We start from the raw sequence: 72,089 nt of genomic DNA on the forward strand, positions 1-72,089 counted from the left end.
TCATGTTCACGGGTGTAAGGAGAATGTCTCGGGAAAGTTTTGAAAATTTCAAATGAGGTTTGGGTCGTGTTTGGATTTCGATTCCAGCATCTCAAAGCGATTTCACCGCGTCGCGTCGGGTGTAGTGGTGAGCATGTCATGGCATCAGGACAAGCCCCCAAACAACATTCTAGTTGCGACTTTAATATCCAGAGGGGCAATTAAGTTATTTACCATCACCCCAAGTCATAAAAACATAAGATTGAACGTCGGTTTAAGCATTATACACCCATTCTCTATCAATTTTCTTTTCAAGAAACCCTAACCTAATTCCAAGAACTTCAAAAATCCTTCACATACTCTTTAATATAATCATGAATTTAAGGATCTTAATCCATGAACTTCAAGAAAGAGCCTTCAAGAACATCTCAAAGAGTTCAAAGTCAAGCTTCTACATCAAATTAAGCCTAATAAGGTATATGGGGTTTTCAACAAGGGTATTCTTTCACCCCTGTGCCCAAATTGCATGATTTTAAAATTTTATTTAATTGTCTTGAAGTAGGGTTTATACCCAAGTTTATATATTCTTGAAGTATGTGATTATTATGAGATTTAAAGCTTTAAGTATATCAAAAAGTGCTTATGTTTATGTTTTTAACTTACATGATTTATACTATGAATGAGATTGCACTATCTTGACTTGATATTATTGATATATTTCAAGATTGTTACTTAGAATGAAGTTTTATTATGAATTGACATGAATTTAAAGCATGGGTTTTAATCCCTAAGTTTTAATATTGAGATTTCAAGAAGATTATGCTTTTAAGTATTCTTTGATAAGCCTATTTCAGGATTTAAAGCAAGAATTGATCTTTTGATCCTCAACTAAGAGATGCAATCCACATTTATTCACTTTGATTATAGTTTAAAGCAAAGAGAAGTGTAACTGGTTTTCATATAAATCCTTATGCTATTTTAAGGTGGATTTTCTAAAGAGCGAGTATATTAGTAATATGAGAGTAGTATTTAGCACTGAATTGGGTATGAGGCCAAGGTCACATGCCCCAAAACTAAATGCCACCGTAGGTTTAAGTCCCAGTATGGGTTAAGTATAGTAATCCCTAGTTAGGTTCTATTCCGATGGCAAGGGTAGAACAACTCTACCAACATAGGGGTGAGACGTTGGACTCCATGAAAGCTCACATAGTTTATGTCGGTTAGTAGAACCTCCCAAATGAAAGAGTAAAGTAAATCTTTCGGAAACTAAGTGTATGGCTCACAAACTTTATTTAATATGATTTATTATTCATGTTTTTATGATTTTTCTGCTTTCAGTTTTACAAGCTCAAGGTGAGTCACTTACACTTAGCATGCATTATTTGAAAGTCTATAAATATATTAAGTTATTGTTTTACTTATGCATTCACCACCACATTCTTAGTATATTCTAGAAGTAATGATCCACACATATGTCTATATGCTACATTTTCTCATTATGCAGGTGCAAGTTGTAGCGCACACATCATAATCAGACAAGTTGTAGCTTCCAATCAACAGGTGATGAGTCCTTTTGATTTGAGGGCTTGAGTCAATCATAGTTCAAGTAGCATCTTATTTTCTTTATTCGAGCATCTTATTTTCTTTGTTCGATCGTACTGATTTGGGATAGCTGGGCGTCATGTCCCGGCTATTTTTAGTCAATACTAGTAGAGGCTCTATAGACAGTTAGTAGAGTTGATGTATTTGATTTCAGTTTTATTTTGCATAGCCAGAGTTGTAATTATTTTAATTGTTTTGTTTTGAAGATGTTCAGCCAAAGACTTTTCTTCTGCTTATTTCTTTAAGATTTATATATCTTATTCAGTTGTTCATGGTTATGCCAGTACAAGCGTTAGCTTGGGATCACTTGTGGTCCTAAGCACCGTGTGATATCCAAGGGGTAATCTCTGGGAGTTACAAAATTGGTATCAGAGTATAAGGTTCAAGTGTCCTAGGGTTTCTATGAAGCCGTGTCTAGTAGAGTCTTGCAGAATGGTACGGAGACGTCTGTACTTTTTTTGAGAGGCTACAGGGCATTTAAGAATAAATTCCTTTATTTCATCCTCTAGGTTGTGCTGTAAAGTTGTTCTCTTAGAAACTTCTATCGATTTGTGTGTTACTCCATAATCCTTCATCTATGACTTATTCTTAGAGAACATGATTAAAAAATTCCAATTCCTCCCAAGATGATGCTCTCATATTTACTATCAGTAACTTCAGAAGTCCAACACGAGTCTTGAGAGGAGATCACTAGTGTGTTATAAGTTCTCAAGTTAAAAGTTATTTCCTCATCCTTATGAATTATTCAGTTAAGACAGATTTAGATATGTATTCAGCTTTCTTGTTAACCCTTTAATACAGATAGTACTCATGAAAGGAGATAGTATAAACCTAAATTATTAAATAGAGTTGTATTCGAGGGATATTACAACCTAGAGTGTTATGATTAATAAGTAGTAGAACCTTCTTATAGTTGGAAGTGTGGGTTTAGAAGTGTATTGATGAGAAAGGTGGGAATGGTGGTTGATCGAAAGTATATAGATGAATTTATGCAAGTTATCAATTTTATGTTAAGGTAATATATCCTTGTGTGTCAGCTTAGAGGTAATGAATGTAGTACTGTTTTCCAAGTGAAAGGTATAGAAAGAGTTATTAGTCAAGGTAATATGGAAATTGAATTATTTCTAAGATTATTAAGTGTCACATGTGCTTAGATAATGCCTGTGAGTTTCTAAATGTGAATAAGGCTAGTCATATAGTATATAGTATTCTTGATGGCTATGATAAAGAGCTAGGGATAGAGTATACTGAGCCTTTTAGTGTGATTTGAGTTAGTGAGACATATTATGTGTTTAGTGAGGCAGGTATGTTTGTCAATTTAATAGTGTGTAAGTCTACGATGATGACTATTGAAGCTAAAGGAAGTTAAGGGTGGTATGTACTAAGAAAGTAACCAAGAATAAAGTTAGTATTGTTTAGATATAGTTTATTCAGGTGAGTGAACATTCATGTGTAGACCATTAGAGCAAAGAAATTATGGTTCACTCTCGAAGATATGGAGTAGACCCATAAGCTTAGAATGTCAGCTTTGATCTAAGAGAGAGATGGTAGAGTGAAGAACCAAATCAAGTTTTGAGAATTAGATTATGATACATGTCAATAAGAGTTGTGATGAGATAGTGATCCCTTCTTACTCTAGAGTGTTTCTTGGATTTTAGTCATTATCATACAAAATTCATGTCTTGCATGACAGATCCATGCAAAAGGCCAATCATTATACACTTCATGCATATTCAAGTCCATTCTCAGCTTCTAGTAAGCAAGTAACAGCTTCACTCTGTGATTCGAGTCATTCCTCATAAATATATAAAACTCCAGTCTTATGTTGAATAGCTTATGATAAGTATGAACTAATTTTTTAGAGCATGATTAGTTCTCAGAACTTATGATACTAGTGAAATTTACATTATATCATGTACGTTCTCAGTTTAGATCTCTGTAATAAATCCATGCCTTTGACATTCTATTCCTCAGGCCTCAATTAAATGTCAAAGTTATGTATAGCATTCTTTCGTGCTTCAGGTACTTAGGCGTTATCCCTTTGGTGACCTCTCCTATGTTAATATAGTAGTAATGATAATGGATAAGCAATGGTTTAGATGAGAGGGATTTGATGACCTTCAATAATAAAGATTATTTCTGCATTTTTTTAATCTAAAGCTGAAGGATGAATGTAATACCCCGTACTTCTACCATCTTAAATCCATCCTAAGAATGTCAAAGACTTGTTTCAAAGATGAATCCACTTTTATACATATGGTATTTTCAAGATTTTCACTTTTAGTTATGTGGAAAATTCAATAAGCTTTTCATTGATACCAAATTCGTCCAAATCCTACACCCGGGGCGAAGAGCTAGAACCTTTTTAGTGAGACAGTGTATCACCTGATCCATCAGTGCATCGCTGAGCTAGCATAAATGGAAATTATCAATTTCCAGTGACTTGGTGCAATAGTGGCGCGTCGCGCCAGGGATGGAAATCGGGAAATTTTTACAAGATTTAAAATACGTGTCCTAGGGTTAAAAGGGTCAATTTCCCTACCCTATATAAGATCAAAAACACGGATTTGAGCCTTCATTACACCAAAATATACTCTATTCTCTTAAAATCCTCTCAAGAACACATTAGGTTTTTTCATAGAAGATTCAAGTTCAAGAATTTCCTCTGTCAATCTTCGTGTATTTACAAACCAAGGTATGCATAGTGTTCATTCATGGACTCTTTTTGTCCATGAAGCCCAAGAATCTCTTTTTTGAGTTCAAGTTTATGGATTTCTTTATGAATCTCATGTTGTGTTTGTTTTGTTTATGCTGAGAATGATCAATTCAATTCAATTCCATGTTAGGTGATCAATGTTATATGAAATTGATTTGTATAGATGTATATTCATGTGAACCTATGATTAAACCCTAGGATGATGAAATTAGATATTAAATCATGATGTTTAATTGTTGTATAATGTTGTCTACATATATTATGCCTACCATGTGTTTGATTAAGTGCCTATATGAAGGAAAAGTACCCAACTAGCATGATATTATGAAATTCCCATTTATGTACAAGTTTATGCATATCACATGTTTGATGAAGTGCTTTAATATATGAATTATGAATTGTGTTATTGGTAATGTGTTCAAGTAAGCCATGCTATGTCAGTTTCTTTCCACCGAGTGCTGGGAGTACTTGTACCCGACAGTTTAGCTGTGTGCCTAGAGCCATGTCAGGTTTTCACGATAATCTCAGTCAAGCCATGATCAGTAGAATTTAGCCAGTCTCATGACTCAGGAAATCTTAGTAAATTCTATATCCATCAGATCAGTCCTACTCATTAATCTCAGTAACTTCAGTACTCTTAGTCAGTCCTCAGAACTCAGTATATTCTGTAAGTCAACAGAACTCAGTAAACTCAGTTTATCTCCGTCAAACAATACCATTAGTATCAGCTTAGTTCAGATAATCACTTCAGTTTAGTTAATCAGTTCAGTATCTTTCAGATGGGCGTAGAATTCAGCACCGAGCAAGCCTAGGAATGGGGACTCACCCGCTAGATAGGACTGAGATCCCTAGAAGAAATCCCTAAGTTCTAAAACTATGTAGCCAGCGTAGGTATGAGATGTCACCGGTTAGATAGGATTGATATACTCAGGGATCACCTGTTAGCACATTTAAATATATATTGGCCTGATCCCAGGGGTCACCTGCTAGATTAGGACTGACTCCATAATAGTTGTCTTTATCAGTGGCGTGGTACTGACACCCTTCCAACTAGGGTTATAGGTTAGACCCCAGTTAGCTTAGTATAGGGCATGTTGGTTAGATGATTACTTCCCATAGTCTCTATTTTTAGTCTCAGTCTCAGTCTCAGTAATAGAACTCAGATAGTTCTACAGATTTCAGGACTGTCAAATATAGTCACTCAGATATAGTACGGAATTTAGCTAGTTCCATCAGATTTAGGACTGTCTGATACAGTTACTCATGTTATCGGTTATATAAGTTATCAGAACTCCTGTTATCAGTATTCAGCTTTAGGAATGTCAGATATAGTCATCCAAACCAGTTCTTCATAATTAGAACTATCAGACATAGTTATTCATGTATCTGTAACATAGTATCAGTCGCTTAATTATTTAGTATCTCAGTATTTGTCAACTCAGATGTTAGTAAATCCATGTTATTAATAAACTCAGTAGTTAGAACTCAATATTCAGTCCTATCACAATGTCAGATATAGTTATGTATGGATGCATGTATTCTGACGTTCATGTTAGTTAGTCAGTTAGTATTGTTCATGCATATGAAAATCCTTGAATTCAGCCTACCTCACTTGCATAACAGTGTATTCAAAGTACTGACACATTTGCGCTATGGTGTCTTATACCATAAGTTTAGAAGCATGAGCGCCAAAGTATCAATAGCATCCCGATTCAGCAGTCAGAGTTAACTGTGAGTCCTCAACCTTCGAGGACATGATGATTACATAATTATTTCTATTTTTAGTTTAGTTTAATTATTCAGAGTTATTTGGGGACATGTCCCATCAACTCCACAGTTTTCAGACAGTTTAGAGGCTTTCAGACTACAGCATATTTCAGACAGTTTATCTCAGTTTTGGGTATTTTCTTACCCTATTACAGACATTGTATTATAGTCAGTATTAGTTCAGTTTTGAATCTTATGGCCTTACAGCTTATATTCCACATATTTATAATGTATTATTTAGTGCTCAGTTATAGATATCAGTCATGGGTTAGCTTATGGTCCTTTGGGGTCATGATCACCGTGTAGTGTTTAGAGTACCAAATTCGGGGTGATACAAAATTGGTATCAGAGCCTAAGAATCAACAGTGTCCTAGGAAGTCTCAAATCCACATCTAGTAGAGTCTTGTACATGGGTGTGTTGTGCACCACACTTATGTGCAGGAGGCTATGAGATGTTTTACGAACAGTTTCCCTTCTTTTAGTATTTATGTTGTGCCAGTAAGAATAGGCTCAATGTTAAACTCTCAGTCTATTCTATTTTTCCCTTTCTTGTATAGAACATTCCTCCTAAAAGAAGAAACAGGAATCAGTCGACCCCTCAGCCCGAAGAACCTTTGGGTGAACATGTTTCTCATACAGAATTTAGGGCTGTATTCACTACTCTTGCTTAGTCAATTGCTACTCAGAATAAATGACCAACTATTGTTCCGTCCACCTCAGTGGCAATTTAGCTGCAGCCAGGATTCGGGACTTCATCCGAATAAACCCATCATCTTTTCTAAGGTCTAAGTCAGATGAGGACCCTCAAGAATTCCTAGATCAGGTTCAAAAGGTGACTGATATCATGGGGGTGACTACTATTGAGAGTACTGAGCTAGCTGTATATCAGTTGCAGTATGTGGTTCATACTTGGTTCAAGCAGTGAAAGTTAGAAAGGGGAATGATGCAGGGCCTATACAAGGGGATGAATTTGTCACTGCATTATTAGAAAGGGTTCTTTCCCCTAGAGCTTAGCGAATCTAAAGTGTTAGAATTCATCAACCCCAGGCAGGGAAACATGACGGTGAAGGACCATTCTTTTAAGTTTACTCAATTAGCCAGATATGGCCCTCATGTGGTTGCAGACAGTAGGGCCAAGATGAGTAAGTTTGTGTCAGTGGTGAATGATAGCATGGTAAATGAGTATAGATTTGCCATGTTGAATAGTGACATAACTTTGGTCAGACATATGACCCATGCTCAGCAGATAGAAGAGCAGAAAATTAAGGTGAAGGAAAAACATAATAAGAGGGAAAGGACAGGTAGTTTTAGCTTTATTCAGCTTAAGTCAGAGGGTGGTAGCGTTTCTCAGAATAGTAATATATTTTCTGTCCCATCCCCATCTTTAGCTAGTGCACCAGTACCCAAGTTCAGGAATGACAGTCATAATGGGTCGCCAAGCTCTGAGGCCTAGGGTAGTGAGAATAGGAGTTTTACCTATCCATTTTACGAAGAGTGTGGTAAGAATCACCTAGGTGTATGTGGAGCAGGTAGTGAGTTTTTTTATGGATATGGTAAGCTAAGACACAGGCCACGAGAATATAAAGTAAGGGATCAGAAGGTAAAAAATTTGCACTAGCAGCGCGTCACTTCTAGTACCACTAGTGATCAGCATCAGAATAAGTTTTATGCTCTTCAGACTCGCCATGATCAAAGAAATTCCCCCAGCATAGATTCGGTTACGTTATAGGTCCTTCATAATCATGATATGCATTGTTAGACCTCTTGCTCTCATTTTGGCTTATTCAGTAAAACAACCAATTTTGTTTAGCAGTCAGACAGTCAAATTCCTATGATTTGTTTTCCAACTTTTCATTTAGCCATACTATCTTAAGTTTCATAAATAAGATCGGTTCAAGGTAATACATCCTGGTGATTGTGAATTTAGCTCAATTATGGTGTTATGTCTCAGTTTTGAACTCAAGGTATTCAGTCATAAATTAGTCGGTTGATGACCTATGCATCACCCCAGTATCTCAGTAAGATGAGCGTTCTTAGAGGGACGTAGTGTCTTAATGGAGAGATACCCCATTATTCCTCAACTATCTCATGTATTAAATTTAGTTTCTCTTTACGTAATGAATCTAGTTTGAAGTATTGGGTACCTATAGGTTGACCCCAAGACTCTGATCTCAGCAGTAAGCCACGTATTTAAGGTATTCAGTTCAAATCACGATATTCAGCTCATGTATCACATTCTAGACCCAGTTATGCTTTTATGTTTCCGCTCATGCATATTTATTAATTAAGCCCAGTATTAGCCCAAGGTAGTAGCTGTTCTTAAGCTTATCCAGTTCTATGTCTAGATTTCAGTTACAAATGTGGTATTCAGTTCCATGCTCAGTTTTCATTTCAAACTTGGTATCTTTACCCTTACATGTTCAGTTGCATGTTCATGAGTCAGTTCAGTCATGTATTTATGCATCAGATATGCGTGATCAACTTATTAGTACTCTCAGTCATGTAGTCATACGTCAGCTCAGTCATAAAATCATGCATCAGATATGCATACTTAGTATGAATCTCAGTAATATCAGTTAGGTAGTCATGTTTTAGTTGTTCATGTTTAGTATGTACTCTAGCTTATCATTTCTCCTATCTCAATCAGTCTCATTGGAGGATGAATGTTCCCAAGGGGGAGATATTATAATACCCCATTCTTCTTCCAGCTTAAATCCATCCTAAGAATGTTAAAGACTTGTTTTAAAGATGAATACACTTTTATATATGTGGTATTTTCAAGATTTTTAGTTTTTTTCATGTGGGAAATTGATTACGTTTTCCATCGATACCAAATTTGCCCAAATCTGACACCCGAGCGAAGAGTTAGAGCCTTTTCAGTGAGACAGTGTATTACCTAAGCCATCAACGCATCGCGGAGCCAACTTAAATGGCAATTGTCAATTTCTAGTGTTGCTCCAAGATAGTGGCGCGTCGCTCCAAACTTCCAAGTCTCAAATAAGGTGGCAACATGATAGCTTCGCGTCGCGCCACCATACAGATTCCCAATTGTCCAGTTCCAGTGACTTGGTAAGATAGTGGCGCATTGCACCAGGGATGGAAATCGGGAAATTTTCATAAGAATTAAAATACATGTCCTAGGGTTAAAAGGGTCAATTTTCCTAACGTATATAAGCTCAAAAACACAGATTTAAGCCTCCATTACTCCAAAATATCCTCTATTCTCTGAAAATCCTCTCAAGAACACATTAAATTTTTTCATAGATGATTCAAGTTCAAGAATTTCCTCCGTCAATCTTCATGTATTTATGAACTAAGGTGTGCATAGTGTTCATTAATGGAGTCTTTTCGTCCATGAAGCCCAAGAATCTCTTTTCTGAGTTCAAGTTTATGTTTTTCGTTATGAATTTCATGTTGGGTTTGTTTTGTTTATGCTGAGAATGATCAATTGAATTCAATTCCATGTTGGGTGATCAATGTTATGTGGAATTTATTTGTATAGATGTATATTCATATGAACCTATGATTAAATCCTAGGATGATGAAATTATATATTGAATCATGATGTTTAATTTCATATAATGTTGTCAACATATATTATGCCTACCATATGTTTGATTAAGTGCCTATATGAAGGAAAAGTGCCCAACTAGCATGATATTATGAAATTCCCATTTATGTACAAGTTTATGCATATCACATGTTTGATGAAGTGCTTTAATATATGAATTATGAATTATGTTGTTGGTCATGTGTTCAAGTAAGCCATGCTATGTCAGTTTCTTTCATTCGAGTCCTGGGGGTACTTGTACCTAATAATTTAGCAGTATACCTACAGCCATGTCAGGTTTTCACGATAATATCAGTCAATCTATTATCAGTAGAATTTAGTCAGTCTCATGACTTAGGAAATCTCAGTAAATTTAGTATCCATCAGATCAGTCCTACTCAGTAATCTCAGTAACTTCAGTACTCTAAGTCAGTCCTCAGAACTCAGTATATTTCGTAAGTCAACGAAACTCAGTAAACTTAGTTTAGCTCCGTCAAACAATACCATTATTATTAGCTTAGTTCAGATAATCACTTCAGTTTAGTTAATCAATTCAGTGTCTTTCAGATGGGAGTAGGATTTAGCACAGAGAGAGCCTAGGGATGGGGACTCACCCGCTAGATAGGACTGAGATCCCTAGAAGAAATCCCTAAGTTCCAGAACTACGTAGCCAGCATAGGTATGAGATGTCACCCATTAGATAGGACTGACATACTCAAGGATCACCCGTTAGCACACTTAAATGTAAAGGACTGTTCCAAGGGTCACCCACTAGATTAGGACTGACTCCACAGCAGTTGTCTTTATCAGTGGTGCGGTACTGACTCCATTCTAACTAGGGTTAGAGGTTGGACCCCAGTTAGCTTAGTATGGGGCATGATGGTTAGATGATTACTTCCCACAGTCTCAGTTTTCAGTCTCAGTCTCAGTCTCAGTAATAGAACTCAGATAGTTCTATAGATTTTAAGACTGTCAGATAAAGTTACTCAGATACAGTATGAAACTCCTCTAGTTCCATCAGATTTAGGATTGTCAGATATAGTCACTCATGTTATCGGTTATTTAAGTTATCAGAACTCATGTTATCAGTATTCAGCTTCAGGTCTATCAAATACAGTCAATCAGACTAGTTCTTCATAATCAGAACTGTCAGACACAATTATTCATGTATCAGTAACATAGTATTAGTCCCTTAATTATTAAGTATCTCAGTATTCATCAACTCAGATATCAGTAAATCTATATTATTAGTAAACTCAGTAGTCAGAACTCAATATTTAGTCCTATCATGATATCAGATTCCATTACGTATGCATGCATGTATTCTCACGTTTATGTTAGTCAGTCAGTTAGTATTGTTCATGCATATGAAACCCCTTGTATTCAGCCTACCTCACTTGTATACTAATACATTCAAAGTACTGACGCTTTTGCGCTATGGTGTCTTATACCATAGGTTTAGAAACACAAGTGCCAGAGCATCAGTAGCATCCCAGTTCAGCGGTCAGAGTCAACTGTGAGTCCTCATCCTTCGAGGACATGATGATTATATTATTATTTTAGTTTTTGGTTTATTGCAATAGTTCAGAGTTAGTTGGGGACATGTTCCATTAACTCCACAGTTTTCAGACAGTTTAGAGGCTTTCAGACTATAACATATTTTAGACCGTTTATCTCAGTTTTGGGTATTGTCATACACCAATACAGATATTGTATTATAGTCAGTATTAGTTTAGTTTTGAACCTTATGGCCTTATAGCTTATATTTTGCATATTTATAATGTATTATTTAGTTCTCAGTTACAAATATCAGTCATGGGTTAGCTTGTGGTCCTTCGGGGTCATGAGGACCATGTAGAATTTTGGGTACAATATTTGGGGCATTACAAACTTTGTATCAGAGTCTAAGGTTCAACAATATCCTAGGAAGTCTGAAAGCCGCATCTAGTAGAGTCTTGTACATAGGTGTGTTTTGCACCACACTTATGTGTAGGAGGCTATGAGATATTTTAGAAATAGTTTTCCTTTTTTTAATATTCATGTTGTGCCAGTGAGTATAGGCTTAAATGTAAACTCTCAGTCTAATCTATTTCTCCCTTTCTTCTATAGAACATATCTCCTAAAAGAAGAAATGGGAATCAATCAGCCCCTCAGCTCGAAGAACCTTTGGGTGAACATATTTCTCATGTAGAGTTTAGGGCTACATTTACTACTCTTGCTCAGTCAGTTACTACTCAGAATGAACGACCAGCTGTCGTTCCGACCAACCTATAGGCTAATTCAGCTATAGCCAGTATTCGAGACTTAACCCGAATGAACCCTCTATCCTTTCTTGGGTCTAAGTAAGATGAGGACCCTCAAGAATTCCTATATCAAGCTTAGAAGGTGACTAATATCATGGGGGTAACTATTGTTGAGAATTCTAAGCTAGTTGTATATCAGTTGTAGGATGTGGGTCATACTTGGTTAAGTCTATGGAAGTCAGAAAGAAGAGATGATATAGGGCCTACAGAGTGAGATAAATTAGTCACTAAATTATTATAGAGGTTCTTTCCCCTAGAGCTTAGAGAAGCTAAAGTGTTAGAATTTATCAACCTCAGGTAGGACAACATGATGGTGAAAGAGTATTCTCTTAAGTTTACTCAATTAGCCAGATATGCCCCTCATGTGGTTGTAGACAGTAGGGCCAAGATGACTAAGTTTATGTTAGGGGTAAATGATAGCATGGTAAATAAGTACAGATCTGTCATGCTGAATAGTGACATAACTTTAGCTAGACTTATGACCCATGCTCAACAGATAGAAGCCCAAAATATTAAGTTGAAGAAAAAGCAGAATAAGAGGGCAAGGACAGGTAGTATCAGCTTTGCTTAGCTTAAGTCAGCTGGTGGTAGCCGTTCTCAATATAGTCATAAGTTTTTAGCCCCAGCCCCATCTTCAGCTAGTGCACCAATACCCAAGTTCAGGAATGACAGTCATGATGGGTGGCCAGGCTTTGAGGCCCAGGGTAGTGAGAACAGGAGTCTTACCGATTTGCTTTGCAAAAAGTATGGTAAGAATCACCTAGGTGTATGAAGAGTAGGTAGTGAGGTCTGTTATAGATGTGATAAGCCAAGCCACAGTCTGTGGGAATATAGAGTAAGGGCTCAGAAGGGAAAAAATTTGCGCCAGCAGGGCGTCACTTCCAGTACCACTAGTGATCAGCGTCAGAATAGGTTTTATGCTCTTCAGACTCGCCATGATCATGGAAATTCCCCCAGCATAGATTTGGGTACATTATAGGTCCTTCATACTCATGATATGCATTGTTAGAACTCTTGCTCTCATTTTGGCTTAGTTAGTAAAACTAGTAATTTCGTTTAGCAGTCAGACAGTCAAATTCCTATAGTTTGTTTTCCAACTTTCCATTTAGTCATACTATCCTATGTTTCATGAATAAGACTGGTTCAAGGTAATACATCCTGGTGATTGGGAATTTAGCTCAATTTTGGTGTCATGTCTTAGTTTTGAATCCCAGGTATTCAGTCATGAATCAGTCGGTTGATGCCCTGTGCATCGCCCCAGTTTCTCAGTAAGGTGAGCGTTCTTAGAGGGACATAGTGTCCTAAGGGGGAGATACCCCATTATTCCTCAATATTCTCATGTCTTAAATTCAGTTTCTCTTTGCATAACGAGTTTAGTTTGGAGTAGTGGGTACCGATAGGTTGACCCCCAGACTTCGATCTCAGCAGTAAGACACATATTTGAGGTATTTAGTTCAGATCATGATATTCAGCTCATGTATCACGTTCCAAACCCATTTATGCTCTTATATTTCCGCTCATTCATATTTAGTAATTAAGCTCAGACTTAGCCCAAGGTAGTATCTGTTCTTAAGCTTATCCAGTTTCATGTTCAGATTTCAGTTACAAATGTGTATTCAGTTCCATGCTTAATTTTCATTTCAAACTTGGTATCTTTACCCTTACATGTTCAGTCACATGTTCATGAGTCGGTTTATTTATGTATTCACGCATCAGATATGCGTGATCAGCTTATCAGTACTCTCAGTCATGCAGTCATACGTCAGCTCAGTCATAAAATCATGCATCAGATATACATGCTCAGTATGAATCTCAGTAATATCAGTCAGGTAGTCATGTTTTAGTTGTTCATGTTCAGTATGTACTCCATCTTATCATTTCTCCCATCCCAATCAATCTCATTCGAGGATGAATGTTCCCAAGGGGAATATATTATAATACCCATACTTCTACTAGCTTAAATCCATCCCAAGAATGTCAAAGAGTTGTTTTAAAGATGAATCCACTTTTATACATATGGTACTATCAATATTTTCATTTTTTTAAGTGGGAAATTCAATAAGCTTTCTATCGATACCAAATTCACCCAAATCTGACACCCGAATGAAGAGTTAGAGCTTTTTTAGTGAGATAGTGTATCACCTAAGCCATCAGCGCATCACGAAGGAAACTTAAATGGTAATTGTCAATTTTTAGTGTTGCTTCGTGATAGTGGTGCATCGCGCCAAACTTCTAGGTCTCAAACAAGGAGGCAACGCGATAGCTTTGCGTCGTGCCACCATGCAAATTCCCAATTGTCCAGTTCCAGTGACTTGGCACGATAGTGGCACGTCACTCCAGGGATGGAAATTGGGAAATTTTCACAAGAATTAAAATACGTGTCCTAGAGTTAAAATGGTCAATTTCCTTTCCCTTTATAAGCTCAAAAACATGGATTTGAGCCTCCATTACACCAAAATATACTCTATTCTCTCAAAATCCTCTCAAGAACACATTAGGGTTTTTCATAGAAGATTCAAGTTCAAGAATTTCCTCCATCAATCTTCATGTATTTATGAACCAAGATATGGATAGTGTTAATTCATGGACTTCTTTCATCCATGAAGCCCAAGAATCTCTTTTCTGAGTTCAAATTTCTGGATTTCTTTATGAATTTCATGTTGGATTGATTTTGTTTATGATGAGAATGATCAATTGAATTCAATTCCATGTTGGGTGATCAATGTTATGTGAAATTTATTTGTATAGATGTATATTCATGTGAACCTATGATTAAACCCTAGGATGATGAAATTAGATGTTGAATCATGATGTTTAATTGTTGTATAATGTTTTCTACATATATTATTCCTACCATGTGTTTGATTAAGTCCCTATATGAAGGAAAAGTTCCCAACTAGCATGATATTATGAAATCCCCATTTATGTACAAGTTTATGCATATCACATGTTTGATGAAGTGCTTCAATATACAATTATGAATTGTATTGTTGGTCATCTGTTAAAGTAAGCCATGCCATGTCAGTTTCTTTCCACCGAGTCTTGAGGGTACTTATACCCGACAATTCAGCTGTGTGCCTAGAGCCATGCTAGGTTTTCACGATAATCTCAGTCAAGCCATGATCTGTAGAATTTATCCTGTCTCTTGACTCAGGAAATCTTAGTAAATTCAGTATCCATCAGATCAGTCCTACTTAGTAATCTCAGTAACTTCAGTACTCTCAGTCAGTCCTCAGAACTCAGTACTTTCCATCTCTCAACGGAACTCAGTAAACTTAGTTTAGCTCTACTAAATAATACCATTAGTATTAGCTCGGTTCAGATAATCACTTCAGTTTAGTTAATCAGTTTAATGTATTTCAGATTGGAGTACGATTCAACACCGTTCGAGCCTAGGGATGGGGACTCACCCTCTAGATAGGATTGAGATGCCTAGAAAAAATCCCTAAGTTCTAAAACTACGTAGCCAACGTAGGTATAAGATGCCACCCGTTAGATAAGACTGACATACTCAGGGATCACCCTTTAGAACATTTAAATGTATAGGACTGATCCTAGGGATCACTCACTGGATTAGGACTGAGTCCACAGTAGTTGTCTTTATCAATGGTGTGGTACTGACACCCTTCCAACTAGGGTTATAGGTTGGACCCCAGTTAGCTTAGTATAGGGAATTTCGGTTAGATTATTACTTCCCATAGTATTAGTTTTTAGTCTCAGTCTTGGTCTTAGTAAAAGAACTCAGATAGTTCTATAGATTTCAGGACTGTCAAATATAGTCACTCAGATATAGTATGGAACTCAGCTAGTTCCATCAGATTTAGGACTTTTAGATACAGTCACTCATGTTGTCGGTTATATAAGTTATCAGAACTTATCTTATTAGTATTCAACTTCAGGACTGTCAGATACATTCAACCAGACCAGTTCTTCATAATCAAAACTGTCAGACACAGTTATTCATGTATCAGTAACATAGTATCAATCCCTCAATTATTTAGTATCTCATTATTCGTCAACTAAGATATCAGTAAATCCATGTTATTAGTAAAATCAGTAGTCAGAACTCAATATTTAGTCATATCATGATGTCAGATACAATTACGTATGCATGCATGTATTCTCACGCTCATGTTAGTCAGTCAGTTAGTATTTTTCATGCATATGAAACCCCTTGCATTCAACCTATCTCACTTTTATAACAATACATTCAAAGTACTGATGCATTTGTGCTATGGTGTCTAATACCATAGGTTTAGAAGCATGAGCGCCAAAGCATCAGTAGTATCCCTATTCAGCGGTCAGAGTCAACTGTGATTCCTCATCCTTTGAGGACATGATGATTATATTATTATTTCAATTTTTAATTTATTTCAATAGTTCAGAGTTAGTTGGGGACATATCCCATCAACTTCACAGTTTTCAGACAGTTTAGATGCTTTCAGACTACAGCATATTTCTGACAATTTATCTAATTTTTGGGTATTGTCATACTCCATTACAGACATTATATTATGGTCAGTATTAGTTCAGGTTTGAACCTTATGGCCTTACAACTTATATTCCGCATATTTACAAAGTATTATTTAATGCTTAGTTACAGATATCAGTCATGGGTTAGCTTGTGTTCCTTAGGGGTCATGAGCACCGTGTAGAATTCTGGGTACCAAATTTGGGGCATTACAATAAAGGAATATTGAGGTAAATCTTTGGTATATGTCATAGTTAATTTAGAATTTTGGGTATGTCATCTTAAGCATAGTGCAAGAAAGTTGTTGTTGATAGAGGTTTAGAGAATATGAGAAGTATGAATTTATGAGTGTTTGCCTTGAAGTTTATATGTGGTTATAATGATAGGCTTGAATGTTATGTTAGGATGTAAGTGGAGGAATGCAATATGTGCTAGTGGATCTATAGTAAGAGTTTAGAGTTTTGTCATTGAAGTGGTAAGGCATGTTATGCTTAGGGTGTGACTTTGAAAGAGACATAGAAGATTAAATCATGTAGTTTAGACTAGTATTATGGTGTAGCTTGTTGTATCTTGTGATTTCAAGTTAGTCTTGATCATGGTGGGAGAATTTAGTTCAGTTTAGACTTTAGTAGATGGATTTATCAATGCCCATGCAAAAATTTTAAGTTGAATCAAATAAGATGGTATTTAAGGGAAATAATATAATTGAAGAACTATTTGAGAAGTATTGGTAAGCTTGAAAGTAATAAGTTGCATTGCCTAAGGCCTATTAATTCTATCCTAGATTATGATTTATATGTCTATGTTCCATGCTATAGAGTTGTATCAATATTGTAATTTTCTTAGTCAGATTTCTTGTTTAGATCATGCCCAAAATTTTTTGCTCCATAATATTATTAGAATTTCTTAGAAGAGTATTGGAGAAATACTCTATTTGAGTATGGGCAATCTGTATGGTCTAGTTCATAGAGCTCGGGATCCAGTTTAGCAATCAAGCAGATAGCTCCATAGATTTCTAACTTTCTATTTAGTCTTACTACACAAAGTTTCATGAATAAGGCAATTCCCTGAGGTAAAATGTTCACATTCATGCAAATTAAGAATTCAGCTCAGTTCATGCATCATGTATCAGTTTCAGATTTAGATATTAAGTCATGATTCAGCTCATGAGTGCCCCATGCATTATCTCAGTCTTTCCTTTGTATTTAGCCAAGTCAGTATCATTCCGGGGATGAGCTATCCCAAGGGGCAGATATTGTGATACCTCAAGTTTTTATGTCCTGAACCTCTAAACTTTTCTTTATGAAACCAGATCCAGCATGAGGTAAGGGATACTCATAAGATGACTCTCTCGTTTCTATCTCAGCCTTATAACCATTCTTATGTAATTGCATGTATTCAAGAAATCAGTTTAGTCATGATATTCAATTCATGTATCATGTTTGAGACTTAGTTAGGCAATAATGTTCCAAGTCATGTATATTCATTATATGATCTTAGTTACCTCAGTATAGTACTCTCAGTCCAACTAGTCTCATTCGAGGAAGAATGTTCCCAAGAGGGATATTGTAATACCCCTACGTTCTTGGTTCAGTTCAGCTCATAATGCTTGCATAAGAGACTTAGAACCTAAAAATTTAGCTAAGTGCTGAAAACATAGCCTTATTTTGACTTCTTAACTTTGATGATTTTTAATTTGACCTTTCGGGCTCCGAGATGATGGTTTTTGAGCTGATTCATGTCCAAGGGTATAAGAAGCACATCTCAGGGAAGTTTTGGAATTTTTTGTTGTGGTTTGGGTTGTGTTTGGATTTTGATTCCAGCAGTTCAATGAGATTCAATCGTGTCGCATTGGGTATAGTGATAAGTATGTCATCACGTCATGCCAAGATCCCAAATGATATTCCAGTTGCGACTATAATCTCCCAAGAGGCAATTAGGTTATTTACCATCACCCCAAGTCGTAAAAAAATAAGAGTGAACGCCGGTTTACGCATTATACTCCTATTCATTAATTTTCTTTCCAAGAAGCATAATTAGAATAACTCCAAAACTCCTTCACATCCTTTATAAGATAATTAAGAATTTAAGGCTCTTAATCAAAGAACTTCAAGAAAGAGCCTTCAAGAACATCTCAAAGAGTTCAAAGTCAACCTTCTACATCAAATTAAGCCTAATAAGGTATGTGGGGTTATGAACAAGGGTATCCTTTCACCCTTGTGCCCAAATTGCATGATTTTAAAATTTTATTTAATTGTTTTGAAGTAGGGTTTATACCCAAGTTTATATATTTTTAAAGTAAGTGATTATTATGAGATTTAAAGCTTTAAGTAGATCAAGAAGTGCTTATGTTTATGTTTTTAACTTACATGATTTATACTATGAATGAGATTGCACTATCTCGACTTGATATTATTGAAGTACTTAAAGATTATTATTGAGCATGAGTTTTATTATGAATTGACATGAGTTTAAAGGATGGGTTTTAATCCCTAAGTTTGAGTATTGAGATTTCAAGAAGATTATGCTTTTAAGAATTCTTTGATAAGCCTATTTCAAGATTTAAACCAAGAACTGATATTTTGATCCTTAGCTAAGAGATGTAATCCACATTCATTCACTTTGATTATAGTTTAAAGCAAAGAGAAGCGTAACTGGTTTTAATTATAAACCCTTATGCTATTTGAAGGTGGATTTCCTATAGACTGAGCATATAAGTAACATGGGACTATTATTTTACACCGAGTTGGGTATGAGGCCAAGGTCACATGCCCCATAACTACATGCCACCATATGTTTAAGTCCCAATATGGGTTAAGTATAGTGATCACTCTAGTTTGGTTCTATTTCGATGGCAAAGGTTGAAAAACTCTACCAACATAGGTATGAGACATTGGACTCCACGATAGATCATATGGTTTATGTTGGTTATAAGAACCTCAACCTCCCAAAAGAAAGAGTAAAGTAAATCTTTTATAAACTAAGTGCGTGACTCACAGAGTTTATTCAGTATGCTTTATTATTTATGTTTTTATGATTTTTCGGCTTTCAGTTTTATTCAAGCTCAAGGTGAGTAACTTGCACTTAACATGCATTATTCGACAGTCTATGAATATATTAAGTTATTTTTTTACTTATGAATTCACCCTCACATACTCAGTACATTCCAAAAGTACTAATCCACATATATACCAATGTGCAACATTGTCTTATAATGTAGGTGCAAGTTGTTGCGCGCACATCATAATCAAACAGTTTGCATCTTCCAGTCAGCAGGTGATGAGCCCTTTTAATTTGAGGGGTTGAGTCAATCATATTTTGAGTAGCATATTATTTTCTTTATTCAGTCGTATTGATTCAGGATATCTGGGGGTCATGTCCCGGCTACCTAAAGTCAATACTAGAAGAGGCATCATAGACAGCAGAGTTGATGTATTTGATTTCAGTTTTGTTTTGTATAACCAGAGTTTTAATCATTTTAATAGTTTTATTTTGAAGTTGTTCAGCCAAAGACTTTTCTTCCTCTTGTTTCTTCAAGATTAATGTATCTTATTCAGTTGGTCTCGAGTTATGCCAGTACAAGGGTTAGCTTTGGATCACTTATGGTCTTAAGTATCATGTGACGTCCATGGGGTGGTCTCGAGGTGTTACAATGTGGTGTTGATATAAATCATATAAAGACATGGCGTGAAAAAAGATGTGCCATAGCGATGGTTAGGGGTGGTCCGACTGGTGGTTATAGACAGATGTCTAGATAAATTTATATGTTGAACAATGTGTATCCTAATTCACATATTGCAATGCATAAGTCGTGGGATAATCGGTTCATGTATCTTTTTATAGTGTTGCATTAAATAATAAAGGGCTTTGAGTTTTGCAGACCCGTTGTAGTTGTTGATGGTGCGCATTTAATTGGACCATATCAAGGGACTTTCCTCTCAGAAAGTACAGTGGATGGTGCAGGTTTGTGGATTTCTTTTTTTTTTTTTTTAATTTTTCAGACTTTGTATTTCATGTAAAAAAACATGTTCGTGTATAACAAAATAGTTTTGACCAAATTATCATTATTTAAAAAATGTTTTTGTTTACTTTTATTAATATAATTTATATGTTTTGCTTGCCTACGAGGTTATGGATACGGAGAATAACAACTCATGTTCATGTATTTTCAACCAGTTCAAAGCTACTTTTGGAGAACATGACAACATGTGTGTTGTCTCTAATAGAAATGAAAGTATTATCAAAGCAGTTAGTGTTGTATATCCAACTATCCCATACCTTGCATGCATTTGGCATCTCTGAAAAAATATTTGTGGTTACTTTCGTAAGAGAAAAGAAAGTATTAGCAATTTGTATTATTTAATGGCTAAGACTTATAGAATAAATGATTTTGGCTACTTTGACAAAAATTGAAAAATCTAATCCGAGAGTGAAAAAATATCTACAAGACGTTGGATATGAAAAGTGCAGTAGGTGTTATTCACCGTTAAACAGAGGTCGGATGATGACTTCAAATATTGCTGAGTGTATTAATGGGTGTATGGTGGAGGCCCGGGAATTGCCAATTTATGAATTCTTAGAAGAGATGCGAATGTTATTTGGATCTTGGAATTATAAACATAGTGAGATAGCTTCTTATACAAGTACAACTTTGGATCGTAGATTTGATGAAATTTTAACTCTCTATGGTGTGAAAGCTTTGAAGATGATGGTATGCATCAATTTTGTAAATTTTTTAATATACATTTTTATGTATTATTTTATTGACTGTAAAACATTATTTTTTTAAAAAATTTTCAGAGAAAGTTGTATGTTTAAATTTTTTTTATCTGTTCAGGTGAAGGTGTCCTCACCTTATATATACTCAGTTTATGAATCTGGAAGAAGATGTAATGTCTACCTTGAAAGTGGCTCATACAACTGTGGGAGGTTTCAAATAGATCAAATACCTTGTCCTCACGCTATTGCCATCTTGAAGTCTAAACATGTAAAAAATTTTGGTCCATACTATTCTGAATACTACAAGCCAACCACTTTGGTGAAGACTTATGAAGTTTCAATCATTCCAATACCAGATAAGAAAGAATGAAGTGTTCCTAATAGTGTAGATGAGGAAGAAGTGCTACCCCTGATATATAAAAAAACTTCCAGAAAGACCGAAGAAAGGGAGGAAGAAAAAATCTAGCGAAACACTTTCATCAAGCACAAATCATTACGGACGATGCAGACATGAAGGGCACAATAGGCGTTCCTACAATTTTTTCTCAAAGGAGATCTAAGTTTTAGTTTCCATAAAATCTTTAATATTAATCACTCGATTACTGTTATCATATTTTTAGTAATGACTTCGTTGAACTGTTTTAATTTGCTATTTTAACATTGAATTAAATAAAAGTTTTCTTTAGTTTACTATTTATGTTTAATGTATTTTTTTTATCATTTGTGTTGTATATGTGTTTGCTGGGATAATTAGTTATTTTTTTTATGCTTGTACATTCATTATTTATGCATTAATGAATGTAATTATTTTTTGATAAATATAACTTATCAACGACAAACAAATTACTTGTGAACAAAGCTTATAAGACTATATATTTGTAAAAAGTTAATCAAATGTACACGTAAATGTTTACATATATACTAAATATATTTGTAGTTATTAGAGATAATAAAAAATTCTATGTATATGAATACAAATACACGGATACAAAATTTAAGAATTTAATATGAATTACAAAACTGTATGAAAAAAAAGAAATTACACAAAAACTTCTTTGTCAACTTGTTATGTATGACAGAATCAAGTTATGTCATAATAATAAATGTGTTTTGTGAATACAAATACTATGTATATGAAGACATATACACGCATTAAAAAGTATATGCAGTTTAGATGTTTTTCTATATTGTTGAAAACTATTCATTTGCTTATGTATGTAAAGTTGTAATCCTATGTATATGTAGACCTATACATGCATAGTAATAAACCTATAAAAGATATAAGAGATATAGTAATACTATGTATATGTTGACATATACATGCATTAATAAATAAATAAATAAATCATATACATAAATGCTATGTATATTACACATATAATAATGAATGTTCTTTGAATAAAGAAATACTATGTATATGATGACATATACACATATTCAAAAAATTTGCAGTGTTGAAATTTTTCTATACTGTTGAAAACTATTCATCTGGTTATCATTATCAACGTGAAAAATTATGCATATGTAGACCTATACACGCAAACAAAAAAATGATAATGTATTTTTGGGAGACAGTAATACCATGTATATGTAAACTAGTTAACACATACATGAAAATCGATAAATCATGTACAAAACACAATAATGATGCAGGAATATCTTTACCAATAATTCATAAACATAGGTTAAGTAGTGTTATAACAAATTTGTAAAAATAAAACATCTAAATTAGTTTAAAATGCAATATTCCTAACAAATTCATATAAGTAAAATCTGTAAACAATAATCATCTTTCAACCTACTCAATACTAACTATTGCCCTTTCATCAAGAAGTGGGTGAGTTTTTGGCCTTGGTCTTAGAGGGTCTTCATTGTCATTAATATAACCTCTCTTTGCTTCTCGAATATCGTAATTATAAAGAAGTGACACATATCGCATACGATAGTATCCGCTTCAAAACTAACTGAAGGGACGACCATTCCATCACTCAGGTATTCTGCATACCCAACAACAAACACTCGACAGACCCTGCCACGCATAAAAATAGACACGTTATTTTATATAGTACATCATAAATAATAGTTCATAAAAACATATATAAAGATTACTTACAAGGTTTCACATTCTTGTTGCAAAATATTTTGCACATACTCAACCTCAAATGGGTGTTGATTCACTACTGTGTCCTTTGACTCATTTTATCCCTATATGCATCAAGATTTGACCAATCTATACTTGATGTTTCTTCAAAAAATTCACTGTCGGACAAGTAAGTTGGAAGTATCACCGCCAATTTGTGAATCTTAGGCGATGACTTCATATTTCTTAGATTGGACAATGAGTCATAGAACATATGCATCAATCCTTTAGAGCAATAAAACTAATACCCAGTGAAACTTTTGATTGTAGATAACAGGAACATACACCTCATAAACTAGGTGCCATGGTAACCCAACTGGAATGCAAAATCCCTAGATTATGTTTGTTATTGCCTCTTCATTATGGATGTCCATAGATAGTATGTCTCATTAAATTTTTTATATGAAAATCTGTGAAGGAAGATTAATGAAGAAAAGAGAGTATACACATCTTGTAATACACCTTTAGTATTGCCTCATCAAAATCCTTTCTACAAAAATCTATTTGGGAAAAAATTCTTATTATGAAGAAAAACTGTAGTATTCTCAAGATCGTGAGTAAGAAAAACTTTAGTAAATATATTTTGTTCTATCTCCTTTACCCAAGCTATATATGCATCATTATTTTCGTACATTGTATTTGAAATATCTCTTTCAAATAAAAATCATACATTTTCTAAATGAGTTAAGTCATTTATCTCAATCAAATATACCCCTGATTTGCTTCATGGATGAGTATCATTTCTGTATGATTTGAAAAAGTGACAAAATTGTTGGCTTTATTGAATGTCAAGATATAATTGTGTCTCCATATGTAAATAACTAGCCCCTATGATATCAAACTTTATGCGATCGGATAAATATCCTATATATGCATAATTAATCACTTCTGACTTAGATTTATTAGAAAAAAATAATACAATTTCAAGATTTCTTGAAGTTATATGATTAATATTATTTCAATATTTTCTCCCTATGGAGGAGCTGAATCTAGCCGATAAACTTATTGCAAAATAAATATCTGATTGGGTATTACAAACAAAGTACTTCATTGCACAAATTGCAATGAGATATGAAGTTTCATCACCAAGCAAGTCTTCACTCTTTTTATAAGGCTAGAATGAATCTGTATATGTCAAGCAATCTCACATTCATTGAGATACTAAATGAATGTGATTTATCTGTGTATAATTGATGCCAAATCTTCTCAATATATGTTGATTGATGGACCAATATTTTATTTTGATAAATACTTTGAGTACATATCCAAGATACACATCGCTAGCTACCTCAATTAAAAATTTTTCTTGAACATTTATGTCATGACTCGAGTCTACATCTTGGACACGACAAGGCATTTGAAATAACTAATAGCCCCAAGCGGATTCTTGAAATAACATATATATGCATAATATGAAAAAGAAGAAGCGAAAGATGTAAACTAAAAATTCATAACTCTATCATGAATCTAATGAAATAAGTTCATCACAAATGAACATCAATATCTGAAAGCCTTTAAAGCTGAGTAAAATAATATGTTAGGACAAGGCCCCCAGCTTCCCATAAAATAAGTCTAAATTGATAAACAAAAATAAACATTAAGTCCCCACATGAGGAGGGCTCACCAACTGTTGAAAGATGAATTACTACTATCTATCCACGAGCCTGAAAATGACTGTCGTATCTATATCAATAAAAAGATAGCATAGAAGAATATTTGGTCAGTACAGGAATGATACTGAGTAAGTAAGGTAAAAACTAAATAATTAAAATCAGATCAGTATCATGATTTGAGAAAAAGACTAAAATGAAACTTTCATATATGTAGGTATCTGACTAAGAATAAAGCAATTAAAGTTTATAAACAAAGATTTGTTAACACTGCATATTTGAAATTACATTATCTAAATCATATAGTGACGTATTAAGCTAATTATCAAAATAAAGTTAAGGCTTTAGGTAAGAGTTTCTTAGAACCAGAAAACATCACCTGATGTAGTGATGCCAGTGTTATACACCCACACTGAAAAAGGTTATTCTAATCGACCGAGGTGTAGAACTATTACATAAGGATTCTTAAATATGTGCCTCAACGGGGATAATACCCATGTTGACAGCGTAACTATGAAACTTTAATTTTTAGAATCCTTGTTCTCTCGGTGCTAAATATTCCTCCAAGACAGTTCATATAATAATATTTTCATATCGTATTTAAATTATATCCATAAATCTTGAATCTTTACTATACTCATATTTTAGAACTGTCATAAATTTTACCCTTTTATGGGTTTATTTTGTTTTCTTGAACAACCATAATAAAATAATGCTTCAAAAATTATGCTTTGAAGTATATACTTCAAGCACAGTGTAAAATTATGTCAAAAATAAAAAAAGATAAAAAGAAAACCTTGCTAAGCATAAAAGTAAGAGAATTATGCAAAAAAAAACTCATAAATACAGATAAATACTTCAAGAAATCATGTTATTTATTAAGTAAAAAGGTGAATTTGAAAGTGAGTTTATAAAACCATAATTATGAAATTTAATTCATGAAATTGATAGAGATTTAGATATGGTGATGGAAGAAAATGCTCATTAACGTCCTAGTACCTGAAAATAAAAGAATCTTAGAGAAAAGCCTTGAACTTGGTAACCTTAGAGCTTAAAATTAGGAAAACCCCTTTTATATATTTCTTGAGTTTTAGGGAAATGACAAATTTGAGAGTTACTCTAAGTGTTTAGGACAATTTTGGGAATATAAAATGGGTTTGGAAAAGTTAAATAAAGAATGGAATGGCAAGATTGCAACTAATTTAAAAAGAGGAGCAAAAGTTTTTTCATGACCCAATTTACAAGTCATAATGACACCTACTCTATCCTGCCAGTAGATACGTCGAACCATAGCCCGGAGCTAGATGCCATGGGCTAACTTGGTGGGAAAATTATCTAAAATCTTAAAATTTATAATTAAAGATATAAACAGAGATAATATAGTTGTAAAGGTGTAACAGATAGATAGAAAGTCAACAACTATTCCAAGACTCAGTAATGCTGGTACAAGAGCTACTACAAATGAACTATGAGTACTAAATAATCAAATACAATCCGTCTTAAAGATGAAAGACTAGACATAGGTAAATGAAAGTGAAAAGAGTAACTCCGACTCCGTGAGCTCACCTAACCTCTAAAATTAGCCTGCATGAACAACGAATCAGCGACATCAACTAGAACTCGAATCTGCACCAAAATAGTGCGAAAGTGTAGTATGAGTTCTAAAATTACAGGTACTTCGCAGGCATCATTGACGGACCGAGATAAATCAAGATATAAATATGATAAGATACAAGTAAAATAACAAAGTAGAGTAAAAGGGGAAAACTTAAAAATAAGCTCTAATAACGTTGTACATAAATATTTAAATACGTACGAAGTGGTAACATAAAGATCACACTACTACAGTTATAAGATTGGCCTCCATAAGCTAATAAGTGCAAAAAAATAAATAACCCAACCCAGGACCCCTTAAGCCTGGAGGATATAACCAAAGAAATTGAGTGACCAAATAATCATAGGTTACATACTATCATTCCATATCCAAGAATCCTCCCAAACCATATTATCTCATACATAATTTTCAATGCCGGACTTGAGACAAAACTCAATAGTATCATCATGATTATTTCATTATCGGACTTGAACCGGAACTCATATTACCAAGATCATTATCAACTGATGGACTCAAACCAGAACTCATATTTATAAACCATATCGCCAAACCATATTTACAAACTATACCGATAAACTAACCCAATAAACAATACCCATACCACATCTATTAAGTCATGACATTAATCATGCCTATAATCCACGTCAATAATCATAATCATAAGTCATTTAAATCATCACATCCATAAACTACAAATCATATCTATAAGCCCTTAACCATTTCCACAAGCCAAATCATACCTATGAGCCATATAATATCTATAAGCCATATCATATCTAGAGCTATATTAAATCCACGAACCACATCATATTTGTGAGCCAGTAACCATTAATAACGTCTATATCTAATTGTTAAGAATGTCGATAGGCCATATTATAATTCATATACGGAAGACATACCAATAATGTAACACCCCAAAAATAGGTTCCGAGATGTCACATGGTGCTCAAGACTATGAATAGCCTTAAGCTAACCCTATAAGCCTTCTACTAAATCTGAATCTCATAATAAGGAAGTAGAGATATATAATCAACGCTAAAATACAAAAATTTGTCTAAGCAAAGGTAAATTAACTGAATATAATATCAGAAATAATAGACTCAAGAGTCTAAATGATCAACACTAAAAATTTGAATCATAACTAGCAGTCTGACAAGTCTCTACTACTAATGCTAGAGAGTCACTAGGAAAACCCCCCAGCTGACTTGAACTGTCTGAAAATATAGAATTATCTATACTAATAAGGTGAAAATCTGAATAATTGGGTCCCAAAACTAAGAGGATTCACCAACTATTGGGATTTAGATGGAGATGCTCAAAATCACTCACGCTGCCAAACTGAGCAAATGAACCTACATTATAAGACAAACGTAGCACATAGACGTATATGTGGATCAGTTCTTCTGGATTATACTAAGTATATGGGGGTGAATGCATAAGTAAAACAATGTCTCAACATTATCATAATTTGTAAAATAATGCATGCTAATGTAGATGACTCACATAAGCTTGATTAACTTAAAAACTAAGAATCATGATCATGAGTAGCAAAATGTATTGTATAAATCTATTGAGTCCTAACATTTTGTCCTAAAGGCTGTGCTAGTATTCTGCTTGTAAATTATACTGTCAAAGTGTAGAAAGGACTCACTTCTATATCTGTAAAACTAAAATCTGAAATCTCATAACTAATGTCTTTCTATAAAGGAACATCTAAATAAAAATGTAGGCCTTCACACTTAGTTTATAAAAGCTGCTTTGTTATCCTTTTCTGTAGTCTTTTCTACTAGGAAATTCTTTTAAAAACTATTCTGTAAGGGGGGTTCTTCTAACTGACATACACTATGTAAGCTATCATAGTGTCCAATTTCTAGTTCCCTAATGGGAAAACCTCACATTGGGAAGAGATGTCATACTCTTGCTAAGGAGTATAACCTAATCTAAGTGATCACATCTATATCTGTCATCCATATAGCAATGGGAATAATATGATAATTTTAACCTATGCTGGCTCGTAGTTCTAGGTCATGTGAACATACCCAACTCAGTGCTAAATACTACTCCCTTTAATCTGTATGCTTATTCTATTGGAAATCCACTTTTAAAACTATTATAAATGGTTTACAATGAAAACCTCTTGTAAATCTATTTACTATAAACTATAGCTAAATCTGTAAAGTGGATTCCATATCTAAGCTGAGATCAAAAGATCAAATATTTTCCCAAAATCTAAATATAACAAGTCATGGGATGCTTAAAAGCATAATCTTCTTGAAATAACAATATTCAAATTAGGGCTAATAACCCATGCATCTATTTCATATCAAATCAATATAAATTTCATGCTAAATAATGAAAATATTGATAATTCAATTCTAAATCTTGAAATTACTGCAATATGCATGAAAATACGAAAGTAGTCATACAATTCAACATCTAAATCGCTTAAAACCTCATAATCTTGCAAATAACAATATTGGGTATGAACCCTAATTTCAAACTCATGTAAATTCATGTGAAATTAACTTCAAAAACTAATTTTGGACATAAGGATGAAAGGATTATCCTTGTTGAAAAACTCCACATACCTTAATTGATGATTAGATGAAGAAACTTAAACTTTGAGTTCCTATTTGTGCTCTTGAAGATAGATTCTTGAAGTTCTTGAATTGGAAATCTTTAATTTTGAGCTATCTTGGAAAAAGAATGGTGGAATTAGGATTTCTTTGGGATGAAGGTTTGATGTTCTAGGATTTTTTTGAGAGAAAGTTGATGAAAAGTGAGAATAATAGGCTTAGAAGAGGTTTAATCCTCTGTTATTCATAATTTGGGGTTTGGGAAAAGACTAAATTACCTTTTTAAAAATTTACACGGAACTGGAAAAATTCTAATTTTTCCACTCAGTGGACGCACCGCTATCGTGGTGACTTACTGAAAAAGGGACAATTGCCATTTTAGCCTCTGGCACGATGCGGTGAAATCGCAATACATTTTTGGAAAAAGAATGAGTGCCATTTTGCACTCTACCATGATGCGGTGTCTGTCCAATTGAGAATTTTGGAGCGTCACAGGATAATCACGGTGAGCTATTAAAATAGGAAGAATGAGAATTGGAGATTCACCGTGATGTGGGCTAATCACGGTGCTCCACTAGAAATTGCGCAATTGTGAATTTGTCCTTCACCATGATGCGGTGCTTATCGCGATGCCCTACTATTTTCACTAAAATCACCATAGCTTCTCAACCGAGTATCGAATCAAGACAAAATTGGTATCGTTGGAAAGCTAATTCAATTATCTACACATTTATAGGTCTAGAGCTTGAAAATTTATAGTTATCAAGAGTTATTTATTTTTGAAGTTGACCCTTCATATTCTAGTAGTTAAACTGGGTTAGGAAAAAGTATGGGGTATTACAATATTGCCCCTTTGGGAACATTCGTCCTTGAATGAGACTAGTTAAACTGAAGATACTGAGGAACTGAGGCTATATATTGGCATGCACATTTGAAAAAACTGCATGACTGAATCTAAAGCATACTGAGCAACTAAACAAATCTGTGAGTGCATCAATTTACACGAAGATAACTATATAGATGAATCTGAGACTGGAAAAGAACTGAATTAAGAAAAATTGTTACCTTCAGTTAAATCTAAGTTCGTGGAGAAAAGGTGAGGATACTTGGTAAGCATGTCTGCTTCTACTTCCCAAGTAGCACCCTCAATGGATTGATTTTGCCACAGAACTTTGACCAAGGGAACTTCTTTGTTCCTTAGTCTACGGATCTAATTATCAAGAATCTCTACTGGAAGTTGTTTATAAGAAAGGCTATTCTGAATATATATGCTTTCTAGAGGGACTACAACAGCTGAATCATTCATGCACTTCTTCAATAAGGATACATGGAACACTGGTTGAACTAATGACAAGTCTGCAGGTAGCTCAAGCTCATACGCTACCTTCCCAACACGAATCAAAATACTATAGGGGCCTACATATCGGGGACTATGATTCCCCTTTTGGCCAAATCTCTTCACCCCCTTCAGGGGTGAAACCTTCAAATACAAAAGATCATAATCTCTTATTCTTATGTCTGCATAAGAGTTTTGACGACTCTGAGCTGCTTTCAATCTCTCTCGAATCAACTAAACTTTCTCCATGGCCTCAAACACCATATCCAGTCCAATCAAAGTGGCTTCACCCATTTGGAACCAATCGACTGGTGATATACATCTTCAATCATATAGAGCCTCAAATGGGGCCATCTAAATACTAGAATGGTAATTGTTATTATAGGAAAACTCAATCAATAGCAAGTGGTAATCCCAACTACCTTTGAAGTCAAAAACACATGCCCTTAACATATCCTCTAAGGTCTGAATAGTTCTCTTCTCCTGAACATGTGTATGTAGATGAAAAGCTGAACTGAGATGAACTTGGATACCAAGACCCTTCTGAAAAGCTTTCCAAAATTGAGAGGTAAATTGAGTACCCCTATATGAGATGATGGAAAAAGAAACTCCATGAAATCTAATCAATTCTATGATATATAGCTTAGTATAATCTTCAGCTGTGTAAGAGGTATGAACTCGAAAGAAATGGGATGATTTGGTCAATCTATCTACAATAACCTAAATCAAATCATGCTGACGACGTGAATGGGGCAATCCAGTTACAAAATCCATGTTCACCTCTTCCCACTTCCAAGTGGGAATACTAAAATCCTGTAGCATACCACCAGGTCTCTGGTGCTCCACCTTAACCTGTTGGCAAGTTTTGGCTACAAATTCTGTGCACTTCATACCACTCCACCAATAGATTTCCCGTAAGTCGCAGTACATCTTGGTGGCTCCTGGATGAATAGAATAATGCTCACCAAATACTTCTGCCATAATCCATTGCCTCAAATAATCAACACTTGGCGCACATAATCTACTTTGGTATCTCAACACACTATCTTCCCCTGAGGAGAAAACTTCAACCTTTTGGTCTTTAACTGTACCCTTCAGTTTGACAAAACTAGAATCCTTGTCCTGCTTCTCTTTTACTTCAGAAAATAGAGAAGATTCTGAACTACTCTGAACCCAAACATTTTCTTCAGCTGAGTCAACCAACCTCACACACAATCTAGCTAACCGGTGAACTTACCGAACTAACTTTCTCTTACCATTCTCCACATGAGCAACACTGGCCATAGAAAATTTACTAAGGGCGTCTGCCACTACATTGGTCTTTCTTGGATGATACAACACACTCATATCATAATCCTTCAACAATTCTAACCACCCCCTCTGATAGAGATTTAAATCTTTCTAAGTAAACACATATTGCAAGATTTTGTGATCCAAAAACACATCAACATATACCCCATAAAGATAGTGCCTCCAGATTTTCAATGCAAAAACAACCAAGGCTAACTCAAGATCATGGGTAGAGTAGTTAATTTGGTGAGGCTTAAGCTTTCTAGAGGCATAGGATATAACCTTACCTCTTTGCATCAAAACATAATCCAAGCCAATTCTAGGAGCATCACAATAGATAACGAACCCATCTGTACCATCAGGTAGTGCTAAAACTGGGGCTGAAGTGAGTCAAGTTTTCAACTCTTAAAAACTCTTCTCAAAGAAATCTGACCACTTAAAATTAACTTTCCTTTGAGTCAATCTATACATAGGGGGTGAAATAGACGAAAAACCCTTAACAAAGCATCTGTAATAGCCAGCTAGACCCAAGAAACTTTTAATGTCTGATGGAGAGATAGTTTTAGGCCAGGTTTTTACTGCTTCTATGTTTTGGGGATCAACTCTAATGCCATCACTGGAAACAATATGACCAAGGAAAGCTACTAACCTTAGCCAAAATTCACATTTGCTGAATTTGGTGAACAACTTGTGATCTCTAAGAGTTTGTAACACAATTTTAAGATGGTCTACATGATCATAAATATCATCTATAAAGAATATGAAAAATATATCCAAATACTGTTTGAATACTCAGTTCATAAAGTCCATGAAGGATGCTAGGGCATTTGTTAGTCTGAAGGACATGACTAGAAACTTAAAATAACTATAACGGGTTCTGAAAGCTGTCTTTGGAATATCACATTCCCTTACTCTAAGCTGATTATAGTCGGATCTAAGGTCTATTTTTGAGAAGTAACTTGCATCTTGTAGTTGGTCGAATAAATCAGCAATCTTAGGAAAAGGATATTTGTTTTTGACTGTGACTTTATTGACCTGACGATAGTCAATGCACATTTGCAAAGAACCATCTTTCTTTTGAACGAATAGGACGGGAGAGCCCCATGGAGAGACACTAGGCCTTATGAAACCTTTATCTAAGAGGTCTTTAAGCTACTATTTTGACTCTTTAAGATTGACTAGAGCCATAGGATATGGAGCAATAGAGATAGGATGAGTATCTGGAAAAAGGTTAATACCAAATTCTATTTTCCTGTCGGGGGTACCCCTAGAAAATCTTTGAGAAAAATATAAGGAAACTCATTAACTACACGGACTCCTTGAACCGTTGGAGTCTCAGACTTAGTGTCTTTGACTCAAAATAATTGATAGTTACACCCTTTTAAGATCAACTTTTTGGATTTAATATAGGATATGAAATGACTCTTGGGAGACCCTGAATTACCTTCCCACTCAAGGACTGGCTCATTTGGAAACTGAAACTTCACCACTCGGGTACGGCAATCTATGGATGCATAACAAAAATGGAGCTAATCTATACCAAGAATAAGGTCAAAGTCAACAATATCTAACTCTATTAAGTCTACTAACATGATCTTATGAAGAACGGTGATAGGACACTTTCTATAGATCTTTTTGGCAACAAATGACTCGCTCACTGAGGTAGAAACCAAGAAGGTCTCAGAAAGCTTTTCAGGACCTACTTTAAAATCTACCGCTACTAATGGGGTCACATAAGAAACACTCGATCCGGGTTCTAACAACATATAAGAATTAAATTGAAAGACATGAAGCATATCAGTAATAAAATCTGGTGAATTTTTCTGCTCCTAATGAGATAGTAAAGCATAAAACCAATTTTGGGGCTGACCGCCACCGGTGCTGGATGATGTGCCCTGAGGAGGGACTAGGCAACCTAGAGAAATTGGCACGTTAGTAGCCTGAGTCTGGGGATAAGCATCTATGTTTCCATGCTTAGTATGCGAATACTCTTAGATTCCATGTCTCAACTTACCACAACCATAACAACCTTTCTATCCCAGCAAACACTCATCCAGATGATTCTGACCATACTTACTATATGGAGCATAATTAGGCTTTCCACTCATACTATTCTGAGATCTGGACATAGAAGTCTTACCCCACTGCTCTTGTCTAGCTCTAGGAGCGGAAGCGCTAGCTGAAGATGGCACTGTCATAGATGAACAATTATAAAACTGTGAATGATTTCCCCTTTCATACTTTGTCTAGCCATACTTAAACTGCCTGGTTTTAGCTTTTTTATTTCCGCTCTCTCTTCTCTTCAACTTTTCTGCCTCAATCTATTGGGCATGAATCATCAACCTAGCAAGATCCATGTCCCTAATAGTCATGGCAGTCCTACACTTCTTTACTACCAAACTAGATACTCTAGTAATAAACTTACTCATGCTCGCCCTACAGGCCAGCCATCGTATTAGGGGCATACTTAGACAACTAGTTTAACTCAAGGAAGTACTGTTTAGCTATCATCAAGCCCTACGTTAGGTTCATAAACTCCTCTACCTTAGCTTCACTCATTTGATGCAGAAAGAACCTATCTAGAAATGCATCTTGAAACACTTACCAACTCATAGGAGCTGCATACTCACCTCTACCATCCTTCCATATAACCACCCAATCATATGCTATATCCTTCAATCTATAGAATGCCAAATATATACTCCTCTTTAGAAATATGCATAATCTAGGTGATCTTTCTTATCTCATCTAAGTAAAATTGTGTGTCCTTACCCGCTTTTGACCCAAAGAACTTAGGCAAATTCATTCTCATGAAGTCTTGGATTTTGGCGACTGCTAAATCCCTATTCTGCTAAAGTGGGACTACTGCCATTCTTAGGCCAACGCCTGAAAGGCAGCCTAAAATTCAGTATTGGATCATTCTCATTTAGAGGGTCAACAGGCTTGGGTGGCTGGTTATTATTTTTGTGAGTGTTAGCTCGATGAGGAGACATATTCAACTGTTACGTAAGAGCACGAGTTAAAAGCAGATAGAGATACTGTAAGCACAATAGACCATGAAAGAAAAATATAATTTGCAAAAATCATCCCATAGCCTCTTGCTCATAAATGTGGCGCGCTTCACACCCATGATCAAGACTTGACGTAACGTGACTTGTATGACTTCCTAGGACTCTTATAATGTTAGGATCTTATACCAAGTTTGTAACACCCTAAAAATGTGTTTTGAGATGTCACACGGTGCTCAAGACTATGAATAGACTTAAGCTAACCCTGTAAGCCTTCTACTTAATCTGAATCTCATAATAGGGAAGTATAGATATATAATCAAAGCTAAAATGCAGAAGTTTGTCTGACCTAAGCTGAAATTATCTGAATATAATATCTGAAATAATAGACTCAAGATTCTAAATAATCAATACTGAAAATATAAATCATAACTAGCAGTCTAACAAGCCTCTACTAGTAATGCTAGAGAGTCATTGGGACAAACCCCCAACTGACTCGAATTCTCTGAAAATACTGAATCATCTATACTAATAAGATAATAATCTAAATAACTGGGTCCCTGAACTAAGAGGACTCATCAACTATTGGGATGTAGATGGAGATGCTCGAAATCACTCACACTACTGAAACAGAGCATCTGAATCTATATTATGAGACAACGTAGCACATGGATGTATATGTGGATCAGTACGTCTGGATTGTACTGAGTATATAGGGGTGAATGCACAAGTAAAACAATGTCTCAATATTTTCATAATTTGTAAAATAATGCATGCTAAATGTAGATGACTCACATAAGCTTGATTAATTTAAAACTGAGAATCATGATCATGAGTAGCAATATGTGCTGTATAAATCTCGTGAGTCATAACATTTAGCCCTAAAGAATGTGCTAGTATTCTGTCTGTAAGTCATACTGTCAAAGTGTAGAAAGGACTCACTTCTATATCTGTAAAACTAAAATCTAAAATCTTCTAACTAATGTCTTTCTATAAAGAAATATCTGAATAAAACTTGAGCCTTCACACTTAGTTTCTAAGAGCTACTTTGTTATCCTTTTCTGTAGTCTTTTCTATTAGAAAATTCTTTTAATAACTGTTCTGCAAGGGAGGTTCTTCTAACTGGCATACACTATGTGAGCTATCATAGTGTACAATGTCTAGTTCTCTTATGAGAAAACCTCACTTTGGGGAGAGGTGTCATACTCTTGTCAAGGAGTATAACCTAATCTAAGTGATCACATCTATATTTTTTATCCATATAGAAAGGGGAATAATATGATAATCTGAACCTACGTTGGCTCATAGTTAAGGGGCATGTGAACATATCTAACTCGATGCTAAATACTACTCCTTTTAATTTCTATGCTCATTCTGTTGGAAATCCACTTTTAAAACTATTATAAATGGTTTATAATGAAAATCTCTTGTAAATCTATTTACTGTAAGCTATAGGTAAATCTGTAAAGTGGATTTCATATCTAAGTTGAGATCAAAAGATTAAATCTTTGTTCAAAATCTTAATATAACAAATCATGAGATGCTTAAAAGCATAATCTTCTTGAAATAACAATATTCAAATTAGGGCTAATAACCCATTCATCTGTTTCATATCAAATCATCATAAATTCATGCTAAATAATGAAAATATTGATAATTCAATTCTAAATCTTGAAATTACTGCAATACATATGAAAATACGAAAGTAGTCATGTAATTCAACATCTAAATCACTTAAAACCTCATAATCTTGAAAATAGCAATATTGGGTATGAATCCTAATTTCAAACTCATGTAAATTCATGTGAAATTAACTTCAAAAACTAATTTTAGGCACAAGTATGAAAGGATTATCCTTGTTGAAAACCCCCACATACCTTAATTGATGATTAGATGAAGAAACTTGATATTTGAGTTCCTATTTGTGCTCTTGAAGATAGATTCTTGAAGTTATTGAATTGGGAATCTTTAATTTTGAGCTATCTTTGAAAAAGAATGGTGAATTTGGATTTCTTGGGGATGAAGGTTTGATGTTCTAGGGTTTCTTTGAGAGAAAGTTGATGCAAAGTGAGAATAATAGGCTTAGAAGAGGTTTAATCCTCTGTTATTCATGATTTGGGGTTTGTGAAAAGACTAAATTTCCCTTTTAAAATTTTACTCAGAACTGGAAAAATCCTAACTTTTGCAACCTACTGCGATGCAACGCTATCGCGGTGGGTTACTAGAAAAGGGATAATTGCCATTTTGGCCTCTGGTGCAATGCAGTGAAATTGTGTTGCATTTTTGGAAAAGGATGAGTTCCATTTTGTACTCCATTGCTACGCAGTGTCTTTCCAATTGAGAATTTTTATGCAACATAGCCTAACCATGGTGAGCTACTAGAACGGGATGAACGAAAACTAGAGCTTCACCGTGATGCGGGCTAATCGGGGTGCTCCACTGGAAATCAGACAATTGAAAATTTGTCCTTCATTGCGATGCGGTGATTATCGCAATGCCTTTTCACTAAAATTGCCATAGCTTCTCAAACGAGTATCAAATCAAGGCAAAAATGGTATCGTTGGGAAGCTAATTCAATTATCTACACATTCATAGGTCTAGAACTTGAAAATTCTACTGGTATCAAGAGTTATTCATTTTTGAAGTTGACCTTTGACATTCTAGGAGTTAAACTGGGCTAAGAAAAAGTACGGGGTATTACAAATAATCATGTACATATAAGACATGTCATATCTATAATCCATATCATTAATCACGTATATAAGCAACATTATTAGCAATACCAAGAATTAACATCAATCTTTAAATATCAAACTAACATACTTAATAAATATATTCAAACCCCTCAAGTATCAAACCAACCATTAATAAGAGCATACATACGTAACTAAGTCTACAAGGCTAAAACAAGTCTTGGCTAAGGTGGGCTGGAGGGGCCCACTCTAATTCCTAAAATCCATTTCAGGCAACTTCTACCCTGGACTAGGCTAAGGTATCTACGTTCATTTTTAGATGTCAAGTAAGACATAACCAACCCCAAGATAGTAATCCTCCCCAAACATGAACAACTAAGGCAATCCTACATAAAATAATAAAAATTAAAGCAATTTCCCCTAACTTAAGGAGCTAAGGATAATTCTACCCAAAAAATGAATGACTAAGGAAATTTCACCTAGCTCGAGTAATTAAGGCATTTTCTTTCTAAACATGAACCATGAAGCCCAATTTATCTACGACATGAATAACTACAATAATTACTCTAAGTTTATGGTTTCAAGATAGCCTAAATTGTTCAACTAAACTAAATACTCTCATTCCTACTTCCAAAACCTAAATCCCACCCTATATCTAGTATATTATCATAATCATATGTAATACCCCGTATGTTCTTAGTTTATCTCAGGCCTTAGTATGTGCCTATAACTCTTATATCCTTAAAATAAAGTTAAATATTGAGGGGTTTTAGTCACTTTGACTCCCTTTAAACTCCGAGGATTTTGAAGTCATCCTTTTCGGCTTCAAGGCGATGATTTTTGAGTTAATTTGTATTCAGGGGTGTAAGTAGTAAGTCTCGAGTAAGTTTTGGATTTTTTGAACAAGGTTTGAATCCCAATCAGATTGGAAAAGTAGCAGCTCATCACAATTAGGCCGAGTCAGGTGAGTATAGCAGTGAGGAGGCCACCGCATTACGGTGAGGTCAAATCAGCAATTGTCAAAATCCAGAGGGTCACCGCAATTGCACTATGTCACGGTGGGTATTGCGATGACCTACTCATCGCATTATGGTGATACCCAAATCGCCAATAGTCCTAATCTAGTAATTTACCGCAATTGCACCGCGTTACGGTGAGTATCACAATGAGCATGCCACTGCATCACGATGAAGCCCCTATCAGCATTCCAGTTGCGGGATTTAAAATCCAAGGGAAATTTAGAATTTTTTCCAAGCCCTAAGACATGGAAAATAGAAGATTTAGGGTATTTGGAGAAACATATACTCATTATTCATCAACTTTCTCTCCAAGGAAACCCTAGAGTTTCAATTTTGAATTCCAAGAAAACCCAAATTCCACCATTCTTTCTCAAAGATAATCCAAAATTCAAGGTTCCCAATTCAAGATCTTCAAGAAAACAATCTTCAAGAGCACAAATAGGAATTCAAAGTCAAGTGTCTTCATAAATTTGATCGATTAAGGTATGTGGGGTTATGAACAAGGATAATCCTTTCATCTGTGTCGCCAAACTAAATTTTTATTACAAATTTACATGATTTTACATGAACTCACATGAATTTCAATTTAGGGTTCATACCCAATTATGATTATTTGAAGATTATGATATTACAAGTGTTTTAAATTATGAATTGCATGCCTATTTTGCACATAAATGCTTGTGAAGTGGTTTTATATACATTGAAGGTTGAATTCCATCATTTGGACTAGATTGTGCGAGAACTTCATGATTTTGACTATTGAGCATGATTTGTCACAATTTGAAGCATGGGTTATTAAGTCATATTTTGAATATTGATATTTCAAGAATTATTATGTTTTAAGCATCCTATGATTAGCTTATATTCATCCTTTGAATCAAAATTTGATCGTCTGATCCTCAACTAAGATATGGAATCCACTTTACAGTTTTATTAAAGTTTACAGAAAATAGACTAGTTTTAATTACTGTTTAAAACATTAGATGCATAATTGATTTTCATTATAAACCCTTATGCTAGTTTTTAAAGTGGATTTCCTATAGAATGAGCATATATATTTAAAGGGAGTAGTATTTAGCATCGAGCGAGAAGTGTGGGTTTAGTGCATCCTACTTCCCCAGAACTACAAGACAACGTAGGTATAGATTCAGATTATTCCTATTTATATGAATAACAGATACAGATTGTGATCACTTAGCTCAGGTTATACTCCCTGGAAAGAGTATGACACCTCTCCCCAACGTGACGTTTTCTCCTTAGGGGAACTAGATGTTGGAATCCATGTCAGCTCACATAGTTTATGTCGGTTAAAAAAACCTCCCTATAGAAAAGAGTAATCCTAACAAAGCTTTTATAACCTAAGTGTAAGGCTCATAATTCATTTCAGATATTATTTCACATAAGATGTTAGTCATGAGATTTCAGCTTTTAGTTTACAACTATAAAAGTGAGTCCTTTCTACACTTAGACCGTATGATTTAAAGATAGAATACAAGTACAACTTGTAGAACTAAGTGTTATGACTCACAAGATTTAAATAACATGCTTTATTACTCATGATTTATGATTTTCAACTTTCAGTTATTCAAGCCAATGTGAGTCATCTATACTTAGCATGCATCCTTTTAGAAGTTAATATAAACATTAAGATATTGTTTTACTAATGCATTCACCCCCACATGCACAGTACATTCCAAAAGTACTGATCAACATATATGTCTATGTGCTACATTATTTAATAATGTAGGTTTAGGTGCTCAGTTTCAACAATGTGAGTTATTTCGAGCATCTCCATCTACATCCCAACAGTTGGTGAGTTCTCATAGTTCGGGGACCCAGTTATTCAGTTTTCCAGCTTAATAAAGTAGTTAATTCAGTATATTTAATCAGTTCGAGTCAGCTGGGGGTTTGTCCCAGTGGCTCTCTAATTGTTAGTAGTAGAGGCATGTCAGACTGCTTGTTATAATTTTGATTTCCAGTGTTGATTGTCCAGATTTTTAAATCAAGTATTTTTAGACATTATGTTTAGTCAATTCCAGTTTAGTTTTAGATAGAATTTAGCATTTCAACTTTAATTATATGTTCATATTTCTCTATTATGAGTTCCGGGTTTAGTAGAAGGCTTACAGGGTTAGCTTGAGGCTACTCATAATCTCGAGCATCGTGTGACGTCTTGGGACCATTTTTTGGGCGTTACATCAGACTACAAGATAGCTTAATCTGTGAAAAAGGTAAACCTAGCCTACCTAGGTGCCGAAGAAAACCCCAAATAATCTGCTAAATCACTGATTTTTCTTTTTGAGAAGCTTTTGCAAGGTTCCACGCTATGAAAATAATAATTTACTTATAAATACAAGAATAATGATATTCATTCTGCATTATTGTGCTCCGGGTCTAAAATTAAATAAAATTCTCATGCGGGGCTTGTCTACGGAATCACACATTCGAAATCAACACAACTTTCCTCTGTGCTCAAGGTACATTTACCCTTAAAAATGAGTGGATTTCGAGCTATAATGGTGCTAACATTATGTCGCAATGAATTTTGGGATTTTAGTAAAGGTATGGAGAAATCAACCATGAAAATAATGGAATCTTACCACAAATTAAATGCAAAATCAATATATTAATGATATTAAAGCTCCATAATCACCTATAATTGATTCTCTGAAGAAATCCCACCTTTCAGGGTTTAAGATTCTAGAGAATGGATGAAAATGGTAAAAAATCAGGTTCAGTGGGTATTTATACCCTTCCTAGGTGCATGAGTATTTCTTAAGCAAACTTTAGGTCACTTAAGAGATACTTATGTACTGGCACACCTGTCCCTTATGCAATCAGCTGGTCACTTACGCTATATCTAGCTGCTTGAGCAAATGCCGCGTACACGACACTATTATCGCATATGTGATATCTCTAGAATGGCTAAGACATTCGCTTAAGCAACAAAATGAGTCACTTAAGTGATACTTTCTAGGGTTTGATAGATCTCTTAAGTAATCAAAGACATTGCTTAAGCAATGTACCAGGACCAGCTGAGACTTGAAAAAATTCCAAGTCTCCACCAACCTCTTAGGATTAATCCAAAATTCCATATATACAAACGGACTATGATACCCTATCAAATTCAACATTTAAAACTCAATGGTGAAGTTTACATTTCTATCCAAGGTTGTTTTGATACAAAGTGGGTCCCACACTCACTTGCCATTTTTCTTAATTTTCAACCAATAGCTTAAAATGAGCCTAGGTGCCTCAGGAGAAGAACCAAGGGTCCACCTAACCTTAAATAGATAGAGCTATTGAAACTGTGAAAATTGATGTATGAGGTCATTTGACTATAATTTTTTCCCGATAGCCAATTTGAACCAGCAAAGGCTTCAAAATAAGGAATTGACTCTAAAAACCAAATGAACTGCCTGGTAAGCAAACTATCAATTCCAACAAGTCATAAATTACTTAGGGCATCTATATGAAATTTTTAAACAACAAAAATGAGTGAAAATATAGAAAATAACCTGAAGGGTCATTACAATATCACTACTAAAAGAACTTCCGTCTGCGAAAGTAAAGGATTAGGTGTACCTAAAACCTCAAATAGGTGGAGATATGGGTCCACGTATCACTCTCAATCTCTCAAGTAGCCTCCTCTATTGGGCGGTGCCTCTACTAAACCTTAACTACTGAAATATCTCTAGTGCAAAACAACTTGACATCACAACACATAATGAGCACAGGCTCTTCCATAATGGTCAACTTCTCATCCAACTAAATTGAGCCCCATATAAGCACATAAGATGGGTCAGTAATGTACCACCAGAACATATAAACATAGAAAAGTGAATGAACAACAAAAAAATCTATGGTTAAAGCTAACTCATAAGACACTTCATCTACTATGCAAAGAATATCAAAGGGTCTAATATATCTGGGCCTGAGCTTGCCTTTTCTCCTGAACCTCATCATATCCTTCATGGGCATGGAGGAATACTCGATCACCAACTCCAAATATAAAGGTACAAATTGTACAATCCATATAAGCCATCTGCCTACTTTGAGCTTTTCTTAATCTTTCCTAAATCACCCTGACTCTATTAAACGACTCCTAAACTAAGTTAGTACCATGAGATCTAATCTCAAAAGTATTAAACTATCCAATTTGAGAATGACATCGACTACCATACAAAGCCTCAAAAGGCACCATCTCAATACTCAGAACGGTAACTGTTATTATATGCAAACTCTACCAAAGCTAGATGTAATGACCTAAATTTTGATAAAATATATGAAATAGGTATTTTTGTGTGATATGACTATTTTACCTCTACCCATGGTTGCATTACGGTATTATTGGGGTATGGGGGTGATTAACAGGGGTTCTAATATATTTTAGTGCCTTTTATGCGATATTGTAGTTTTTGATTGCATTATGACGTACGTTCGACGTATGGATGAACGAACTATGCCAGAAGATCCAAAACATCAATTTTAGAGTGGTAACATGTTTTGTCTAGTTTTACAGCTTTTAAATCTCATTTTATCCCTTTGTTTGGAAATTATAATTTTTGATTTTGGGGGTCAACTTTGTGAAAAAGATTTTTTTTTAAAATTTGACTTTGCCAATGCGTCAAGAACATTAAATTTAGTGGGGTTACATAGTTCATTTGCATAAATTGTATTCTAAATAAATCCCGAGGCCTTAGAAAAAACTTGAAAATTTTTCAAAGTTTCAGCTGATATCTGGTGCTGGAGATGATAGTGCGATGTCACAAAGGGTGAATGCGATTATAATATCTGATCTTAGGGTCATATACTACAATTGCAGACTTGAAAGTGAGATAGCACTACCCGTGTACCTGGTATGGGTATAAATAGACCTTTTAGGTTGCAATTTTGGGCATTTTCCACCTTGTCTCCTTAGAGATAAATCCTAAAATAGTGTGAGAGATTAAAGTGAATCTTCTGGGTGCCTGTGAAGCTATATTAACACCTATTTCTTGATTCTATGACAGATTTAATGTGAGGTTTCATTCTTTTCTTACTCTAATTCTTGATTTATTGTTCAAAACCCCAAAAACCTTAATACTTGATTTATCTCCAAATTTAACTCCTTTTCACTTGAATAATATTTTTATCCTATAATTACTAGTTCATTAATTTAACCTTCAAAACAACTTTGATTCTTGAATTTTAAATGGATTTCAAAGGTTTTACCTGGTCGAGTCTAAAAATAATTTTTCTTCAAATTAGACCTCGTTCTTAACCCGATTTGACTTGGGTTACAGATTCCTAAAGGTATGGGAAACACATTTTTGAAGTAAACCTCTAATTTTATGTTTCCTTTTAAGAACCCATTTCGGGGATCCATTTTGACCTCGAACCAAAAGTAGGAAATATGGATATTATTGGCTTTGTTTTGATACATACATGCTATATTTGTTGGTTTTAGTTGATTTTGGTATCATTCATGATAATTATGGTCATTGGTTCAAAGTGTAGCGGACCAGTTTCAATATTCGAGGTAGGTTATGGCTTAACTTTTTAGACTGGATCAGGTAGTTAATTTGTATACCAAAATGCTTGTTAAGAGTGGGAACTAATCATAACATATGTCTATTTATATGTTGTACCCATGTGGGGGCTTGAATATGATTTAATTATTGAATATAAGATATCATGTGATATGTGTGACCATGCGGGGTATTATTTGATATTGATAGACAAGGATACATGTGAATAATTTTATTATGTTGATTAGAAATGCCAATTATGGTGCCTTTGGCATATTTTGATATACCCATACTTTGTGGGCATATGCATTATGTGGAAAATTTATGGATAGCGGAAATAATAAGCGGATATTGGCTCATGTTGTTGTGGAATAGAAACATATGGAATGGTTGTGGAAGTACATCATGTGGATTAGTTGTGGAAATACTCATTTTGAATTGTTGTGAACATTGCATCATTATTCTCATGTCATCATATAGATCATTTAACTTGTTTTTTCATTGCTTTATTTATATATATGATTTTTTTCATGTAAGTGTTCTCGATTTGTGTCATATGATATAAATGTTCTTAGAAACATTGGAAATACTGGAATTTCTGGAATACTGGAAATACTAGAATTACCAAAATACTAGGAACATCAGATTTTCTAAACTTTCTCCAAAGGTTATGTTGGAAAAAAGTCATGGATATTGGTTGTATACGAGTTGGCGAACCCTCTATGGGTACTATATCAAAAAGGCATTATCTTCGTAGGTGTATAAGGGGTAGTATATGGGTTGACGAACCCTCCATAGGTCCCACGTTAGGAAGGCTTGCCTTGTATGTATATACGGAGGTTGTGTGACAACCTCTTGTATCATGATCATCATCATTATCATCATATTTATTGTGTTTTCTTCATTATGGGCGTGATGTGATTGTACTTTTTCTTGAATTATTACCTATCTAATTGTTCTTTCTTCTTATACTTGTACCTTATCATCTTATATATATATATTGTCCTTCCTTGTCCTACTTGTATATGGTATATTATATACTTGTTGTCTTTTCTGTGTTTATTGCAATATATGTGATATTATATAACTGTTAGTACAAGTGGTATGGGCTACCGGTGTGGGAAATTTTTTAATTGCAGGTGATGTACCCTTAAAGTGTATTTTGTATGTCTTATTTTCTACTTTGCTCGACCTATGATACTCACTGAGTACAAGTGGATCACACTCACTCTTACTGTATGCTTCTGGTGCAGATACAAGTTAGGGTGCACCCCGTGTTGATTGATTTGGGTGGATTTTGGATTTTTCAAGGCAATGGATGATTTTTAGGAATCTGAATATCCTCTACTATCTTTTGTATCATTAGACTATGTCTTTACTAGTTATTAGAGATAGAGTTGTATTTCTTATGTATTTTTTTGGATTTGAGTTGTAATAGATATGTTCTTAGACTACTGGAATTATGTTTTTGGATTTATGGTTCTGTTTTTTATTATATTCTTTCCATATTTATTATACTTATATGGTTTGGCTCTTTTATAGAAGACTTACCTTGGGGGTATTTCTGTCTTTTCCCCTTTGTGTATCAGTTTGGGCGATAGACTTACTCGTCAAGGTTTGGCATGATGAGTGCCATCATGACCCATGGATTTTGGGTCGTGACACTAAGTGCTAGTCCCACTGACCTCCAAAATCCATAACACAGGCTCAGAGCATATCCTAGAAAACCTAAGTAGTCCGCTCCAACTACCCATCTGTTTGAGGATAGAAGGCTATACTAAAATCCACCTGAGTACCCAACTCCTCCTGAAACGCTGATCTCGGGTGTATTTATACGCCTAAGCACCATAACTTACCCATATTTTAGCTAAGGTTTGAGAACAAAGTGCCTAGTTTCTTATGTTTTTACTCTACTTTGATGTAATTGAGCTAACCTATGTGATTAGCATGATTTCAAGTGTTAAGGAGGTAGATAAAGGCATGATGGAACTATGGATTGTGGATGAAAAATCACACAAGAGAAAAGTAGCTTGTTGGACCAAATGTGACGCCTAGAAACTATGTACAAGACTAACTTGTCATTTATAATTAGTTCAGGGACTTAGAAGGTAATTATAAGAGAAAAGATTATTAAAAAGACCTGATGCTGAATTTTTATTGGAATTAATTATTTTGTATTATTTTGAGAGAGGAGAGAGGCGGCTTAGCATAGAGGGAAAAGAAACGCTACTTCATCTTCTCCACCAAGATTTTTACTTTTTTGTATGATGAATATTTCTCTTGTGATTCCCGTTTTATTCATGAGTAGCTAAGTTTATTAGTTAGGGTTATGGAAGCTTTGTAGCATACAATCTATTACTTTGGGTTTTGAATTCATTATGCATTGATTTATTTACATCATACTCTCTTCGTTTATTTTGAATTCTCGTGGTCACAAACATAGAGGATGTGCCTTAAAACTCAACTTGTTCGAGAGACAGGTTGTTGTTCGGAAAAGAGAGTAGTGACAAGAAACTATGATTTCCAACCCCTATTTCATATGTTAATGCCTTAACAGAATTAACTACTTGGAGATTTCGTATTGTTTTTGTAAACACTTTTGATTCGAGAGAACTAAAGTGAATTAGTCCTTGATGGTTGAGAAACACTAGGATTATGTTATTAAATACAATATGTTTCTCTGTAAGCATGATACATGTATGAATTCATGAAGCCCATAGTTAGAAAGTATTAAAAACTATAAGGTGGACATAACCTTAGCTTGCTATTTCTCTGAATTTGAACACTACCACACATACTTTATCTTGTTAAACTGAAACCATTAATTTGTGAACTGAATCAAATTCCCCCTTTTTTTGTTTTACAAAAACGAATGATTAAAAGTCAACTAATCTGCATACAACTTAATTAGCACCATATTCCCTGTGGGATTTGACCCCAACCTAGTTAGGTTTTATATTTGACAGCGACCGCTTACGCTCTCGTAAGAGAGGTGTAATTTAGGCGTATCAAACGCTCTCCAAAATCTAGAAGTGCACATTGATCCTTGGTATGAAATGATAGAGATAGGCACACCATGCAAACATACTATCTGAATGATCCAAATACTATTGGAACCCTGGGAAGTACAAGGCAACCCACTAACAAAGTCCATAGTAATCCACTCCCATTTTCACTCGGGAATGGGCAATCTCTGAATTAAACCACCAGGTCACTGATGCTCGGCTTTCACCTATTGACAACATAGGAAATGAGATAAAAAGTCCTCCATATCTCTATTTATACCGCTTGACCAATAATGCTGTCTCAAATCTGTATACATCTTAGCTGTACCCGGGTGAATAAAATATCTGCAACTGTGAGGGCTATGCAAAATTGACTGAATCAAGTCATCAACCCTCGGAACAAAAATGCAGCTATAAAATCTCAAAATATCTTCAGAATCTAGAGTGACCCTCGTAGACCGCCACTCAATACCTAATCAAGTATGATACAACGTCTCTTATTCTGAAATTGGCTATCCTAAATCTGCTTAAATAGCAAGGATCTTGCCTCAACACTAGCAAAAATCCTCTTAGGGCCTGAAATATCGAGTTGTACCATAAATTTATCTAAGGACTAAATGTCCCATGCCAATGGCCTCTAAGAAACTTATATATAAGACAAGATATCCATACTCATTGCCTTCTAGCTCAAGGTGTCTACTACCATGTTTTCTTTGACCAGATAATACAAAATTGAGATATCATAATTCTTAAGAAATTCTATCAATCTACGCTTCCTAGAATTAAGCTCTCTCTGGATCATAAAATACTTAAGAATCCGATGATCCATGAAGATCTTACTATGCGCACCATAAAGGTAATAACTCTAAATCTTAAGCGTAAAAACTCTCAATGCCAACTCTAAATCATGAGCAGGGTAGTTGAACTCATGCACCGTCAGCTGCTTGATGCATAAGCAATAGCACGACCCCGATGCATCCATACATAACACAAACCAATGCCATAAGTATTATAATACGCAGTGAATCCCTCACCCTCAATAGGAAAATCTAAAATAAGAATTGAAGTGAAAATTCCCTTTAGCTTTCCAAATCTCAACTAACACTCCTTGGACTTTCAAAAAGAAACCTTATTTCGAGTCAATCTTATCATCTACACTACTATAGTAGAAAAACTATCAGTGAACCAACTATAATAACTGGTCAAACTAATGAATCTATGAACCTCGATCGAAGATATAGGTCTGGCCCAATCATGAATAGACTCAGTCATTGTTGGGTCTACCATAATCCCATCCTTAGATACCGTCTACCCAAGGAATGTCATCAACTTGAGCAAAAACTCAAACATAGAGAACTTGGAAAAAAGTATATGATCTCTCAAGGTCTGAAGAACAATCCTCAAATGCTGCATATGCTCCTCTATACTCCTCGAATACACAAGGATGTCGTCGATGAACACAATCACAAAGGAATCCAAATAAGGCCTGAATCTGTGGTTCATCAAATCCATAAATACAGATAGGGTATTAGTTAATCCAAAAGACATCACTAGGAACTCATAATGACCATAACAGATCCTAAAAGCCACCTTCAAGATATCCTCAACCCAAATCCTCAGCTGATGCTAATCGAACCTTAAATTAATCTTAAAGAACATCGCCGCTCCTTGAAGCTGGTCAAATAAATCATTAATGCAAGGCATAGTATAATGGTTTTTCACAGTCATCTTATTAAGCTATCTATAATCAATGCACATACATATGGATCCATGTTTCCTTTTTACAAATAACAAATGAGCTCCCCAAGAAGACACACTCACTCTAACAAAACCCTTACCAAGAAGATCGTAAAGCTGAGAATTTAACTCCTTAAGATCAACAAAAGTAATATGGTAGGGTGCCATAGAAATAGGTCAGGTGCCTAACTTAAGATAAATAACAAACTCAATACTATGCTCGGTAGAAAGGACAGGTAGATTGGTAGGAAAAACATCAAGAAACTTACAAAATAAAGAAATAGAGTCTAACAATGGATTCTCCACACTAACATCACAAATATAAGAGATATAAGACTGTAACCCCTCAAAATAAGCCTCATAGCATAAATATAAGAAATATTCCCCATCAACTTATGGCTAATAGGTCCCTACCATCGATCAGGGGTATGTTGGGCATGACTAAGGTAGCGATCTTGGAAAAATAATGAAGGACTGCATGATAGTGGGATTACAAGCCCATGCCTAGAATTACATCAAAATCTACCATTTGACATAGTAAGATCAGCCCGAGTATCAAACTCTTAAACAATCACATTACATGAGCTTAAACCTAATCCACTAAAGAATCACTCATGGGAGTAGATACACATAATGACATAGATAATAAATCCCAAGATAACTCTAACCATGGAGAATAATAAGAAGACACATAAGAATAAGAGGATTACGGATCAAACAAAGCGAAAGCTGACTAATGGCATACAAAAAATTATACCTGTAATTACAGCATCCGAAGACTCAGCCTTGGGTCTAATAGATACTGCATACAACTGACCACACCCGCCACCTGGTTGGTCTCCTAACTGATCTTCTATCCTACTTGATAACCTCTACCCGTACCTTAGGGACTACCTCTATAACCTTGTATATAATTTATAGCTGAGGATTAACTGCCTTAATAAGTGGAACACTCTAAGCTGAAGGAACAATTACTTTACGATTGGGGCACTCTCTCGTGAAATAATCAAAAGCTCTACAATTATTACATGACCCATGTGCTAGAATTAAACTAGATAATTCGGATGACCCAAAATAATCCCCACGACTGTAATACATAGAAGATGAACGCATTAAATACTATACATGACCCTGACTAGGACGATCATTGAAGATAGATTGGCCTCCATTGGTAATTTAAAGTGCAGCCTGTATGGGTCTACTAGACTGACCTTAATGCTAATACAGCTGATAGAGGATACCTACCCTGAGAATCACTGCCTCTGAACTAGGTGCTACTACGGTTCCCATTAAATCTACTATGATATTAATGCATCTTATCACTGCTCCATTGGTCCTCTTGATTCATCTCCTCCATAACAAAAGTATGATTAGAAACCTCAGCAAAAGACCTACCTATAAAACCCAAACTCTGTGTAGATATGCAAAGAGAAAGGTTCAATCCTCGAACAAATCAATGAACTCTCTCATAGTCATTAGTCAGAATTGAAGTAGGATGCCTAGAAAACTCATAAAATCTAACCTCATACTCAACAATAGTCATGGATCCTTTCTCCAACCTTGAGAAATGATCTGTCAAATGATCCCTAAGATTGAGAGGCATGTACTTCACTAAGAAGATCTCGAAGAACTGGGTCCATGTCAAAGAGGAAGATCCAGCTAGCCTGGAACCAAGATAACCTATCCACCAATGTCGAAATGTCAAGTCCAACTAAAAGGTAGTGTAACCCGCACCATGAGTCTCAACTAGTCCTAAATTATAGAGCCTATCCTCACAAGAAATCAAGAACTCATACGCGTCCTCGCCCGGTGCGCCAAAAAACCTAGGTAGAGCTAATCTTAAAAATCTACCAATATTTTCTACTTCTTGGCATTCATTGTAGGCTAGGAAACCTATTGGCTGAGCAACTACCAGTGTAAGAGGGACCTTAACTTTGGGAGCCACAGATATAGGTTGTGCCTCAGCCTCAGTACTATTCTGATCTATAGACTATGAACTATCAGACAGTGCACCACTAACCATTCCCAAAAGCTAAACCAAAGCTTCCTTGAGCATAAATGAAGAAATAAATGCTCGTAGATCCTGGGCTAGTTCCTGGACCCCCAATGGTTGTTTCAAAAGAATCTTCAGCTTGGGAAGAGGAATAGGGCTTAGAGAAGGCCCCCTATCCTAGCTTCTAGCTGGAGTCATATCTTGAGGCTATCCATAACCTTTAAGTCAACTATAATAACAATAGGATCCCTAGGCTTGGTCTCTATACCCTCATCTTGTATAGCAGTAGCATGAGTCCTAGCCATTTATAAAAGAGTGAAACAAAAGGAATGCTTTAGAAACCAACTCAGACTCATAAAATGAAATAAGTAAAATAAGTGAAGAACTCCTAAAAATTTCCTATAGTGTCTCAAACATAAGGAACGGACGTCATCGTTATGATCCACGGGACTCTACTAGACATTTTCTTTTGTACCAACAATACTAGTGAAATTTAGGCTCTAATACCAATTTGTCATGACCCCATTTATGAATCACGATGACATCTATTCTATCTCACCAGCAGGTAAGACAAACCATAAACTAGAGCTAGATGCAATAGGTTAACTTGGTGGGGAAATGGCCTAGAAGTTAGAAATTTAGAATTAAGGACTTAAATAGCGATAATACAATCGTAAAGGTCTATTAGATAAATGAAAGTCAAAAACCATTCCAATACTCAGCAAGAGATACTACAAATAAACTATGACTACTAAATAGTCAAATATAATTCATCTCGAAGATGAATGATTAGACATAGATAAATGGAAGGAAAAAGGGTAAATTTGAATGCAAGAGCTTATCCAACCTATGAAATTAGTCCGACATGAGTGTCGAATCAGTGGCGATAACTAGTACTTGAATCTACACCAAAAAGGTATAGAACTATAGTATGAGTACCAAAACCATGGGTACTCAGTTGGCATCATCTGCCGACTAAGATAAATCATGATATAAATATGATAAGATACAAGATAAAGTAAGCTTAGTCAGAGTAAAATGGGCAAACTTGGAAATATATCCCAACACCGTTGTACATAAATATTTAAATACATATGAAGTGGTAATATAACGATCATACCACTATAACTACAAGTTTGGCCCCATAATACAATAAGTGAAGTAAAGTAAATAACCCAACACATGCCCTTATAAGCCTAAAAGGTACAACCAAAGGAAATGAGTGACTGAATAATCATATGTTACTGACTATCATGCCATATCCAAGAATCCACTCGAAACGTATTATCTCATACATAATTTCCAATGATGAACTTGAACCAAAACTTAGTAGTATCATCATAATTATTTTTATTGGCGGACTTGAATGGTTTATAATCAATTCCTCCCAATCTATTCCTGAATTATCTTAGACCGTATCTTATTCGGATCTGGTCTGAGCTTACCCTAGTTTGAAAATTTTAACTTTAAATTTGAGAAATATCTTAATCCAAATTTTTGTAAGAATAACTTACCCATAATAACGAAAAGGATAGTTACAAATATTTTATACAAATATAAGGTTTTTTTAAAATTAAGCTAAAGGCAATATAAATATGAAGACAAGAATATTAATATGAGATAAGATATATTAGAGAAGAGATGTAGAAAGATGAGAAAACTCTTCTTCTATTGACTGTATTCAAGTTTATCTTACAATGGTGAATAATATCTCAATTTATAGGATGAGAAATCACTCCAAAGGTCACCATTATTAAAAGGCAAAATTAATAAATACATTCTTAACCATAAAAGGCTCATGTAACCTAGTGAATATGCATGGATATACATAAAATAAATGTATATTTCATAACACTGCGCTGGCTGTCCATAGATAATATTTCTCATTAAAATTTTATTATGAAAATCTGTGAAGGAAGCTTAATGAAGAAAATAGAATATGCACATTTTGTTATACACCTTTAGTATTGCCTCATAAAAATCATTTCTAGAAAAATATATTTTGGGCAAAATCCTTATTAAGAAAAATGAGTGCGATGCGTATTTTACCCCTCCCCGTCCCAACCTCCCTAATATAAATACTATTTAATATCTTGGAGATGATGCATTCAAATCTTATATTTAGTTTCTCAAATGTTGAGGTAGGTAATTCTTTAGTGAATATATCCACCAAATTATTGGTAAAATGAATGTTGAACATCCCACCTTTCTTCTCAAGATCATGAGTAAGAAAAACTTTAGTAAAATATATTTTTTGCTATCGCCTTTAGCCGAGCTATATGTTCATTATTGTTTTTGTACGTTGTATTTGAAATATCTCTTTGCAATGAAAAATCATACATTTTCTAAATGTGTTGAGTCATTTATCTCAATCAAACATACCCCCGACTTGCTTAATTAATGAGTATCATTTTTGTATGATTTGAAAAAGTGACAAAAATTGTTTGCTTTATTGAATGTCAAGATATAATTTTGTCTCCGTATGTAAATAACTATCCCCTATGATATCAAACTTTATGTGATCAGATAAATATCCTATATATGAATAATTAATCACTTATGACTTAGATTTATTAAAATAAAATAATACAATTTAAAGATTACTCGAAGATATATGCTTAATAACATTTCAATATTTTCTCCCATTGGAGGAGCTAAATCTAGCCAATAAACTTATTGCAAAATAAATATATGATTGGGTATTACAAACAAGGTACATAATTGCACATATTGCATTAAGATATGAAGTTTCATCACCAACCAAGTTTTCACACTTTATATAAGGTTAGAATGAATCTGTATATGTCAAGCAATCTCACATTTATTGAGATACTCAATGGATGTGATTTATCTTTGAATAATTGATGGAAAATCTTCTCAATATATGTTGATGGATGAACCAATATTTTATTTTGATAAATACTTAGTGTACATATCTAATGATACACATTGCAATCTACCTCATTAAAAAAAATTTCTTGAAAATTTATGTCATGACCCGAGTCTACATCTTGGATGCGACAAGGCACTTGAAAGAACTAATAGACCCAAGCGGATACTTGAAATAACATATGTATACATAATATGAAAAAGAAGAAGCGAAAGCCGTAAACTAAAAAATCATAACTATGTCATGAATTTAATAAAATAAGTTCATCACAAATGAACATGAATGTCTTAAAGCCTCTAAAACTGAGTAAAATAATATGTCAGGAAAGGCTCCTAACTTCCCATAAAATAAGTCTAAAATGATAAATAAAAATAAAAATTAAGTCCCCAAATGAGGTTACTGACTATCATGCCATATCCAAGAATCCTCCCAAATTATATCATACATAATTTCCAATGCCGGACTTGAGCCGAAACTCAATAGTATCATCATCATTATTTCATTATTGGACTTAAACCAAAACTCATATTATCAAGATCATTATCAACTGGTGGACTCAAATCGGAACTCATATTCATAAATCGTATCAACGAACCATGTTTACAAAACATACTGATAAACTAACCCAATAGACAATACCCATACCACATCTGTTAAGCTATGCCATTAACTATGCCCATAATCCATATCAATAATCATAAGTTATTTTAATAATCACATCCATAAACTACAAATCTATTGATAAGCCCATAACCATTTCCACAAGCCATATCATACCTATGAGCCATATAATATCTATAAGCCATATCATATCTAGAGTCGTATCATATCTACGAACCATATTATATATGTGATCCAGTAACTATTAATAACATTGGTATCTATATCGATAAGTATGTCGATAGGCCATATTATAATTCATATATGGAAGACATACCAATAATCATTTATATAAAAGCCATGTCATATCTATAATCCATATCATTAATCACATATATAAGCAACATCATTACAAATACCTAGAATTAGCATCAATCTTTAAATATCCAACTAACATACTCAATAAATATATTCAAACCCCTCAAGTATTAAACTAACCATTGATAAGAGTATACATGCGTAACTAAGTCTACAAGGCTAACACAAGTCTTGGCCTAAGGTGGGCTGGAGGGCCCCACTCTAATTTCCAAAATCCATTTTAGGAAACTTCTACCCAGGACTAGGATAAGGTATCTAAGTTCATTTTTAGATGTTAAACAATCCATAAGCAACCCCAAGATAGTAATACATGAAAAACTAAGGCAATCCTACATTAAATAATAACAATTAAAGAAATTCCCCTTACTAAAGCAACTAAGAAGAATTCTACCCTAAACAAGAATGACAAAGAAAATTTTACCCAACTTGAGTAATTAAGGAATTTTCATTCTAAACATGAACCATGAAGCCCAATTTACATACGACATGAATAACTACGCTAATTGCTCTAAGTTTATGGTTTCAAGATAGCCTAAATAGTTTAACTAAACCAAATACTCTCATTCCTACTTCTAGCACCTAAAACCTACCCTATATCTAGTATAACCATAATCATACTATAAGATAGCTCAATCTTTAAAGAAGATAAACCTAGCCTAGCTGGGTGGTGAGGAAAACCCTAAATAATTTGCTAAATCACTAATTTTTCTATTCGATAAGCTTTCGTAAGGTGCCCCAGTAATGCCACAAGACTACACCCTGGGGGACACACTGTGCTTACGACCCCAAAGGACCATAAGTTAACCCATGACTGGTACCTGCTGTGATCACTAAATAATATTCATGAAACATATGCAGAAATAAAAACTGATAATGTCATAAGGTTCATAATATTGAATCAAAACTGAATACAACTGTAGAATAACTGCTAACTGATAATGCCTGAAAAGCCTCTAAATATCTTAAATAAATGGGTTAATGGGACAGGCCCTAACTGACTCACAACTACTATTTGAAATAGCTAAAATACTAAATTAATATAATGAATAAATAAATATCATGACTTTTATTGATGAAAATTCACCACTATAGCTGCAACTAATAAACTGATATGGATAAGTATGATCAGAAACTCAAGTGTTCGAACCTATGATATGAGACATCATAGCGCAAAGACAGAGTATGCATCAGTACGTGGAATGTACTGGTATGCTAGATGAGGTAAGACTAATATACATGGGCTCATAGGCATAAACAATGACTGAATAAGAGTACATGGGGAACTGAAACTGTGATAAACATTGAGTATGCAATACTGTGCATATACATATATATACCTATCATGTATCTGAGATTATACTGCAACTGAGTACTAAGTTATATTGGCTGAATAACTGATAACTGAGTAACTAATATCTAGCAGCTATGGTTCTATACTGGAGACTGAAAATGATACTGTAGGAGTGTTCATTTAATTGACATACCCTGATGTAAACTGAGTTGGGGTCCAACCAGTGACCCCAGTTTGAAGGGTGTTAGCACCTTGCCACAGGATACTAACAAAAGTTATGTCAACCCTAGTTTGGTAGGAAGACTCATGAAATATATATATGATTGTGTCAACCCTAGTCTGGCAGGAAAAAGACTTACCCTACACTGGCTATGTAGTTTTATAACTCAGGGATTGCTACTAAGGGTCAAACCCTAGGCTGACAGGAAGGCCTCCATCCCTGGGTTTTCTCGGTGCTAATCCTACTCCCAACTGAAATGACACTAGAATTGATCATTACTGGACTGGCTTGACTGAACTGACGCTAATCATGAAGACTGACCGAATACTACTTTCTTGGCCTTAATGAGGCTATTCTGTAACTACTGTGATCTAAGTAAACAACTAGATTTTGGGTACTAATTACCCCAGGACTTGATAGAGTAATAGTAAAACATATCCCAATCTTAAAAGCATAATAGCTAGTCACTTAGTCACAATTCATTCATTGAGGCATTTTCTCAAGCACTTGGGGAGCATGACTATTTCACATAATAATAACCACATATAAACATCATGGCTACAAAATTCAACTTGTAAATCTCAAGGGTTTTAACATGAGAATTCACTTAACTCAACATATACACTAATTGGTTTACAGGAAACATGTGGTAAATCTTGAATTGAAACCCATACAACAATACATATATGAATGCAAACTAATTCAAGCATGTTAATCATGAATATAAAAACTTGTATTTTATAAAAAAGGGTTCTTGGACTCCAAGGGTGAAAGGAACCCAAGGATGAACACCCAACATACCTGGGTAATTGAATTCTTGAAATTTCTTGGTAGTGTTCTTGATATTTGTTCTTGAATCTTGAGGGGTAGGGTTTTCTCTTTAAGAGAAAATGTTCTTGATTTGGGGAAAATTTGAATAAACAATGACCAAATAAACTTTTAGGGATTAATTAACGTGTTTTAGACTGATTAGGACCACTGTAAAAGACCAAATTACCCCTTGAAGGAATTTAAATTTTTGTTGCTAGAATCTCGATTTTTTACCTTAGGCGCGACGCGGTGGACTCGTGTTAGGACACTAGAAACTGACAATCCCTATTTTGTCCAACGGCGCGATGCGGTGCCATTGTGTTGTGCCACTGGAAAATGACAATCTCAAACTGGAATTTTACCGCGACGTGTGGCCATCACGGTGCCTCAATGGAAAATGCCAATTGAGAACTAGGACTTCACCATGAGATGGTAATATCACGGTGATTCACTGGAAACTGACGAGTTCTATTTGGCCTGTTACCGCAATGCGGTGATGCTCGTATTAAGCTACTATTTTCACTAAATATGCAATAACTTCTCACCGGAGTATCGAATTTAGGAGAAATGGTATCATTGGAAAGCTTATTAAATTTCCTACAGTTTGGTGGGTTTTGACCTAGAAAATTTGGAGTAGAACAAAAGTTATGCTCTTTTGAAGTTGACTAAATCAACATTTTTTTCTAACACTCAATTAGTATGGGATATTTTGATTCACCAAATAGCTGGGAGTTATTTGGGACCTTAATATATATCAAATTAACTCATAAATCTATCAAAGAATCATAATGTACTATGCGTGAGCTTCAAACATGACTCTAGCATTGGTTAAGCTAGAAGTACTGAGAGATTGAGATTATATGCTTAATATATGTGATTACATGACTGAATTTGAACATAACACATGTCTGAACTGGTTCCATGAATGCATGATTGACATGAGAATGATATGCAGCTAAAACTAAGCATAAAAAAGATAAATTCTAAGAAGATTATTACCTTAATCCACATATAAGTTTGTGGAGAAAAGGTGAGGATACTTGGTCCGCATATCTACTTTTACTTCCCAGGTAGCTTTCTCAACGGACTGATTCTGCTAAAGTACTTTGACTAGGGGAACTTTTTTGTTCCTTAGTCTACGAACTTGTCGATCAAGATTGTTCTGAACATATACGCTTTCTAAGGGAACAACTACAGCTAGGTCACCAATACACTTCTTCTACAAGGAAATATAGAATACTGGGTACATAGAGGCTAAGTCTGTGGGAAACTGAAGCTCATAAGCCACCTTTCTAAAATGGCTCAAAATTCTATGAGGACTAACATATCAAGGACTAAGCTTCCCCTTCTTACCAAACCTCTTCACTCCTTTCATGGAAGAGATCTTCAAATACACAAAATCGCCAACCTCAAATTCAATATCTTTTCTTCTCATATCTATATATGATTTATGTTCGCTCTGGGCTACCTTGAGCCTCTCCCTAATCAGCTGAACTTTCTCTAAAGCATCAAACACCAAGTCAGGCCCTACTACCATGGCCTCACCTACTTCAAACCAACCAATCGGAGATCTGTATCTCCTCCTAGATAGATCTTCAAACAGAGCCATCTGATACTGAAATGATAGTTGTTATTATATGCGAACTCAATCAAAGGCTAGTGGTCATCCCAACTTCCCTTAAAGTCAACTACACAAGATATCAATATATCTTTTAAAGTCTGAATGGTCTTGTATGCCTAACTATCTGTCTAAGGGTGGAAGGTTGTACTAAGGTGTACTTGGGTACCTAGACCCTTTTGGAAAGCTTTTCAAAAGTAAGGTAAAATGCGTACCTCTATTTGAAATGATGGACAATAGGAGACCATGCAACCTGACCAACTCTCTAATATAGAGCCTAACATAGTCCTCGGCTGAATAAGAGGTATGAACTGGCAAGAAATGGGATGATTTGGTCATCTTGTTCACAATAACCCAATTGAATCATGCTAACGACGAGTATGAAGCAAACCCATCACGAAGTCTATGTTCACTTCTTCCCACTTAAAAATAGGAATACTAAACTCCTACATAGACCCACTAGGACTCTGGTGCTCTATCTTCACCTGCTAATAAGTAGAGCACTTAGCCACAAACTCTGTGATGTCTCTCTTCATCCCACTCCACCAATAGACTTCCTGCAAGTTGTGGTACATCTTAGTGGCCCCTGGATGAATTGAGTAACTCACACCATGCACTTCTCCAAGAATCCATTATCTCACTCCATCCATACATGGCACACACAATTTACCCTGGCAACGCAACTTACCATCTCTCTCTTCGGAGAAAACCTCTACCTTCTGGTCTCTATATGACCCTTTCAACTTATCTAAATTGGGATCATTATCCTACTTTTCTTTCACTTTGGAAACCAAAGAGCATGCCAAACTATTTTGCACCCAAACACTACCCTCATTTGAATCAACCAACCATAAATGTAGCTTGGTAAAATGACGAGCTTCCTGAACTAAATTTTTCTTACCATTCTTAACGTGAGCAACACTACCCATTGACAATCTACTGAGGGCATTTGCCACTACATTGGCCTTGCCTAGATGATATAGAAAACTTATTTCAAAATCTTTCAAGAACCCTAACCACCTCCTCTGATGCAGGTTCAAGTCTTTCTGAGAAAATACATACTACAAGATTTTGTGGTTTGTGAACACATCTACATATACCCCATACAGATAGTGGCTCCAAATATTTAAGGCAAACACAACAGATGCTAACTTAAGATCATGGGAGGGATAATTATTTTCATGAGGCTTAAGATGTCTAGAGGTATAGGCCACAACCTTACCCTTCTGCATTAAAACACACCCCAAAACAACTCTGGAAGCATCACAATACACAACAAATCCTTTTGAACCATTGGGCAAAGTCAAAACTGGGGCTGTAGTGAGTCGAGTCTTCAACTCCTAAAAACTCATCTCACAAGAATATGACTACTGGAATTTAACTTTCTTCTGAGTCAATATGGACATGGGGGATTTAATAGACAAAAATCCTTCAACAAACCATTTATAATATCCAGCCAAACCCAAGGAACTCCTGATAACTGATAGAGAGATGGGTCTGGCCCAGTTTCTCACTACTTCGGTCTTTTTAGGATCAACCCTAATGCCATCATTGGAAATAATATGGCTTAGAAATGCTACTGACCTTATCCAAAATTCATATTTACTAAATTTGATGAATAACTGATGGGCTCTAAGGGTCTATAATACTATACTGAGATGGTCTGCATGATCATGTTCATTGCAGGAGTAGACAAGAATGTCATCTATGAAGACTATGACGAACATGTCCAGGAACTGCTTAAACACACGGTTCATCAAGTCCATGAAAGATGTTGGGGCATTGGTAAGGCCAAATGACATAACTAAAAATTCAAAGTGACCATACTGAGTTTTGAAAATTGTTTCTAGAATGTCATATTTTCTGACTCTGAGTTGATGATAGCCTAATATGAGGTTTATCTTAGAAAAGTAACTGGCACCTTGAAGTTGGTCAAACAAGACATCGATTTTAGGAAGTAGGTACTTGTTCTTGACTGTGACTTTGTTCAACTGATGGTAGTCAATACACATTTTGAGAGAACTATCTTTCTTATGGACAAATAGAATTGGTGTGCCCCACGAAGAGATAATGGGTCTGATGAATTGCTTATCTAGGAGATCTTTCAACTGTTTTTCTAGCTCTTTAAGTTTAGCTGGAGCCATTCTGTATGGCAGAATAGAGATGGGCTGAGTATCTGGAAGAAGGTCTAATACAAAATCAATTTCCCCTTTAGGAGAAACTCCAAGAAGATCTTCGGGAAACACATCTGGAAATTCACTTGCTACTGGAAGTGACTCAAAGTTAGAAGTCTCAGAACTAGAATCTTTAACTTGAATGAGATGATAACACACCCCTAAGTACTGAGGTACTACCCCTCCATTCTAGGATAGGTTCATTTAGGAACTGAAAATGGACAACTATATTTCTACAGTCAACTGAGGCATAGCATGAATAGAGCAAATATACGCCGAGAATAATGTCAAAATCTGTCATCTCTAACTATACTAAGTCTGTTGAATTAATATTTTAAGATACCATAACCGAACAGTTCCCGTATACCTGCTGGGCTATGATAGATTTACCCACTGGGGTAGAGACTAAGAAGGGCTCTGCTAGGATTTTGGGACTGACTCTAATATAAACAGCTATATAAGGAGTTACAAAGGACAAATAAGCACCTGGATCTAGAAAAGCATAAATATGTAAAGTACCAGTGACCACATCAAGAGAACTTTCCTGATCCTGTAGGAATTGAAGTGCATAGAGCCTATTTGGGCATTGCCCACTGGTGGCACTAGAAGTGGCACTCTGCTGAGACGACCGATCGGACTGAGTTGGGGGATGATTATGTTGACTCTGTAAAACCACCTGAGGACACTCTTTGATCCTATGTCCTAGTTTGCCACACCCAAAACATACATCACTGCCTACTCTACAGACAGCCTGACGATTTCTTTTAAACTTCTGACAAAGAGGATTTGTTTGGGCACTGCTAACACTACACTAAGATTTAGAGCATGGCACCCTATCCTTACTATCGTTTCTAAATTTAGGCACTGGAGCATTGACTGAGGACAGAGCCAGAACTAAAGATTTTAGGTGTAACTGAGGATAATTACCACCCTCTGACTTAGGCTGAGTGAAGCTGAAGCTACCTTTTTTATCCCTCTTTCTTTCCCTCTTTTTTCCTTAGTTTTTGCTCTTTTATCTATTAAGCATGGACCATCAACCTAGCCAAGTCCATCTCCTTAATCAGTAATGTGGTCCTACACTCCTTGACCAAACTATCAGACATACTAGACATGAACTTACTCATCTTAGATCTGCTATCAGCTACCCTATGAAGAGCATATCTGGCTAACCGAGTAAACTTGAGAGAATACCCCTTCACTATCATATTACCCTAGTTTAAATTAATGAACTCCAACACCTTAGCCTCTCTCAATTCCAATAGAAAAAACTTATCTAGAAAAGCAGTAGCAAACTTTTCCCATTCTATAGGCCCTGGATCTGCGACCCTATCCGTCTTTCACTACTTAAACTATGTACGAGCCACATCCTACATCTGGTAGGCAGCTAACTCAACACTCTCACCAGTGGTTACCCTTATAATATTTGTTACCTTCTACACCATGTCAAGGAATTCTTGTGGGTTCTCTTCAGACTTAGACCCTGAAAATGAAAGAGGATTCATTCAGGTGAAGTCTTGAATTCTAGCTGCAGTAGTATTGGCCACTGGGTTTTCCTATATAGTAGTTGGGCGCTTATTCTGGGTTGCCATAGAATGGGCTAGAGTGGTGAAAACTGCTCTAAATTCTGTGTAAGAAACATGCTCGTCCAGGGTATCTGCCTGAATGGGTGGAGGTGTTGGCTGGTTAACAGTTCTTCTTCATTGATATTTTTAGAAGGCATGTTCTGTAAAGAGAAAGGAAAATTAGATTAGACAGAGAGTTTAACTTGATCTCCTGCTCACTCGCACAACATGAATACCGAAAGAAGGGAAAATTTTTCCTAAAAAAGTCTCATAACCCCTTGCTTATAAGTATGCATGCTAAATACCAATGAACAAGACTCTACTTGATATGGATTTTAGACTCCCTAGGACTCTTTAGAACCTTAGGATCTAATACCAAGTTTGTAACGCCTTGAGACTACACCCTAGGCATCACACGGTGCTTACGCCCCGAAGGACCACAAGCTAATGCATGAATGGTACCTGCTATGAGCACTGAATAGTATTTATAAAATATATTTAGAAGTAAAAACTAATAATGTCATAAGGTTTATAATACTGAATCAAAATTGAATACTACTGTAGAATAACTGCTAACTGATAATGTCATAAGATTTATAATACTGAATCAAAACTGAATACTACTGTAGTCTGAAAAGCCTCCAAACATCTAAAATAAACAAGTTGATGGGACAGGCCCCAACTAACTCACAACTACTATCTAAAATAATTGAACTACTAAAATAATATAATGACTAAATAAATATCGCTTCCTCGATGGATGAGGCCTCACTACTGTGGCTGCGACTGATAGACTAATCTGGTTAAGTATAGTCAGGAACCCAATTGTTCAAACCTATGATATAAGAAATCATGATGCAAAGAGAGAGCATGTGTTAGTATGTGGAATGTACTAGTATGCTAGATAAGATGAGGCAAATATGCATGGGCTCATAGGCATTAACAATGACTTAATAAGAGTACATGGGGTACTGAAATTGCGGTAAACACTGAGTATGCAATACTGTGCATATACATTATATACCTATCATATATCTGAGATTATACTGCAATTGAGTACTGAGTTTTGTTGGCTGAATAACTGAGTAGCTGATATCTAACAGCCATGGTTATGTAGAATTGGACTGAGTTCTATACTGAAGACTTATACTGAGACTGTGGGAGTGTTTATTTAACCGACATACCCTGATGTAAATTGATTTGGGGTCCAACCTGTGATCCCAATTAGAAGGGTGTTAGCACCTTGCCACGGGATACTAACAAATACTGTGTCTACCCTAGTCTAGCAGGAAGACTCATGAAATATAGATATAAATACGTCAACCCTCATCTAGAAGGAAGATGACTTACCTTACACTGTCTATGTAGTTCATTAACTCAGGGATTGCTACTAAGGGTCAAACCCTAGGCTGAGAGGAATGCCCCCATCCCTGGGTTTGTTCGATGTTGAATCCTACTCCTGACTAAAATGATACTAGAACTGATAATTACTGGACTGGATTGACTAAACTCACGTTGATCGTGAAGAATGACTGAATACTACTTTCTTGACCTTACTGAGACTGTTCTTTAACTACTGTGATCTAAGTAACCAACTAGATTTTAGGTATTAAATACCCCAGGACTCGATATCATAATAGTAAAACATAGCACAATCTTGAAAGTATAATAGCTAGTCACTTAGTCATAATTCATTCATTAAGGCATTTTATCAAACACTTGGGAAGCATGACTATTTCACATAATAATAGCCATATATAAACATCATGGATACAACATTCAACTTGCAAATCTCAAGGGTTTTAACATGAGAATTCACTTAACTCAATATACATGCTAATTGGTTTACAGGAAATATATGGTTAATCCTGAATTGAAATCTATACAACGATACATACTTGAACGCAAACTAATTCAAGCATGTAAATCTTGAATATGAAAACTTGTATTTTAATAAAAAGGGTTCTTGGACTCTAAGGGTGAAAGGAACCCAAGGATGAACACCTAACATACCTGGGTAATTGAATTCTTGAAGTTTCTTGGTAGTGGTCTTGAGATTTGTTCTTGATTCTTGAGTGCTAAGGTTTTCTATTTAAGAGAGAATGCTCTTGATTTGGAAAAATTTGAATAAACAATGACTAAATCAGTTTTTTGGGATTAATTAACGCGTTTTAGACTAATTAGGGCCGCTAAAAGAGACCAAATTACCCCTGGAAAGAATTAAAATTTTTGTCATTGGAATCCCAATTTTTTACCTTCGGCACAACGTGGTGGAATCACATCGGGCCACTGACACTGACAATCCCCATTTTGTCCAATGGCGCAATGGGGTGCCATCGTGTTGTGCCACTGGAATATTACAATCCCGAACTGGAACTTTACCGTGATGCGGCGCCATCGCGGTGCCTCACTGGAAAATGCAAATTAGTTACTAGGACTTCACTGTGATGTGGCACTATCATGGTGATTCACTGGAAAATGGCGTGTGCTATTTGGCCTGTCACCGTGACACGGTGTTTCTCCTATTAAGCTACTATTTTCACTAAATGTTCCATAACTTCTCACTCGAGTATCGGATTTGGGCAAAATTGCTATCGTTGGAAAGCTTATTAAATTTCCTATAGTTTGGTGGGTCTTGATATGGAAAATTCTGAGTAGAGCAAAATTTATGCTCATTTGAAGTTGACTAAAGTAATATTCTTGTCGAAAACCCAATCGGTATAGGATATTTTGATTTATCAAATAGATGGGAGTTATTAGGGATCTTAATATGCATCAAAATAACTCATTAAGCTACCAAAGAATCATAATGTACTATGCGTGAGCTTGAAACATGACTTTAGCATTGGTTTGGATTTTTGGGGTATTACAGCCACACTATCAAAATTATAATTTATTCATAAATATGAGAATAATGATTCCCATACTGCATTATTGTACTTCGAGTCTAAAATTACATAAAAATCTTATATGGGGCCTGTCTATTATTCATCTAGGGTTTATTAATAGGTTCACATGAATCTATATCTATAATAATTAAACCCACATAGAAATTATCACCCAACATGGAGTAGAATTCAATTTCTCATTTATCAATATGAACAAGAACATATCAATCGTGAAATCATAAAGAAAATCCATAACTTGAAGTTGGAAAAGGGATTCTTGGATTTCATGGATGAAAGGAGTCCTTGAATGAACACTATGCATACCTTAGTTCGTGATTTTGTGAAGATTGACGAAGAAACTTTCTTGGAATTGGATCTTCTATGAAAACCCTAGCTTATTCTTGAGAGATTTTTGAGAGAAGATAGTGTATTTTGGGTAAAAAGTGGTTGAATCACGTGTTAAAGGGCTTAAATAGGGGTGGGAAGTTGACTCTTTTAACCCTGGATGCGTCATTTAATTTCAGTAAAATTTTCCCAAACTGAACCTCTGGCGTGACTCGGTGCTATCGTGTCATGTCACTGGAATTTGACAATTGGGAAACTGAGGGATGGCGCAATGTGGGGCCATCACGTTCCCACTTCTTTTGTGACCTGGAACTTTGGTGCGGCATGGAGGAAATCAGGCTAAGACACTAGAAAAGGACAATTCTGAATTTGGGCCCTGGCGCGACATACCATAATCACGGACCCCTACTAGAATTTGTCAAATGCCATTTCCTCTTGTGATGTGGTGCGCCACTGACTAATATGGTGTTGTTTTACAATGGAAACTTAAAATAGTCATAACTTCTGACCTGGTGATTGGATTTGGGCGAATCTTATATCGATGGAAAGCTTATTGAATTTCCCACATGACAAAAAGTTAAAATCTTGAAAATTCCTTATGGAATAGTCATCATTCAATTTAGAAGCTAATACTAGGCATTCTTGAGACAAAATTAGCTCAAAAAAAGTATGGGGTATTACAATTGCTTAAGCAATGTACCAACACCGATTAAGATTTGAAGAAATTTCAAGTCTCTACCAACCCCTTGGGATTCATCTAAAATCCCATATATGCAAACGAACTATGCTATCCTATCAAAGTCGATATTTTAAACTCAATGGCATAGTTGAAATTTCTACCCAAGGTTGTTTTGATAAAAAAGTGGGTCCCACACTCACTTGCCATTTTTTAAAACTTTCAACCAATAGCTTGAAATAAGCCCAGGTGCCTCGAGAGCCGAACCAAGGGCCCAGCTAATCTAAGATGGATGTTTTAGATCTATTAAAACTGTTAGAATTGACATACGAGGTCATTTGACTGTAGTTTTTTCCCGATAGCCAATTTGGACAAGCTAAGGCTTCAAAATAGGGAATTGGCTCTAAAAAACCAAATGAACTTCCTTGTAAGTGAACTATCAATTCCAACAAGTCATAAATTACTTATGGCAGCTATACAAAAATTTTAAACAATAAAAATAAGCGAAAACATAGAAAATAACCTAAAGAGTCATGGCAATATCACTACTAAAAGAACTTTCGTCTACGAAAGTAAAGGATTAGGTGTACCTAAAACCTCAAATAGGTGTGGATACTGGGTCCACATTTAGCTCTTGATCTACCATATTGTATAAAATATGTAAATAGGCATTTTTGTGTGATACGACTATTTTACCCCTACCCATGGTTGCATTATCGTATTTTTGGGGTGTGGGGGTGATTGACATTGTTTTCAATGCATTTTAGTGCCTTTTGATACGATATTGAGGTTTTCGGTGGCTTCAAAAGTCTTATTACAGACCTCTGTGGTTATATATTGATCCATGCAACGTATGGCTGAACGAACTATACTGATAGATCTGAAACATCAATTTTAGGGTGGTACATGTTTTTTGTGGTTGTATAACTTTTAAATCTCATTTTGATCCTCAGTTTGGAAATTGTAATTTTTGATTTTGGTGGTCAACTTAGTGAAAATGATGTATTTTTGAAAATTTGACTTTTCCAATGCATACGAAACATTGTATATAGTAGGGTTACATACTTCATTTGCATAAATTAAATTTTGAATGAATCCCGAGGCCTTAGCAAAAACTTGGAAAATTTTCTAATTTTCAGCTGATATCTGGTGCCGGAGATGATAGTGCGATTGCACAAGGGGTGATTGCAATTATACTATCTACTCCCAAGGTCAAATAGTTCAATTGCATGCTTAAAAGTGTGGTAGCACTACCCGTATACCTAGTATGGGTATAAATAGACCTTTTTGGTTGCGATTTTAGGCATTTTCCACCTTGACTCCTAAGAGATAAATCCTAAAATAGCGTGAGAGCTTAAAAGTGAATCTTGTGGGTGCTTGTAAAGCTATATTAACATCTATTTCTTGATTCTATGATGGATTTAAGGTGATATTTTCATTCTTTTCTTACTCTAATTCTTGATTTATTGTTCAAAACCCCCAAAACCTTATTACTTGATTTATCTCCAAATTTTACTTCTTTTTACTTGAATAATATTTTTAATCCTATAATTACTAGTTTTTCATCAATTTAACCTTCAAATCTACTTTGATTCTTGATTTTTAAATGGATTTCAAAGATTTTACCTGGTAGAGTCTAAATTTTTTTTTCTTCGAATTGGACCTCGTTCTTAACTCGATTTGACTTGGGTTTTCAACTACAGATAACTAAAGGTATGGGGAAAATATTTTTGAAGTAAATTTCTAATTTTTCCTTTCTTTTTATGAACCCATTTTGGGAGTCCGTTTTGATCCCGAAATAAAAGTAGGCAATATGGATAATGTTGGCTTTGTTTTGACATATAGATGCTATATTTCTTAGTTTTAGCTGATTCGGGTATCGTTCATGATTATAATGGTCATGGGTTCAAAGTGTAGCGAACAGGTTTTGGCATTTGAGGTAGGTTATGGCTTAACTTTTCAGGCTAAGTTAGGTAGTTCATTTGTATACCAAAATGTACGTTAAGGGTGGGAACTAGTCATGACATATGTCTATCTATATGTTGTGCCCATGTGGGGCATTGAATGTGATATAATTATTGAATCTGAGATATCATGTGGTATGTGTGACCGTGTGGGGTCTTATGAGATGTTGATAGATTGAAATACATGTGAATAATTGTACTGTGTTGATTAGAAATTCTTATTGTGGTGTCTTTGGCGTATTGTGATATACTAATACTTTTTGGGCATATGCATCATGTGGAAAATTTATGGATAGTTGAAATGATGAGCGGATATTGTCTCATGTGGTTGTGGAATGGAAACATTATGGAATGGTTGTGGAAATACATCATGTGGATTGGTTGTGGAAATAATCATTTTGAATGGTTGCGAACATTACATCATTATTCTCATGTCATTAGATGGATCATTTAACTTTTTTGTTTTATTGTTTTATTTATATATATGCTTATGGTCATGTATGTGTACTCGATTTGTGTCATATGCTATAAATGTTTTTGGAAACACTGGAATTACTGAAAATATTAGAAAATACTAGAATTACTGGAACACTAGAATACTAGAATTACCAAAATACTGGGAATGTCAGATTTTGTAGACATTCTCCAAAGGTTATGCCGGAGAAGAGTCATGGATATTGGTTGTATATGGGTTGACAAACCCTCCAGGGTCCTACATCAAAAAGGCATTATCTTTGTATGTGTATAAGGGGTAGTATATGGGTTGACAAACCCTCCATAGGTTCCACGTTGGGAAGTTGTATCTCTTGGGTGTTTACGGAGTTTGTGAGACTACCTCATGCATCATCATCATCATCATCATTATCATTATCATCATCATCATACTTATTGTATTTTCTTCATTATGGGTGTGATGTGATTGTACTTCTTCCTGAAATATTACCTGTCTAATTGTACTATCTTCTTATACTTGTACTTGATGATCTTGTATGTATATTGTCCTTCCTTGTCCTACCAGTATATGGTATATTATATACTTGTTGTCTTTTCTGTGTTTGTTGCAATCTATGTGATATAATATAACTATCAGTGCAAGTGGTATGGGCTACCGTTGTGTGAAATTTTTTGATTACAGATGACGTACCCTTAGTGTGTATTTTGTATATCTTATTTTCTACTTTGCTCGACCTATGATACCCACTGAGTACAAGTGGATTACATTCACTCCTACTGTACCCTTTTGGTGCAGATCCAGGTTTGGGTGTGCCCAATGTTTATTGATTCGGGTGGCTTTTGGAGTTTTTAAGGTAGTGGATGATTTTCAGGCATCCGAATATCCTCTACTATCTTTTCTATCATTAGACTATGTCTTTAGTTATTAGAGACAAAGTTGTCTTTCTTAAGTAATTTTTTTGGATTCGAGTTATACTAGATACATTCTTAAACTATTGAAATTATGTTTTGGAAGTTATGGTAGTGTTTCTGATTATATTCTTTCCATAGTTATTATACTTATATGGTTCGACTTAGTTATAAAAGCCTTACCCCAGGGGTATTTTTGCCTTTTTCCCTTTGTGTATCAGTTTGGGTCATCAAGGTTTGCCGTGGTGAGTGCCATCATAACCCATGGATTTCTGGTCGTGACTCTAATTACTACTCCTACTGACCTCCTAAATCCATAACACAGGCTTAGAGCATATCCTCAACAACAACAACATACCTAGTATATTCCCACCAAGTGGGGTCTAGGAAGGGTAAGTGTACGCAGTCCATACCACTACCTCAAATGTGAGATAGAGAGGCTATTTCCGATAGACTCCTGGCTTAAAATAAAGCAATATAAGATAAGATAAGGAGTAGTAATAAAACAAGATACAATAGTAATTAACATATTCAATAATACCCAAAGCAAGATACTTCAAATATACACCAAAACATACAACATACTATCTAAGACTAACCCTCTACTCTAATTTTCCTCCTCCACAACTTCCTATCTAGGGTCATGTCCTCGGTACTAAATAGTCTGCTCCGACTGCCCAGCTGTCTGAGGATGGAAGGCTATACTAAAATCCACCTGAGTACCTAACTTCTCCTAAAATGCTCTCCAAAATCTAGAAGTGAACATTAAACTATGGTATGAAATGATAGATATAGGCACACCATGCAAACAAACCATCTTACTAACATAGATACGAGCTAACCTCTTGGTGCCAAAGGACATGTGAATAGGAATGAAATATTCTGACTTGGTCAACCAATCCATAATGACCTAAATTCCATTGGAACCACGGGAAGTACGAGGCAACCCACTAATAAAGTCCATAGTAATCCACTCCCATTTCCATTCGATAATGGGCAATCTAAAAATTAAACCACCAGGTCACTGATGCTCGGCCTTCACCTGCTGACAACATAGACAACAAGCTAAAGAGTCTGCCATATCTCTCCTTATACTACTTGACCAATAGTTCTATCTCAAATCTCAATACATCTTAGCTGTACCTGGGTGAATAAAATATCTGGAACTATGAGGCTCATCCAAAATTGACTAAATCATCTCATCAACAAAAATATGGCTATAAAATCTCAAGACATTCTCAAAATCTAGAGTGGCCCTCTTAGACTCACCACTCAACACCTGATCAAGGATGATGCAAAGTCTCTTATTCTCAAACTGGCTATCCCAAATCTGTTCAAATAGCAAGGATCTTACCTCAGCACTAGCAAGAATCCTCTTAGGGTATGAAATGTAAAGTCATACCATAAAGTAGATGAGGACTAAATGTCCTATGCCAATGGCCTCTAAGAAATTGAAATACAAGCCAAGATATGCATACTCTCTGCCTTCCAGCTCAAGATGTCCTCTACCACATTTTCCTTGCCCGGTTGATACAAAAATAGAGATATCATAATTCTTAAGAAACTCTATTCATTTACGGTGCCTGAAATTAAGATCTCTCTAGGATATAAAATGCTTAAGACTATAATGATCCATGAAGATCTTACAATGCACACCATAAAATTAATGCCTCTAAATCTTAAGCATGAAAACTACTGCTACCAACTCTATATCATAGCTGGGGTAGTTGCACTCATGAACCGTCAGCTGCCTCGATGCATAAGTAATAAAATGACCCTGTTGCATCAATACACAACCCAAACCAATGCCAGAAGTATCATAATACACAGTGGATCCTTCACCTTCAATAGGAAGAGCTAAAATAGGAGCTAAAGTGAAAATTCCCTTGAGTTTTCCAAATCTCAACTAAAACTCCTCGGACTATCATAAAGAAACCTTGACTATCATAAAGAAACCTTCTTCCGAGTCAATCTTGTCATTGACACTGCAATAGTAGAAAAACTATCAACGAACCGACTATAATAATCAACCAAACTAATGAATCTATGAATCTCGGTTGGAGATATAGGTTTGGCCCAATCATGAATAGCCTCGGTCATTTCTGGATCTACCATAATCCCATCCTTAGATACTATATTACTAAGGAATATCACCGACTTTAGCCAAAACTGAAACATAGAGAACTTGGCAAAAAGCATATGATCTCTCAAGGTCTGGAGCACAATCCTCAAATGCTACATATACTCCTATCTACTTCTCAAATACACAAGGATGTCATCGATGAACACAATCATAAAGGAATCAAAATAAGGCCTGAACATGTGATTCATCAAATCCATAAATGTAGATAGGTATTAGTCAATCCAAAAAACATCACTAGGAACTCATAATGACTATAACGAGTCTTAAAGGATGACTTCAAGATATCCTCGGCACGAAGCCTCAACTGATCGTAATCGAACCTTAAATCAATCTTAAAGAACATCGCTGCTCCTTGAAGATGGTCAAACAAATTATAATACCCCGTATATTTCCAAGCTAGGAAATAAATCAGTTCTCCTATGTATGAAACCTCATATCCTGTGATTCATATTTGAGTACATGATTTACAATGATTATCCTAGCAATAATATAGATTATGATGTGTTAAGCATGCTCATGTGAGTCACTC

This window comes from Capsicum annuum, chromosome 5 (genome assembly GCF_002878395.1).
Source record: "Capsicum annuum cultivar UCD-10X-F1 chromosome 5, UCD10Xv1.1, whole genome shotgun sequence".
NCBI lineage: Eukaryota > Viridiplantae > Streptophyta > Magnoliopsida > Solanales > Solanaceae > Capsicum > Capsicum annuum.